At 38.7% G+C, this 65,768-nt stretch overlaps 2 protein-coding genes across 8 annotated transcripts; both read right to left on the reverse strand.

Annotated features, from left to right (window-relative positions):
• Nucleotides 1–4,179: 4,179 nt before the first annotated feature.
• Nucleotides 4,180–31,010, reverse strand: UPF3A (UPF3A regulator of nonsense mediated mRNA decay). 7 transcript variants are annotated; one of them, XM_074815205.1, is made up of 11 exons: nt 30,759–30,992; nt 28,673–28,779; nt 27,911–27,979; nt 20,142–20,248; nt 18,078–18,176; nt 17,883–17,993; nt 14,384–14,439; nt 14,133–14,291; nt 12,231–12,391; nt 8,778–8,852; nt 4,180–5,677 (listed from the first exon to the last, which is right to left on the reverse strand). In XM_074815205.1, the coding sequence occupies exons 1-11, from the start codon at nt 30,978–30,980 to the stop codon at nt 5,410–5,412; spliced, it is 1,434 nt and encodes a 477-aa protein (XP_074671306.1). In that variant the 5' UTR covers nt 30,981–30,992; the 3' UTR covers nt 4,180–5,409. The 7 variants fall into 7 exon arrangements, with proteins under 7 accessions (XP_074671306.1, XP_074671305.1, XP_074671312.1 ...); XM_074815204.1 differs by having other exon boundaries at nt 8,558–8,852; XM_074815206.1 differs by having other exon boundaries at nt 5,414–5,677; nt 8,614–8,852.
• Nucleotides 31,011–33,826: 2,816 nt separating this feature from the next.
• CDC16 (cell division cycle 16) lies at nt 33,827–58,720 on the reverse strand. Its single transcript, XM_074815212.1, has 18 exons — nt 58,573–58,720; nt 56,403–56,457; nt 55,375–55,472; nt 54,840–54,878; nt 53,901–54,041; nt 51,803–51,962; nt 51,074–51,168; nt 50,296–50,429; nt 48,514–48,593; nt 46,884–46,933; nt 46,119–46,192; nt 43,713–43,838; nt 42,840–42,992; nt 42,168–42,231; nt 39,778–39,839; nt 37,575–37,710; nt 36,894–36,984; nt 33,827–35,782 (listed from the first exon to the last, which is right to left on the reverse strand). Exons 1-18 carry the CDS (start codon nt 58,618–58,620, stop codon nt 35,517–35,519), a joined length of 1,872 nt encoding a protein of 623 aa, XP_074671313.1. The 5' UTR covers nt 58,621–58,720; the 3' UTR covers nt 33,827–35,516.
• Nucleotides 58,721–65,768: the final 7,048 nt, after the last annotated feature.

The following is a 65,768-nucleotide window of genomic DNA, read 5'->3' on the forward strand; positions in this document are numbered from 1 at the left end:
TTTTCTGTTCTCTTCTGCTCTGTGAAAGAGAAGTACTTTGAACAGCAATGCCCTCCTCTCCCTTTATACCACTAAAAAATGGCTGTGGTGGCTGCAGACCCTCCTTGCTACTTGAAGGCTGCCATGGGTCTGCCTGATCAATGTTTGTGGGGACTGCGGGGTCCCCAGCAGGATCAGTCTGGTAGGTGCTCTACACCCCACCTCTGTGTCAATGCTTCAGACGAGTTGTGAACTATTGTCATCCCCAACCTCTCTGCAATTCAAGGTACTGCCAGCATCCAGCCTGTTGCCAGCTAATCCTTCCTCTTTCTTATCAACATATACAGCAGTGGCCCAATCTGTTGTCTCCTCTTGAGTCTCATCTTTTTCCTCCTAACATCAAAGTATTAATATATTCCTAGCCCAGTTTTATTGTATTCGTAATCACATTTTAAAATAATCAGGTTACATGAGGGTTGTTTTGTGTTTATTCTTCTCTTTTTCTTTTCTTGTACCACAGAGTGGGTGAGAAACATCTTTGGCAACAACACACTGGAGTACACAGTTAATTTATATCAGGGGCATTACGATTTTCTCATACAAATGCCTGAGAATGTAATTATACACATACTGTTGTTCTAGATGCTGATGACCTTCAACAACTGTCAAAAACATGCAAGAAGTTCCATCAGGTAATGTCAGATATCAGTGCTCATATTCGAGTTCACTGTTAAGAAGCAATGTGAGGTGGAACTTTGCTTCAGTCTCATTCAGTAGAGCCATCCGCATTTCTGTGTTAACCAGAGATGGAAAGCAGCACAACACAGAGACCTGTACAGCAGCACAGATCAGTAGTAACAGGACAGATCCTTCATGCTGTGAATAATCTAAACCCTCTGTCTGGTCAGCTGGATTCTTCTAGCGTTACTTTTCTCTCCATTCACAAGAGCTGGCAATTGACATCCTGATTAAATAAAAAAAAAAAAAAATCCTGCAAGTTTTATGCAGAATATTCATGTTTGACTTCAGAATATATAAATATTTTTTAAAGAGGAAAAAAAAGAGATTCCCACTTCTGTGTCTTTTTGTATCACCTGCCTTCTGCACATGCTGGGAGGCAGTTATGGATCCTGCATGGACCATGAGTCAATATGCCATTTTTGTACCAGCATCTAAAACCCCTCTGAAGTTAGTCTTTACCCTTTGGGAGAGTATTTATTTTTTCTAATTGAGGCTGCTAGTTGGAATGAGGCAAAGAACACTGCATTAACAATTACTGTCCAAAGTCTTCTGTGTTTGTGTCAGTTTGAATCAAAATACTTTAATATTTATGTATATAACAGTAATGAGCCTCTGATAGTACTTACACAGTTGTAGATGAGATATGCAAATGGGACATGTTCAGGAGACCAGGATGTAGCCTAATGAAGTGTAAACCACAAAATATATCTGGAAAATATTTATTTTTTAGTTACGCAGCAGTGAAGAGGTTTGGGGGACAGTTAAACTGTTAAGAGATAAATCAGCTCTTGGTAAGAAGAAGATGATGTTTTCAGTTTTCAAGAAGAACTTCAATGAAAAGCCCAAGCAGATGCAGAGAAGACAGAGTGCATTCTTTTAAGTCGCTTGGAAATGCTCAGACTCAATAGGTTTCCCGTTTGTTTCACATATTCTTTCTTTCAAAGGAAACAGTCATAAATAAATAATAGTAACTTGAGAATTTTAAGTTTCTCCTCTCATCATTTAGGACTTGAACAGCACCATCAACTTGCAAGTCACATTTCCTGGTGATTTTTAACATTCTATATTACATCAGGTCGCAGGGGGAAGTACTAAATGAGTTTAATGTTTCTTTCTTTTTAAAGTGTGTTTTATTTTGATGTTCAATATAATTTTGTGTATTGTCAGTGGTTTTTGTCATGTTAACATTTCACGCCTTTGTTTGGGCCATTCAGGACTAATGCTGCAAATAGAGGCTAGCAGAGAAACTGCCTGCAGCACCAAGAGCAGTGCTGGCTGACCACGGCTGGTGAGATGAGCCGTCGACCTCCAAAGACTCTCTGAAAACAACCACCATTTGATTTTAAGTGAAAAGAAGCAGCAGAATATGTTTTAAAATTGAACATGAAGTTACCAGAACGTTTTGGAGTTGAATAAGCTTCTCTTTAAAACTGACAGGCCTGAATACTGTTTTTTACTGAAAGTTTACATTCCACATCAGTTTCCGGTAACACAATAGCTCCCAGCAGAATGGAGCCCAATTCCAGTTTGACAGACAGGGTGATTTCCGTATTGCTGGACGTCGATGACCTCAGGACTGCACAAAAAACAGGGCAACAGAAATTCAGTGAAGCTATTAAGTCGGTGAAGCTTTTTATTAAATGTAGAGCTTGTATTTTAAAAGCAAGAAAACAGATGGCACCAAAGCCAGATGTAACCAGACACAATTCCCATTCCACAGGGATGCTGTATCTACTTTCAGCAAAGCTGAATTTGCAAAACAAAGTTACTATTGTGGCAAGAAAGCTCTTGCACCATGCTGAGTTTGCACAAAGACGGTCTGCGAGCCTGCATTTATTTGGTGTTATCGGGAGAAGTGTATAAGAACAAGCAAGCACGGAGCAGGTGGCAGCTCCTCCCGCCTGGCCGCCCCAGCAAGGGGAGCAGGCTCAGGCCCTGCTGCATCCTTTTGCCACAGAGACTGAGGCATGGACTTGGAAATGTATCCTGCTTCTTTAGCCATCATATTTTGCAATGTTACGCTGAGGTACACGCTCGCTTCCAGCAGGCAGTGCTCCCCTGAGCCCCGGTCAGGTGAGGGGTGCAGTCTTCCCTACAGATGTGGCTGTCCAAGCCCCCATCCCAAACCCGATTCCTGCCTCCACAGGCACACGCCCAAGATGGCCTCCAGCACAGAGAGGGGAAACTCAGCAGCAGCGTTTCTCCGCTGTCAGGAGGCATTTCTCATCTCCTTGGGATCACAGGTCAGCGGAGAGCCTGCAGGCAGCACTTCCTTGCACTGTGGGGTCCTGGTGCTGCCTTGCTGCTCCCATCATTCCTGAGCTGCTTGGGGCACGTGTTGCGTGGCTACAGAAATGCTCAGCTCCTGCTGGTGGTGGCCAGTACCTTCTGCCAGCCCCCTCAGAGGTGGGAGGAATAGATGCTGGTACCTGCCAAGTAAGAAAGGGAGGTTGTCCCAAGAGTTCCTCGAGTGGCACAGCCAAGCCGCCAGACAGTGGGGGCTCCTCGGGATGCGGCTCGGGATGCAGCTGGGATGCAGCTGTGGTGCAGATGCAGACTAGTGCACTCTCCACATCTGAATCCAAATGTTCTAAATATTCCTTCCATTTGAAGCCAAAGGCCAGGCCCTCTACACCCCTGTGGATGAGGCTGCAGTCACAAAAAACCAAAATAAGTGAATGGGCTGCAGGAATCCCAGTCAGCGAGGGCATGGCTGCTTGACCTGACGGACAAAGATGTTTAAACCCTGACAGTTTTTACTGAGGCGAGGTTTGATGTCCATGCTCTGGTAACTAAGAGATGGAAAGTAAGGCGCCCCAGATGGAAAGTTACTGCTAAATAAACTGTGTTGATTACCTATAATGCTATCAAGAGGTACTCAGAAGCTAGGCACTCAGGTGAAGGTGGAGGAGTAGCCTGAAAGCCATCATTGGCCAAAAGGTATCAAGCTCACATTTGTGAGCATGTGCGAAGTCACCACTTCTCTGTGTCCTGCGGGTCCCTCTCACAGGGGAGACCCCTCCTCCAGCCTCCCCATGGCATCCAAACGGGTGGGAAATACTTGCTTCACTCATCTGGTGAAGGTCTCAGCTCTGCCTGGCTCTATTGCAGAAGAACTTTCCTGGAAAGTCTCCTTCTCTTTGGACCATCCGGCCTCTTTCACTGAGGGGAAAGCCTGCCCTGCACCAATGCTGCCTGACTCGGCCAGGACACCAAGACAAAATCCCTTCTCTGCAGTCAGGATAAACTTGGCAAACAAGATAAACTTTAGATGGAGCTAAACCCCAGTGATTCTCTAACAGCAGTTCTACTTAAGCTTGAAGTAATTTCAGTTGGCAGCTCACTTAGCTTGATATTAAAATTCTTCTCAACTGTATTTTTATATACTTCTGAAGAATGCAAGGTAGCATAGCATCTTAGTTAATTTTTCTGAGTAATAGATGAGAAAATTGCAGAAGATCACGTCTCAACATCATAGTCAAAATCTTTTTGCTTTTATTCTGTTTAATGCTTAATATCAGGGAAAATACAATAAATAATTTTTCAGTCTAGAACAATTAGATGTTATGCTTAATAATAAAATGTTTAAAGAGGATGTAAAAATAAATTAATATCTTACTATTTAACTTCAATGACAAAGCAGGTCTCAGTTTCAGACAACTGAGAAATTTTCAGCCATGAAAGATAAATGAACATATTCTGCCCTTCTGTAAACACACGGCTATCATTGAAACCAATGGAAGAGAGAGATATATACACACACACATATGTGCCTGCAGAGGGCAGAATTTGGCCTAGATCTTACAAAACAGTAGTTAGCAGTTGACACTCATGTATGTTTGTTTTTTAACAAATAGAACTGCAGAACATTTATGTATCTATAGATCTTCCAAATCCTGCAACTGCAACTTATATGAAACATTAGCATATAAAAAGTCATCACTGTACAACCACTTTTTTTTTTTAAAAGTCAGTGTCAAAAACATAAAAACCAGCTAATTTATTAAAACCAGATATATTGTTTTAAGTGCTGAGGTTTGCATTAGCTTTCTTCTGTTTTAAGCACAGGAATCTATTAAAACATAAAAGGCAAAAGTGGCTCAGAAAATGACAAACTCTCTAACAACATACTTGTAGCTGCACTAACACTTATCTGACGCTATAGTTAATTGAAAAACAATGTAAACACAATGAGGTACAGATACCAACGGACATTTCTCACAACTGTGCAAACTGTGGGCCTCATCCTGCAAACGCTACTGGCTCCAGAGTTTCCTCCTGGGGCTGGTCCAACCGAGTCCGACTGCAACCCCCCGCAGCAGCCCCCGCCGCTGCCATTTGCAGGAAGGGGTCCTGTGACCCTCGTGTCATGCACCAAATACGTTTAAAGTGCCTCAGATTTCAAACTGATGCAAATCTACATTTCATTTCTTTAGACTTGAAAAGGTGAAATAGCTCCTGAAAAGTCTCATATAAATACTCATTTAAAACTATTAGAAGTTTTCTATTTCAAGGTAAATCTAATAAAATATTGAACTGCTTTTAGATTAGGCAAATACTGTTTGTGTTGCTTTTTGTAAAAAAGCAACAATATTCCTTCGCTGTAAGATACTTTATATATCTCCAGTCACTCTTCCCTTTATTTTACAGAAAGTAAGAGGCAGAGCTATTACAATTTTGTTGGTGCAATCAGTTGCCTGTGGAGTTCTGAAACAGGCCTATGGATATTTTGTGATGACACTGAATCTTGAGTCCATCCCTTTTCACAAGTCTTTCCTCCAGTTTATTCTGCTTCTTCGCTCTTCTCAGAACCACCTCCAGCTGAATTATCTGCCTCATACTTTTTATCAAGAGCATCTTCAAAGGATTTCCCACTGCAGTCATAGCTTTTACTTGTAGATCCCGTATGTGTTCGAATGCGAGCTCCTGGCTGGTATAACTGCATGGCTGGGCGATCCTAGAAGGAAGGAGATGTGGTTAACACTCCGAGAAACCTGTGTGGGATACACATGTGGGATTTTAAAGTTATGAATGTTTGTGAAGAAAGTAGATTTTGTGTTAAAACACTTTACATTTCATAAGACCCAGGAAAAAAATGGAGTGTAATGAAGATTGACTGAGTATTTACTATGTTTGGTTTGTAACACTATTCTTGGGAGCCAAGCATTTTGAATAAATGAAGAAAACTGTAAAAATTAAAGATCCTATGATACATTTGACATAAACAAGGAGAAATACTGAAGACAATTATCAAACTCAGTATTACAGGTAAAACTGAAAAATGTTGCTACTTTCACTAACATCAGCTGAGAAGAACAATAGCCTGCACACTTGCAACTCTGCAGATGAATGACAAACATTAAATATAAGCATAAAGAAATCAGACAAACCAGAGAACAGTTTAGCAGGTAACAGCTAGAAAATTATCCTCAACTGAACTTTACCAACTGATAGGTGTGCAGTGCTCTTTAAATCTTTAAACATGGAATGCACATTTGAATTATACATATCAAAATAAAATTGCTCCATTTCATCATGCCTTCCATGCTGCGTATGAGAGCAGGGGAATTCACTCACTGATAATAAACAAAGTAAGTACAATTTGAGCATGCACAAGGCTTTGTGAGTGACCCAATCATACACACACTGATTTGATCACTGGAAAATGGAAAAAGGAGCCAGTTTACAAGGAAAAGACACCTCAAACTTGCAAATGGTGATCTTCCATAGCTCTTGACAGCACTTTTTGTTCTTGAAATTTCAATAATAAAACATACTGTTTAGAAACTCTGCTGCAGAAGTCTTTTCCTGGTAAGAGTATTTTACTCTCACAAATACTGGTTTTTAATGTTATGAAGGAACCTATTCACCAAAACCTGAGCTTTTTGACCTAAGCCTTGTGTTAAGTTTAGCAAACAAAATTAAACAGCCTATTTTAAAAGTGTCAGAGCATTGAAATTGCCCTACATCAAACTATATTAATTTTCAATTACCCTCATAATTTGAAGTAATTTTGGTCTTTTGTTCTTTCTTTTTTCTTATTCCCAATATGCATTTTCCCTTTTTCTTTCTTTTTCCTTAACCTTTGTCTTTTTTGCTCCACCTTTTTCTCCATCTCTTTAGACCAGATATCAAGATTCACTATTGGACCATACAACTAGATCGTTCTAGTTAGTGCTTTGTAGTGAGGTATGAAATGCCGTATCTTTCTACCTCACAAACAGTGCCCATTGGAAAGTTTATGATAAAGGGTCCAAATAATTTTTCATATCACAGACTCTGTACCTCACAGTTTGCATGAAAGCTAGCACAACTATTGCTTACACTGGAAATTTCCCATTTTCTGATTCTTACAAACTTCAGAAAGAACCTCAATCTCTGCCTGAAAACTTGTGTTGGCATTGTTAAGTCTATAGGTAAGTTGGAAAACTCAGCCCTTAATTCTTATCTATGTGATAAATACTCTAAGGAAAAGAGTCACCACACTGCAAAAAACTTTACTGCTATTGCTTATTCTGTTTAGGGAACAAATCTAGCACTTGATGTGTGGACTAATCCAGAGACTCAGCGAGCTACCAGAAGTGGAATGGGAAGAAATAAAAGGAGGCAGCTTCTTAAGGCTTGACAAAAGGCCCCCAAGACCCACCATCCAGTTCCAAGGTTGCAGATTATTTCGCCAGATTTCAATGGCAGTGTGGCAAGCATGAGGAAAACAGTTTTGCCCATCTTCCTGTTTCTGAACTAGCCATTTTTCTGACTGTTCTACAGCTTGAGCCACGGGCATACGTGGAAAGTAACTAGTGTGTATGTGCAGATAAATGTCACCCATACTGCCCAGCTGACCTTTGCATAAACAAGAAGCGGGGCACACCAGGCTTTCTGTGTCCGCAAAAGGTGACTTACTTGACACACACAGCGAGTCCACCTGGACTTGCTCTACGCACACTCTGTACAGACTCCCTCTGCACGGGACCAGTTTAATCCTTGTCAGCCTTAGCCCACATCACAGATCAGTCACTTGGTTTGAAAGAAGAGATTCACATGCAGAATAAATTTCTACACAAAACAGTGTTTCTTTTGTGGAAAACTGAGGATCAGAAGGGAAAGAGAATGAGGGTGACAAGGAGAACCACGTCCTGAAAAGACCCTGGCACATCCATGAAATCAGACAGCCTGAGAAAACTTGATGCCCATGTCTCTGGGAGACAATAAGGGGCAGCTCTACTCCACACCCTGCTACAGGCCCCGCTTGCACTGGTTTTGCACCTGCTCTTTCCCTGACAACAATCATGAGGATAACTTGTCCTAACCAAATGACAGCCTTTTCTTGCTGGCAGATATACAATACTGAAGAATTTTCACATTTGCACCCTCTAAACACAACATTTATTTAAGTCCTTATAGTTCCTCCACTGAGGAATGCCTGGCCAATCCATAATATAATTACTTTATGAGCTGGGTAATGGAAGTACATTTTTAAAAGACTAGCATGCCATAGTTTTAAAATTTCATTACAGATTATAAGTATAGCAATTTGTAATACACTCATAAAATACAAGGCTTCCAAGAATAGCATTCTGAAAATGCTAGGGTTGAAAGGAAGACAGAAAGTCTTCTATGTATTGTAAATATGAATGAGCAGAGACCTGTAACCTTAACGTATTTTAACTGCTGTTGTTCTCTGATAACAACAGAAAGACGTCTGGGTTTTACTGAAAATGAAATAAAGAATTGCTTTTATTGAAAAAGCATCTTTATGCTGAGTTTGCAACAGTAAAGCCTGTGACCTTGAAGCGTATTTAACTAATGAAAGATTATCCTAAATGAATAAAAGAACCTTATTTCTTATGCGCTCCTTTTTGGATGCCATGTCATCACACTTGTCCTCTTTACCCAGTTTGTCTACTGCCTCCACAGTGAAGCTGTAGCTGTAGTTCCCTTTCTTTCCTCTGTCTTGGTTGTATCCTTTCCCCCATTTCAGCTCTTCTTCATTCCTTCTCACAAACTTGTCAAACTCATAGTGAGCTCTATGCTTTCTGCCATCATCCAATCGATACCTTTGTCTTTCAGGTTCTTTTTCTCGAAATCTTCTCTCCAAATCTCTTTGCTCTTTGTCACTATCATTTTGTGACCTATGAGTATGTACAAAAAGACAGAAAATCCAAGCAATTAACAGTAAAAAATAAGCTGCTGAAGGATACAATACAAAGCCTTCCTCTGACTTCAACAGTATTTAGAGCAACTGTATGGCAAGGCTGTTCTCATTAAAAAGGGGTTATGTGCAATTTTGCCAAATCTCATCCATGTATGCCCGACCCTGACTCTGCATTCAGCTCAAAATAGCAGACAAAGCTTTGCAAGCAAAATCGGACTTCTGTGCCACTGTTGTGGAAAGCCCATTCTTCAACTTTTATCCCTCTTTGCAAACTCACAGATAGTTCCCCAATACTCCTCACATGAACACATGCTGCATGATTAGCTCTTGTGGCCTGTTCTTGAGGTGACTCATGTATATGAGGATTCCCTTGAATGGGAACATTCAGGGCTCAAAGGAATTGTGCAGGTATCATGTATCAATTTGTAAAGTTTTATGACTCTGTCTAACAAAAATTATTCACTGGAACCACAACTTGCAGAAGGCATTTGTGAAAATGAACACTTATGTTCCAGGCTTTTGTTTATTACATCAAGTAATTTAGCCTACCTTTGCATATTTTATTTAGGCAAAAGATCATTACCTTACCATAACATAATACTTAATTTCTGCTAAACTGCAATGGGTTTATATTATAAAGACTGTTAGTTTGCAATATTTTGCTGCCTGTCTGATACAATTCTCAGCTCTTATTCACTTCATTGTTTCTGTTCAGCAAGTGGGTGCTTCTCTCATACAGTCAAACTGCAAATAACAAAGAAAGGTTACAGAATAGATTGAACTTTAAAAGGAACAAATACAGGCCGTTTCTTTTTATATATTACATACATATAAATACTTAAAATTCAAACAGGAAAGTTGCTTTTGACAGTCTGCTCACATTTTGGGAATTAGCAGACAGAATCAGAGAGGATGAAGATCTTCTAATGGTGTAGTGATCAAATATGCTTCTCATTTGGAATGGTTTAATATCAATAAAAGTGTATCTTTCTATATCACTTTTTTTTTTTTAAATAACAGAACTGTGAAAATTGTCAGCCTCTGCCATGAACTTGGGCATCGGTGGGGCTGCCAAGACAGAGGCCTCATCTTGGGAAGAGCTGGAGGTCAACAACAAAACCTGAATGACAGGTAAGTTATTCAGTATTTGGCAAGACTGTGCTTGTGTCAGCATAACACATTCACCAAGAGGAAGCAATGTCCCAGCTGTCACAGACACCTGAATCAATCTCAATTACAGAGATACTGTACCTGTAGCATGGATAGCTATATATAAAATCCTATGTTAACTCTCAAGGGGTATGTGGCTATAAGTTGTTTTGTTTCATGCTTAATTTATACTATTCTAGACACTAACTCCAAGCCCTAGCAAGGCTCAGAGCATGACCTTCCAAAAAGCCAGAGAGACACATCTCAGTTCGTTGCCATAGCGTTGCCTGGTACCTGTCTCTTCCCCTGCCTGTTACTGTGGGAGAGGAAGGAATGGACGTGCCTGGAGGTAGGCAGGTGACAGGGATACAACTCCAGTCAAGAGTGGGTAAAGTAGCTTTCTAAAATTCAGTCACAGCAGACAGGCAGGCAAGAGTGGAAATGGTGGGGTAAGCAAGTGTAGGTAGAAGAGAAAGTTACATGGCCAGAGAAAGAGAAAGCAGAAATGAATGGAAGTAAAGGGAATGGAAGGATACTTCTGTTTGGTATAGTTTCAAATCCTTCTGTGACCATGTACACTCATGCACCTGCTGAGGTTTTAATTTGTGGTAGAAAGCTATTGCTACTGAGCCTTAAAACATGGTTTCAAACAGGCAGTTCAGTCTCCTGCATGTAGAGTTGGAAGTTAGTTTATTACTGATTTCTGAGTCAAAGTAGTTTCAAATTTCATTCTCGATCCAGTTGAAATAGCTCATAGCTTGCTACCTAATCCCACCCAGTAATAATCATGATGAAGTGAGCACTTGGAAAGACAAGGTAACACTTACTGTACTTGCACAGCCAAAAGGATTCTGGTTTACACCTGGAAAATCTACATTAATGCCTTATTAAACTTACAGGATCAATAGTAAAAATGTTATATGGCACCACCAAAAGCTTAATACATAAAAAGCTTTATTAGCAAATAACTGACTTGCCCCTGCAAGTGTTTCTGTTGACCCTGTTCTGTTTCCTTTGTTGAAGAACATCAGCAAAAGAGTTGCTGAATATTTTCAATTTCCATTAGAGAAGAGGAAATGGAAGGTTTCAGCATCTTTCAGGACATACTCAACTTACTGAAACACTGAGCCCATGTTTGAAGTCCTTAGAGACAAAAAAAGATGAATAATCCATGTAGGCTATTATTAGTGAACCATTTCTTCAATTAGCAAATTCAGTGGGTTTATTTTCCAGTGTTCAAAGTTTCTTTATTTTTCTATTTGCCATTATGAGAACATTTGCAGCTCCTGCATACTTTTCATAAAAATCAAGAACCTATGTGGACAAAGACAAAATTTAAACTACTCAGAAATGGCAGGTTAGCCTGCAAGGCTCCTAGAGCACAATCCAAACTTCCTCTAATACTTTATATATAATACCTTACATAACTTATTTAAATGCTCAAGATTGTCCTTATGTACTACAAAGTACTTTTGAGAGCTTAGCTAAAAAACTCTACTGAAGAACAAAGTATTGTTTATCTCAGCAGCATATTATTCTTAGTTATGTATCATACATATCTTATGGGTGAATCCTGCTTGCCATGGGACATATGTGCCAAAGGACAAGAGAGAGAACCAACTGGTGAAAACATCTGTAAGACATTTCCAGGCTACAGTAGTAGTACAACTGAGCTGTAATTCTTGTTCCTACTATTACATATGTAACACAAAAGGCAGTGGGAGACAGAGAGCGCCTTCTGCATGTATCTATCATAAGGCCATCATTCATACCTCAACTAGTCTGCTGTTTATCAAACACATTTATACATTTATTGCAGCAAAACCAAGTGTGAAGGAAAAGTAAGGCATCCTAACCAATTTAGTCTTTGAAATCAGTAGTGGAAGGAGGGCGTTACCTCAGCTCTTGATGGGGAACAGGTGAAATAACAATGAAACTCTGAATGACTTTTCATGCAGAAATCCTTCCAATCTCGTATCTCAAAACATTTCACAAAAACCAAATTGCATCCCCTAATACTGCCATCAGGTCAGTAAGCTGTTACTAAACACCTTTTACAAAATGGACAGTGAGAGATTTGTTCACACACAGAATGGAATAAGTTCTTTTCTGACAAAACACCCAGTCAATGCACCACTTATGTTTAAGCCTTCAGATGAAAGCATTTAGGATCTAAATTGAAGCCTAAAAGATAAATATTACTTACTTTTCCTTAAGTTCTTTTAGTGAAGCCTCCAAAGATTTGGATTTTATACTCCCAGATCCAGGTGATTTATCCCATTTGTTTTCCTCAATGTCAGCTTCTTCACCTTTTTCTTTGTGCTTTTCACTGGACAGTTCATCTCCTTTTTCAGGCTTCTTGAGAAGCTAAGAGATATTTGTTTATATTATGATGTAAAATTATTCTCCTCTGTTGTAATAGATATTTTAACAATGTATTAAATATATCAGTAACCTACTAAGACTGAAAATACCTTATTTAAATGCTAGGAATGTATTTTACAAAGTATGAAATTTAAAGTTATTTAAAAAGGGTAGTTTACTTTTGCTAAGGAGTGAGAGTCATTCACAGGCATTCAACTGCACACTTTTAAATATGAAAGCACTTACCTACTCTTCTGAGTTTTATATATAAAGACATTATCATGGTCTACGATTTCTTAGAAATCATATAACAGAGCTCAATGGTATTGCCAATAAAATAAGAAGTAGAACTTCTACAATGCTACAAAGAGAGCAGGATTAATACTTCACTCCTTGAAATATTATATATAAAATGTGTGCCTCATGAACTAGTTGGCATAGACTGGCATATAGAAGTAGGTGCTTAGTATAAATACACCCTGACAGAAATGCAACCTGAGGAAAAAAAGAATTATATTAGCAGAAAAGATCACATTACATTTTCACCTTAGATATTTCCAAGAAGACTGTTCCTTTCACAACAAATAACCCACACAAGGCTTGAGCAGTGTCTAGCGTTCCAGGAATTATCTTTATAGAAGGACCAACTGTCTCAAACTATTTCTCTAACATTTCAGGAATAAGCAGAACACCTTATCAGTCTTTTTAATCCACCAGTTTTTCTGAAATGAGCACAGGTTGCTCTTCTCCAATATTTAAAACTTTTGTAAGGTTTCCCTCAGATAGTATTTCCCTTTTGTTTTGGAGACAGAACTAACTTTCAAGGCAACATCACCACACATATGTCATAAATACTGGGGGGGGTTCAGATAACCAATTTTGGGTAATACATTTTAAAGTCCCTTTCTTTTGAACTTCTAGAGTGTTTTTCTTTATGCCCAGATATGAAAAATCTGTAATTTGGCTTCAGAACTTACTATTTTTATACATCCAGGTGAAAGAAACTGTTGTCCAGGAAGAGGAAAGAAGCTCTGTGGCTTCTCCCCACCACAAGATCTGGAGTGAGTCTGTGTGTCCTTGTGTTAAGCTACAGGCTCATACCAATTTTCCTCTTCAAAACAGCCTATAAAGCCTTTCCAATACCACAAAATTTAGTTCAGATTAATAGTTTTTTTATCTATGTCATTTTATACAAATAAGGTTTTAAATGTCCAGACTTAATAGCACAAAATACACCCGCCTAAGTGAAGACATTAAAAGCACATCCATTCTGATTGTTATAAGGCAGTGCAGTTTGAAATTAGCAAGACTTTGTTATAACTTGGTTAAAGCATACTGTTAGAATACATCACTTCTGAGAATAAACACGAAAACTTCTCCACACATATGGCTAGATGAAGATTTACATGACAGGAAGTGTTAAAGACATATTTGCAATAATCTTCCGACACGCTGCCACAGAACAATTTGGTTCTGTCAGGTTATGATGGCATAGAATGTGGCAGTGTTGTATAAAGATATCTGAGTTACCTGCTGTAACTGCATCAGCACATCATTGTACCTAAGGCAATGAGTCATACTTTCAAACAACGCTACTTAGTCAAAACCCTAAATTATTCTCCCTTCCAGTCAAAACTGGTTTGGTATCTCCACACTGTACTGTAGTACACTAAATAAACAGTGAGATACCAAAGGAACTTCTGGATAACTCCAACAGAATAATAATCTTTTTTCATTAAGGTACCTTGATCCTTATTTCTTTTTCAGAAATTTTCTTTTGCTTCTCCACTTCTTTTCTTTTACGTCTTTCTTCTTCTCTGCGCTTCCTTTTCTCTTCCTCCCGCAGACGTTTCTTCTCCAATTCTCGCCGCCTTCGTTCTTCTCTTTTTTCTTCTCGTATTCTCTGAAGAGGTCAAAATGATTAATTGTAAATTGTCCAACGAAAAACCATGTGAAACAATAAATGTTGAACTTCAGGCAAAAGTCTGAACGTACCTGCTTTTCTAATTTTCTATTTTTAATATATTCCAAAAGGGGTGTTGTTCTTCTAGCTAAAACACAAAAAATTTGTGATGTAGTGTTCAACTCCTAAAATATGTACTCATTTCTTTACTTTAGTACTAACCCCTTTTTTCTAGCTTTGTCTGCAAGGAAGTTAAATAATTAATAAACCTGTTTGGTTTATATATTTTTGAAGGTATTCCCATCATTCTCCTTTAGAAACACTTTGTTGCTTTTTTGCTGTTAGGGTTAGATGCAACAGAGATACGTTGCGTGATAATTTAATGCTTAATTAAGAATCGTATCTTTTCAGTTCAAGAGAATGGCTTTTTTCTCTTGCTCATCAAACAGTTATTTCACCAAAAAGGAAAGAAATGTGTTCAGAATCTATTCCTATATCTTAATTTTGTACATCATTGCTGTTCATACACATCATTTGTACATATTGCTGTTCATATACAGCCCACATACTGTAATCTCACATAGCACTTTTCAATCCCAGATTTCTAAGTACATCATGAAGGAAACATTTTCATTCTTATATAGTATTTCCATTTAACAATCATTTATCATTCACCTCTCCATGGGAAAATGGGATGAATAAGAGATAAGTGGTTCGTTCCGGGTGACATAGCAAAGTATCAGCAGATTCAGTAGAACTCTGGCTTCCCAAGTAACAAATAAAATGCCTCATCTACTAGATCACACAGCCATTCTTACGTTACAGAGCTGTCTCCACACTCTGAAGTCTAGCCTAAGCCACCTGCCTGACCCATCCCCAAATTATACAAAACTTGGAGAACATCATCAAATTCTGTCTAATGTATAGCATTTGTGACTGCCAATATTGAATTCAACCTTGAATTCATGTACTTACAGGTGTGAGTAGTTACAACAAATTTTGCCAGTCTTAGATGTCCCAGGATAGAGTTACAGAAAATGGTTACTATTAGAAATTGCTCTACAGTTATGTATAGGATTCTTCCTCAAATCAGAAGAAAATGTCACTATTAGAATGCATGACAGGATTTGGAAGAAAAAATAAAAGAAAAAAAGGAAGAAATAAAAAAAGTTTTCATCAAATGTGAAATGGAATAGCCAAAATCTAGACAAAACTCATATCCCAAAAACATTTGAATGTCTTTGTCTTGAAAGGATGAATATCCTAGGGGCAACCCATTCATTAATAACCTTGTTATGCAGTTATGAATGGGAAGGTTTGATAGGATTCTGTATTTATTTTTGGCAAAGATCAATGGTCAAAAGCAACAACCAAAAAAGATTGCTGATTTGAAATCTCCCTCCCTCTATCCCTAGATTTCCCATGCTGCCCACCCCTCTCTCCCACCTGCCCATAATTTTTGACAAATTTTAGGTCCCCAGCACCCTCCCTACCAGTCCCTCAGATCTGCAGTTCTGCCTCTCTCTCCTGCTCCTGTAAATTCCCCTGTCTGAGCAGTGTCCGCCTCTGGGCACTTTTACGTGCTGAAAACGATCACAGATTGTAACTGGAGGGTCTGGGGAGAGGACAAACTGCACTCAGAGTCCAGAACTTGACCCTAGTCACGACTAAGGCTGTGGTGCAAGAGGTTTAATCAGAAATTGTAACTTGAAGTTCAAGGGAGAGAGGCAATGTGATGAGTACTATCAAAAGAGGAGGGAAAAAAATAATGTTTATCAAACCTGAATCTCACCCATCTTTTTTACGGGCCTTACTGCAAATAAAAATCTAAGAGGTTTTTCTTAAAATGTTTAAGAAATTTTAGAAGAAAATAAATTACAAAATGAAGATCTGTGTCAGCAGTTTTATATTTTATCTTGCTCTCTACAAACAAGCCAGAAGAATGAGTTTATCTTCAACTTGTTATAGAGAAAATCTGTTTTATCTCTCATACTGAAACTGATGAGTTAACGCATCTGACGTGATGCATAAAACATGTTGGCTTGCGGTAACACTACCTAGAGAAATGCTGAAAATGTGAAGCCCAATTCTGCCAACAAAGTCCTGGGCATGTTTTGTATTGACTTCAGTAGGAATAACACCTTTGAAACTGGACATACAACTAAACCCTTATGTAATTTTTCTATAAACATGCTAGCCACTGAAGTAATCTTTGTTTTTATATTGATAGTAACAGCCACAGTTTTAAATAGCAGAAAAAATAAAGCAACTAATTTGATTTCCTGTGATTAAAGAGAAACAAAACATTAAAACCCCTAATGTAAAGCTGCTTTCAGTCAATATTGTTACTCAGAAATCTGCAACTGTCAAGACTAATCATTTTCATTGATATTTTTAAGTTAATAATCTTTCTTGAAATTGTAAACTTCTTACAAATTTTGACTGCTTTTACTCTACTGTCAAATACTAGGGAAGGTTTGGGGTAAATAAAAATTGTTGGGGAACTTCCCTATCTAGAACAGCAACAAACAAGTTTTATTAATAACAGAATTATCTAAATGTCCATACTTCTAACATTTCAATTTCCTCTAAATTGTCTAAGTTCCAAGTCTCTCCAGTCAACTCTCAAACATCAGTAACAAGAGAAAAGACAAGAGGAAATGGCCTCAAGTTGCATCAGGGGAGGTTTAGATTGAATATTAGGAAAAATTTTTCACCGAAAGGGTTGTCAAGCATTGGAACAGGCTGCCCAGGGAAGTGGTGGAGTCACCGTCCCTGGAGGTATTTAAAAGATGTGTAGACATGGCACTTAGGGACATGGTTTAGTGGTGGACTTCGCAGTGCAGGTTTGTTTACGGCTAGACTCGATGATCTTAAAAGTCTTTTCCAATCTAAACGATTCTATGATTCTATTCTATGATTCTAATAAAAGGAGGTGGCTACTCTTACACTGTAAAGAAATAATAGCAAAGGACGATTTTTTTTTTCCTACTTGACTGTCACACCTAGGGAAACAGTAAGTGTTCTACATGTTGTCACCTGGAGATACAGCAGATCAATATTCCATGTCAACCTGAAAGCTCCATACTGGCATTGGAGATTTCAGTGTTGATCTTACTAAAGATTCCCCCCAAGACTCTGACAGTCATGCTGCATGCATACAGAAAACAAGGTGTTGCCTTACTTTCAAAGCTTTTGCAGAATCTTCACTGTGAGAACAAAGATCATTTCATGCTTCTCAATAAAAGCAGTTAATATCAGGGATCGATTATTAAGTATTCAGCTATTTTATCTTTTAAAAATAAATCTTCCATCTTTTAATACATCTGTAAGTATTCAGAAGTATTAAGGACCTATTTCTGAAGCCACTGTGCATGCAAAACTTCCAGTGAAGTCAAGTGATTCCATGCATAGAGACTTAAAAGAATAGGTGGAGTGTTTCCTGCCACTACTTGGCTGGATAACAAAAATTTAACTGCAATAATCTCAATCTGTTAGACTGAACAGGTCAGCTCTTGCAGGTAATATCATAAAGATATAAAAATAAGATATTTAATATTCTCAGTAATAAGAAAAATCAAGAAAACAGACCAATGAGTTCCCTTGTTTTGGCCTCAATCTCTCCCAAAAGAATCTCAGGATTGGCACAGATTTTCTCTTCATCAGCACAATAACTTTCTAAAAATTTCCTATATTCTGGATCTGTGAAGAAAAATGTTTGAATTATGTTAATACTTTGCAATGCATGACAGATTTTTCACTGTGACGCCAAAAAAATATGTTTACCATCTTCAATGCTCCCGGCTTTGGCATCTTTCTTCTTCAGCTTCTTTTTTGAAATCTTCTGGAATGGAGCAAATTCAACCACTGCAGGATACTCCAAACCTTAAAAGAGATCAATGCTTAATTTTTTGAGGGGGAGAAATAATCCCTATACTCAAGTAAGATTTTCAAAACTCTTGAAACTTGTGTTGGGCAGTCTTACTTGAGATCCAAGGTGAATGTTTCTACAATCCCATCCTAAACTTCTAATGAAAAATTACATGTAGCAGTATCTTGGATTCAAAACAAAACACAGGTATATTTTAGTTATAATCATAAACATTAAATATTTTTTGGACATGCTAACAAAGATTGTCAAAATGAACACGACTACTGTTGCACAGTAAAATTCTTGCATTGTCCTTTATAATTCCTTTTTAATTCTTCATAGATATTATGTTCATTGATTAGAAAAATTTACATAAAATCCCAGCCCAGTAAGTACTACTGGGAAATGAATCTGAAACAATTGAGTTGCTTCTGTAAAGTTTTGTTGCCAAAAAGCTTAAAAAAATAAATAAATGCTAGGTACTCTGCAATAATAAAACATACGGCCTACTTTCAGAACCCAAACTGTAAAACTCGGCACATAGAATTGTGTGAAACTTCTGGTTTTCTGTTTATGATGGACTACACAACTTTTTGTCTGTGTTTACTGGCATGGATTCTTTGGTTTGAATTCTGCCTTAAAGACTGGAGTCAGAACTGCTTTTGAATTTTGCCTGATTTCCACTTGCAGCAGGTTCAAGACTACGCTTTGCTCAAGTCCACTGAAAACTTGGCTTAAATTGCTACAAAATTTGTTAACCTTAACTGAATCTGGGAATGCTTGTTTTAATTTTAGCCTCATAAATGCAATGCTGCCACAAGCCTCACCAGAGGGCACCTGTTATCAAAACCTGTGCTATTTGCACAAACACTCATGTCAAACTGGCCAGCTGGGCCCAAGCTCAGTTTTGCAATGTACAGAATATTCTGGCTTCAGTCCAGCATAACACTGAAGAATGTGCCTAATTCAGGCAAAGTGAAGTCTTGGCAGAATCATAAAAATAGTTTCTTTCCATTTTTTCATCTTAAACAGCTCAAATTTGAAATCTGGGAATCACACAATATGAGGAATGTGTTGTTCTCCATCTCTAGGAAAATCCATCCAAATCTGATTACGTTAGAAGCCTACAAAATACCTCAGGTGGGAAATGCTGAAGAGGAATTTGTTAGACAGACAGCTTCTTCAGAGATCAACTCTCCAGTAAGAGTGGACAGGACTACTTTTCACAGGACCTCCACAACACTGAGTGTACAGAATAGACAATGTCTATACAAGAAATCCACAAATCTATGTCTGCTTTATAAAACCCATGCAATTTTTTACAGATGGTGTGAGTGACTGAGGCAAGGAACTGCTAAAGGAAAAGCACCATTTCTTGGCTATGGCTGTTCATGCTACTTTCATGCTACACACCTACATTACAGAGTTTTTCTTTACTGTTGGGCAAATTTTTGCAGACTGAACATTTTAAAGATGGCAACCAATTCTGTCACTCTTTGGAACTCAACTCAAGATGGCTGCAAATGCTCTAAATCAAGCTGTACATATCAAAAAGTGGGCAACCACAAAGATGAAGTCAAGTTTTTGTCTTGCTTTTTCAAAATGGGAATAAGTGGCACAACTTTATCTCACAGAAACGCACTGAAGATGTAACGATTCATGCTTGCAATGTGTTCAATTACTGTTGTGATGAATTTTGAAGCTTGCATAAGGTATTTATCTTAATAGGATCTTGATAGTGTATTGCTTAAGGTACAAGAATGCGGATAAAGCATGCATACCACATAGACAAGCAAGACTACATGGACAAATGTATTTTGCACTTCATTATCTTTTAAGTGCTATATTTTAATATATTTTTATGTAATTGACAACATATTGAGGAAAAAACTGGCATAATTAGCAAAAAAGGAAGTAAATTAATGTTCTAAAATGGTATATGTATATATGCACACTTAGTATCTTACAAATAGTCCAACCTTTATTATCAATGAAGACATAGCCATCAAAGCGATCTCTAAAAAGAAGGATGTCCTCAGGATTTCTAAAGTTAATGTATGCTCTTGAGTAGAGATGAGGATAAAGGCTGCAACAAGAAACAATTTTAATTTCTGTTATTTATTATTCTGTTCAGTACTAGAAAAAAAGTAAAACTAGAAGGAGCACACTGCAATTCTCATCTTCTTTGAGAAATGGCTACCTTAAACATGCATATCGAAGTCTTTACATAGACATATCTCATTATAATTATGACAAAAAGTAACTCAACAACTGAGTTCCTGGATGCAACTGTGAAATTTATTCTGAACTGAGAAATATTTCTAGTTGGTTTTGCCTCCCTAAATTGCAAAGCATATGCTTCTATTGTGCAGGACCAAAGCTTTAAGTCTAGTATTTCATGATTTAAGAGATATGAATATTGGGGAATTTGGGGCATAAAATTTTGGGGAACTTTTTGGGCATGCTAAGAAAGTCTTGTCACTGAAACAGGAGAAGGTAAGTAAAAGCTCCCAGTGAAAGGGCAGTTGCCAAGCCGCCACTGTATTTAAAGAGATTTCCACCTTTAAGAACAATTAAATAACCTAACAATTGGCAAGATAATCCACTGAATTATGTACAAATAAATAAACTCCATCTGACATACATGTGTATCAATATATATGCAATGTCTAACTGTGAAGAACCATTAGTGTGAAAATCCAAAGCATTTCCAGCAAATGAAAGAGCAGGGACTTACCTAAAATAATTCTGATTCTTCAAGAATTTATTGGCATAGATCCCACTCCAAGGGTAAATGTTTAATGTGCCTGATAAAAATCTCAGGGCTGGCACACCACCAACCACAGGGAAACTGAGGTAATGTAATGAATTACCACCCATCAGCTAAGTTATTGAATCAGCTAAGTATATAGCATGTACGTGTTTTAAACCCCTGCAACCATGATATAAAACAGTTTGGCTTAAACTGCCTTCCACGATGGCTACGTATTACACCAGGTTTTTAACATACCTGAACACATAACTTTAAAATACCTGTGTTCATAATACTACTGCCACACATGGCCTGTCTTCAGACAAACTCACCACCAGCAGCAGGAGACAATGAACACACACAGTTGTAACTGTATTTCAATTCTGTAACTATTGCAGAATCAGATTTCACAATGAGTGAGAAAGCTCAAAAATATGGGTTGGATCACAGGATCCACACATGTGGCAGCTTAAAGCAACATAGTTTCAACAAACCAAGTCATTTTTTCTTTTTCAAATGTGCATCCATACAGATTCTACTTTGGGTGTTAGAGGGTGACCATGAAGAAGAGGGTGCTGTCAATAACTAACCAGTGATTTTGTAAACCCACCAAATTTGTGTCTGATATTGTAGCCAGAAGAAATGTTTAAAAAAACTTGAGAGCTTTTTTTGTTTAGGTATTTTGCAAATACCAGCTACGGAGTGTTTCTACAGCATGCAGAGGATAAACCTTCTAATTCCAAGGAAGAGCTATTTCATCCATATATACTCACTATATTTTGACATTCTAGGATCGGAATAGCACTGAGCTAACTGAACTATAAGCAGGTAATCACAGAAATGCCTGCTAGGGCATGGCTAGGGCTATGCTGCTGACACAAAGCAGTGCTGAAAGGCACTACAGGCCTGGCACGCTCCCTCACGAGCCACAGCCTACACCGATGCCACACGGCTACACACCACTTGCAAGCAACCTCTAGACAGCTCGACCAAATGAGCATGGTGACACGTGGCTGTGTTTTGTCACGGGGTTCTGCAAACTCTGTGGAATCCTCTGTGATCAGATTTGCAAACCTCCAGTTGGCACATGCAACACAATGTATCTGGAGGGTTGCTGTGGAGCTACCACTAAGATGCAAAGCAGATGAAACAAGCCAGCTTCCTTCTCACTGGTTTCAAAGCAAAAAAAAAAGGAACACTTTTCACACAGTTAAAAAAATATCTTTTAAAAAGGCATAAAAGTATATGTAAAGGAGGAAATTTTATTCTGGCAATTTACAGCTATGCTGGAAGAAATGTCTCTGTGCTGCCTAATGGTTGGAACAGTGAAGAAGTCTGATAGCTGGTGGCTCCCAGGAAGAAGTAAACTTCCTTCTCTGTCAAGTTAACAGGATTATTTCATGTTCTTTGATGTTTCAAATTAAATGAGGCCTGATATTAGAGACTGGTATGATTATACACTTGAAGTGCTAAAGATTCACAGGACAAAACCAGGAATCTTGAGGGAGCATTATTTTTCAACCCAGTTATTGTTATCTGAGATTGAAAAACTGAGTTTCAGTTCCTAGCCTAAACAACTATTTCAGTGTTTTATCCATTTCCAGTTTTTGTAAAATACCAAAATGTTCCATACATCAAAGACTGGGACTCAGACAAATGTCCCAGCCACTACATTATTGTGGCACTTCTCTGTCTCAGTGCACAGTAAACAGCTTCATCTTATAGTTGGATTTTTTTTTTTTCCTGCAGTAACTTGGAACCTTATGGTTGGCCACATAACTATCATGAAACTGAACTGAAAATACAAAGACTTATTCCTTCCTTGTTTCCTCTAGTATGTACATTGCCGTCTGTTTCATCTGCTTTGGCAACACAATCTTTTCCTGGTACCCAACGTCATGTTTTTCTAACATTTTCAGCTTAGATTTACCAGAGTGAGTATCCTTCAAAACAGAGAAACATTTGATAATAGTTATTAAGCATTTATTACTAAGAAAAAACTGAGTCTGAAATATACAAACAGGACTCTGGGAAGCAGAGATTTAGAATTTACCTTGCAAATAAGGGATCCAATGTTGTTGCTATACATTATTAACATTTTCAAGAACTTCACTCACATCAGCAGAAACATACAAAAATATAAAAGCATGCTTGTGCGCAGTAGGATACTGATGTGCACAGAAGCACAATAAATAGGATTGTCTGTCCATTATTGTTGCTATGTATCAGGGTAGGAGGTTGTAGAAATACGGCTGTGAAAACGCTTAGCAATTACAGGTTCCTTCTCTGATGGAGCCACTTCTACAAATAAAGAGCTGGTTCTTGTATGCGTGCAAATTAGCTGTCAAATTAGCGCAAATTAGCACTTCCTGTATAAAAGCCTGATCACTGAGCACCGGGGAGGGGACCCTGTCTTATGCTTCTTACCCAGCAAAATCTGTAGTGTGCCTAAAAGAATGCATAAAATTCACTCTCTAAATGGGAAGGTAACTAAACTTAGCAAATTGGAAATGCTTAGCACTGGCCTGCGTATAAAATACCATCTCTTACTCTGGGTTTCAGACACCTGACTTCCAACTGTGGCTCCCCACCCTGGATTCCCTCTTTACCTGCCCACCGAGAACTCACCAGCATGACTGTGCAGCCAACAATGCACAGGGCTTCACAAGGCCACAGGCACCCTGTGGCTAATACCCTCTCCTAGGAAGAAACACTCCTGCTCTACTTTTGTAATTAGTATTCAGCAGTTACTGGATAAAATACAGCTTTTGCTCTTCAGGATTTTGCCTTCCGGCTCGGTCCTACAGAAGGGTCATTGGACTCTTGTGTGTCTCCTCCTTTTTTAAAGTATCTACCAGCATAGATTTCTTCTGGGATTTGAAATTCAGTTTTGAGGTTCCATGGTTAGTTTTATAATCAGACAGCTGGTTCTATTTTGCCATGTTTGCTGTCTATAACGCTGCTTTCCATCCGTATCATCTTTTGGACAGATGCACTGCACATGATGTTGGCATCTCTGGGATATCACTTAGAGCAATCTCTATGGAAATAACCCAAATGAGTCTGACTGTACACATTTTTTCAGTACAACACACTGTTTCTTCGTTTTCTGCTGTGCATTCAGGGGTATTCAATCTTCTAGGTTACATGTATTTCTATAATATTTAGCCTATCATATCTTCAAGCCCTTTTTTAGTAATTTTAGTGACAAGCACATTCTAATAGTTTACTTCTTCTAAAATGTATCTTTTAACACAATTGTGTAAAAAGACTGGTATACAGAAAAGCAATTTGAAATAGCTATCTATAATATAAACAGCAACATGTAAACTATAAAAACAGCCATCACTTCTTAGTAAAAGTAATTATCAATTTACCAAACATGGTGTGTATAAATAAAAAAACATATACACTTATATGTATATAAATACATAGATCTCTACATCTAAGTTTTGGAGTGTTAAATAGAATCCTCCATCCGTTCATATATTACATAATAATTTCTGATCAAATGGATAACTCATAATCTACATTGTCATGTCAGGCTAAAATCCACTGGCCTTCATCCTCTTGTCCCTGACCTTCTGTGGTCATTCACATAGTGGATGAAACTGGCATAATTTTAAATTAACTTAGCCTTTCCTTTTTACAGATATAAATGAGGACAATTTGCCCGGCAGAGGAGAAGCTGAACTATGCAGTTGTGATAACAGACTGTCACTCATTCCATCCAGAACATAGTAGTGGTGGTTCCCTTAACACTCTAAAGGCGCTGCCCCTTCAGAGCCGCAGTTCCTGGGTGCACACCACCACACTACAGCATTACTGCTATTTGCCTACAATAAACCCAAGCAGAATGTCGGGAAGCAGTTATGAAGGGAAAAGGAGGAGTCTTGTTTCTAAGAAGCTTTATTACTGTCTGTGATATATGGCATGGCATCGACTATTTGACTGGCTGTCACATAAGCAAAGCTCCTGTTCAGATCTTTTTACTTTTATAACCTCACAACACCCTTAACGAGTCCCAGCGCTCAGCATTCAGTGCCAGTCCCAAGGGATGACCCAAATCCTGCAGGGCCAGAGCTCAATCACTTGACCCAAGTTTTAGAAGACTCAGAAACATTTACATTCAGACAAGAAAGAGTATCTGGAAAAAATAGATAATATTTGGAGTCTGAGAACAAGGTAGACTGTCAGTAAGGCAGAGTCCTTATTATCAGCCATAGATAGTGTGTCTATCCAACATCCCTAAAGGCCGTAGAATGTGTCACTGAAACAGTTTTTTATTTTGATGTCAATGTAAAAGAGAGAATAAATGTAATGCAGTGAACCAGATGAATCTGAAAAAAATGAATGAAACACAATGCAACAGTCACTTTCTGAAATGATTTTACTGAATGGAGGTAACTGAAAACTGTTATACATTAATGACATTACTTAATCAAATGAAATTTCAAGAAGTTTTACAGCTTGCCTATAATAAGACATTGTAAACTTAAAGATAACCTTTACACTGCAAAAAACAGAGAAACTGGAGTTGATACTCATATCTTGTTTGTTTTGTCCTCTAGGATGAGAAGACCTTGGAAATAGAAATGTAGAAACAGCTATAGTTTGAACTCTCTAGTCCTCTCTCTGACAGCAACTAGCAGAGGATGCTTAAGGAAAGTTTAGTAAAAAGGGGAAACTATACAATGACACTTCATCTAGTGTATCATTTTAGCTACTTGCAGCCTAGAGACTTTGTAATACAGAACTTGTATCTTTGTGCTTAAGATGTTTCCATAGACAAGTATTTGTCTAAATAAGTAGTTGTCTAACTGCTCCTGAACCATTTTCAACCTCCATCATTTCTGACATCAATTTCTGACAAGGAATTCTATGGTTTAACAAAGTGTTTTGGGGGAAAAAAAGAGTCTGTACTTCACAGTTGAAAAAATCTGAATGAGCTCTTAGAAACTTCTGTTATCTAGAGCTACACAGGATAAACTGAAATCCTACAGCTCTTAAGGCAAATTTGTCTGCTTCCGCATCAAAACATTTTTATGTTCCTTTCTCTTCCCAACAAACAGATACTCTTCACTGAGTAGCTTCTCCAAATCATTCTTTTGTCAGATAACAAGAAATTTGTTTTTAATCTTTCCATGTTTTTATTATCACTGAATTCTCTGGACTGGTTGTCACTATGCACACAGAACAGGATCTAAAAAACAGCTCATCAGTGAAAGACAGAGGGCACCGTAGAGAGAACATGCCCACCTTGCCCTGTAGTTCTTAGGGTTAGCTGGAATGGTATGAAGACACACCCACAGAGAGTTTTCTGAAATTTTGTGAACTGTCCATAACATGACAGATTACTGCAACACAATGCTTTACACTCAGGAAAGAGTTCTCTGCTAGGTAAGAGGAGACTAAGACTCACCGTATTAATTTTGTCTCTAACTTACAGTTTCTGAAAGTTTACTGTATATTCTGGAGCGTGTGAAAATGTAAAGAGCTAAACCATAAACAGATGTACATGGGTATGCGTCAGCATTCAAGCAAAGGGAGCAAAGTGATCCTGGGCCAGTCCAAGAACAAATAACCAGTCAAGCCAACACTCTGCAGAACTGTAGCTAAATGTCCATTAAACTGCACAGTTTGCTGAAAAAAGTTGTAGCCATACAAACCTCGTAAAAGTAAACCCTTTCTGAAAAAAATACATCTTTTGTAGGAAAGCATAATTTTTAAGCAAGATGAAGCAAAAAAAAAGCAAATACAAAACCGCTCATGCTGAAAAATTCAAACTTATACGAAAACATTTTTTTCTGGAGAGCTTAAACTTGTGAAGGCAGAAGAGAACATGGATCCAAAACTCAGGAGGAAGAGAACATTTTTCTCCCAGATCATTATTTTATTACAGGGCTCATACATTGAACTCAAGGAAACTGACAATCCAAGCAACACATATCAGAGATATCACTGTTCAAAAAAAAGTTTAAAAATATGTATTCTTTGCTTGCTGCATCTTGAAGTCTAGTAGCAAAACAATATAAGAAATACAGCTTTATTTTCTTCACACTTGTTATTTTTAATCATCAAGATCTGCTCTTCAAGGCAAATGACTTTAAAAAGTCTTAAGCATGTCCTCATCTCTCTACCAGAATGAGCTCCTGTGTCATATATGTCATCTAACAAACCTTTTTATATATGCACAAATGTTCTGTCCCTAGCTATAATAAAGCACATGACACATAACATAGCATGAGAGAAAAAACACAGTATCTTTCTGCAGTAACCTGACATGGATGCAATTAAACGAGCAGACAGCAAGATTTTTGAGTACTCCAAATTTCATCACATAAAAGTAGAGAGAAAAATGAAACTTTTTATGTCCAACTGTTGTCAGAACCTTCTCTTTTCTAAGATGGCTGACTCCCTAAATTCTTATGCCAACAATTGCTCTAGAAAGTTAAAATTGTAATTTTTTAACTGTTTCCTGGCATTTGTGCAGCTAAACACACTGAAGACAGAGATACCCTCCTTCAGAGAATTTTTGGTTTGTCTTTGATGTCTTCCCCTTATCAAATGAACAGTTGGGACAGAAGCCTTAGAGAGACCCATTTGGAAATATGAATGATGAGGTTCAGAAGAAAAATGTAAGTAACTACAAAGTCTTTCAATCACACTAAAATCTCCTCTTTCCTAACTTCACATCTACCTCGTGTTCCACCAGAAAAGCTGAAGCACCTACTATTTAGTTGCTGCACATATGTGTAACTGTCCAGGACAGGCAACTGCCATGCAGTTTCACTAAATAGACATTTATTCCCTTCTGACTGTGGAATTGGCTGAGAGAACCTATATAGTCAGAGTTAAGCATCTAATAACACAGTGGTGGCAAGAAGTGGCAGTATCCTTTCAAATAAAATCAGCCCAGGAACCAGACCATTCCAAGTGTAATCTGCCACAAAGAATTCCCTACTAAGGAAAGGTATCTGCTCTGGGTGGGGTCACCTGTAACTTTCAAAGTTGATCAGCAATAAACATCCAGGATCTCTGTAGTCCGTGGGAAGAATCTGGTGCCTGTGGAGGATGATTCATTGCACACTAAGATAGGCTAGGACAGGCAAGATGGATCTTGTACTTTAGTTTTTCAGAACACACATAGATGTAGCATACAGGCTATTTTGTTTTATTTTAATGGTTAAGTTCCTTCTCTTCTGGAAAATGTTTCGTTCAAAAGGGAATCATATTTTACCACTCTGACACTGAGTTAATTATATAAATATACTAGAAATTCTGATTTATTTTAAATCAACCACTATTTCTTTTTCTTAGTTATGAATGAGACAAAAATAAAACTTGATTATTTGAAAAACTGTATGAAATAAATACAAAAACATGTAAGCAAACAAAGAAACTAAGCTCAAATGGCACTCATGGAAAAACTTCTGTGATATTTGCCCTAGGTTGATTTTTTTCTCAGAGCCAATAAACAGTCTGTTGCACTTTATCAATGAAAGTTAAACATCAGGGTTTCAAATAAAATTATGTCCTATTCATACAGAAAATTTTTCTGTTTTAAAATAACTGGTGTAAATGAAAAGGGCAGGAATGCATTCTCTCTGCATATGTATCCAGCTTTTACCAAATATTTTAAGTAACTAACAAAACCAACAAAAAAGACTTGACAGAAAAAATATGTGATTTGGTATCTCCAAAATACCTTAATTAGTTTTAACCACCTGAAAACCTGCAAAACCAGCTCATCCTCACCTGGGATCAGCAGTGCAAAACTCAAAATAATCATGCGCAGGTAGAGGATGTAGCTGTTCCTCTAGTTGCTCCTTAGTCAGACAAGGAGGAAGCCGTCGAATAACTACCTGTATATATAAAAGAAAATGGAGATTTATCTATATAGAAGAAAAATGGAGATTTATCTTTGATCTATATACTGTAGAAAGAGACTAAACAAATCATATTATTCCACTTTAAAAGCTCTTCCTCTAATTGGGAACCTCAACTGGAGCATTAGCCTCCTACTGATTTACCTTCTTGGACTTGCTGACAGATGGAACAATTTCCTTATCTCAGCTGCTGCTAACATGGTAAAATTGTAGAGTAACTGAAATATTCTGATGAAGAGCTTGAGAACCACTGCAATTTAGCCAAGAACAGAAGACATTAACAAATGACCATAAAAATAGATATTGACTATACAAATTTTTTACCCTATGTATTAAAAATAATATTTAGCTTAAGCCAGCTTTTAAGCCTTTTATTACAACAACATTTTAGTGTATTACATTTATGTGTCCAGGTGCTGGCAGTGGGGGCTGCAGGGGTGGCCTTGTGAGGAGAGGCTGGGGCTGTCCTGTGCTGGACACAGGCAGCTTCAGCTGACCCACCGCAGGGCACAGCTGAGCCCCGGTGGCACCGCTTGGAAAGTGTATTTAAGAAACAACTGAAAAAGCAATGCTGGAGACAGAGGAGTGAGGGGAAAAAGGTGTGAGAAACAGCACTGCAGACACTAAGGTGAGAGAAGGAAGAGGGGAGAAGGAGCTTCAGGTGTTGGAGCAGAGATTCCCATGGAGGAGTCCGTGGTGGAGCAGGTTGTCCTCCTGCAGCCCATGCAGGACCATGGTGGAGCAGATATCCACAATGCAGCCCGTGGGGGACCCCATGCTGCAGCAGGTGGAGATGTCCTGAATGGAGCTGCAGCCCGTGGAGAGCCCACACTGGGGCAGGTTTATCCTGAAGGACTGCGAAGACCCACGCTGCAGCAGTTCAGCAGAATAACTGCAGCATGTGGGAGGGACCCCCCTGGAGCAGTTCATGAGGGACAGTATCACACGGCAGGGACCCCACGCTGGAGGAGGGTAAGAGTGGGAGGAGGAAGGAGCAGCAGAGAAGAGCAGTTATGTTCTGTCCTGTCCGTTCTGTTTGCAATCCCCATTCCCCATCCTCCTGCACTGCCTGGGGGCAGAGGAGGTAAAGCCTGGGAAGGAAGGGGGGAGGGCTGGAAGGTGTTTTAATCTGTTTCTCACCATTCTACTCTATTTTTTTTAATTAGCAATAAAGTAAATTATTTTTCTCCAAGCTGCATCTGTTATGCCTGTGATGGCACTTTGTAAATGATCTGTCTTTATCTCAACCCATGAGTACTTTCATCTTATTTTCTCCCCCTGTCCTGCTGAGGAAGGAGTGAGAGAGCGTCTGGCCGAGGATCTGGCAGCCACCCAAAGCCAACCCACCACATTCAGGTAAACTGGCCAACAATAAAGGCCATGAAACCATACGGAAACCTTTGGGACAGAACGATGCCAGCACACAAAGCAGTAAAATGGCCATCAAGCTTCAGACAATCTATTTCCATTTCTTGCCAATATCGGAATTTAACTGAAGTTATAGTGATTTTCAGTGCTTCAGTTTTCCAATTTAGAAAATGGGAATAAATCATATCTCAAAGTACTCTATGTAAGTACTCTTTTAAAAGTGCTCGAGTAAAGCCAGGGAGAGAGAAGCGCTCTTGTCCTTGCAGGAGCTGCTTTGCCACAGCAACAGCCAATCTCGATTTCTAAAGAATTCAAGGTGAAAAGGCAGGCAAATTTACAGCGCTGCTGCTGGGGATCTCAAAACACTGACGTGAATAAACACTCTGATTCGGCAAATGAAGAAACACCCGCTTAAACACCAGAGTCTCCTGAAAGGAAGACTCTTTAGCCTGTTGGACAGGGCCTACCTGGCCCACGCTCCTCACCGCACACTTCTGCCCCCCAGGGACGCTCCCGACGGGGCCCCCACGCCGCCCCCGGCCCCACGCGCGCCCCTCGCGCCCGGAGCTGCGCTCGCGCCCCCTCACTTTGCTCAGAGCCGTTTTTTTCTCCTCTCGCTGTTTGCCCGGCGCCGGGTGAAGCGGCGGGGGCGGCTGCAGCGGGGAGGGCGGGGAAGGCGGCGGAGGCAGCCGTGGCGGAGCGTCCGGGTCGCGGCGCGGCGACTCCCGCCGCAGCGGGACGTCCATGGGCCACTTCTCGCGGCCGCCGCCCCGCATCAGCCCCGGCCCGGCCTCCCGCTCCGACCGCATGGAGCCGCCGCGGCCCGCAGCCAGGCGGAAACCTCGCGAGAACTGGCCGCTGGCCGGGCGGAATCTCGCGAGAGTTCTCGGGGAGGGCGGGCCGGGAGCGGGAAGTGCGAGCCGAGCTGCCCCGCGCTGTCCGCTCGGGTTGTCGGGAGGTGCTGCTGCCGCCAGTCCCGTCCCCGTCGTCTCTGATGACGGGAGAGGCGCTTTCAGGAACCCCAGAGGGTGCGCACTGTGCCGGTGGGGAGGGCAGGGCAGGGAAGTGTGTCCATTTCCCTCCTCTCATGGCCCCGACATAAGCTCACGGGTGCCTTGTAGCCCTGGCTGGGGCCTCCCCCTGCCCTGGCCTGGCCTCTGCCTCGTCCAGCGGGATGGTCACAGCCGCCGCGGGGATGGGGCACCCAGAGGCTTAGGATGCGGGGTCTGAAAGCTGGCCAGGTCCTGGAGAGAAAACAGAGTGGGAAAAGAGGCCATTACTCATTACTTGCTCATGCGTCTTGTGTCTGCGGGGAGCTTCTGTCAGAAGAACAGTGCCTACACGCAGGCAATGCACCGCCAGACCTCATGAGAGCAAGGACAATACTCAGTTTAACTAGAACCAGGGTGAAAATCCGAATGTCAGAATTACCCAGAAAGGCACCAAGCGCTATCTAGGAAGCAGAGTCCAGGCAAGAGCAGGACTGGATCAGGACAGGTGCTGGGAAGTGCAAGAGACTAGGGCACGGCAGGAGCTGCTGACACAAAGGCAAGGATTTGGACAGAAGAAGAACAGATCAAAACATTGAATGGAAGAAAAATTAGGAGAGAGAAACTTCCCCTAAAGTCCTGTCTGAGATATGCACATCATCAACTAGCTCACAAGCTCTGACCTAATTGTAGCTACCTAAAGGGCTGGGAGACAAGCCAAGTTGTATCAAGAATTCCTCTGTTGGCATACTTTTCTTTCTATGTAACTTTTAATGCCAATAAATGAAAGCCAGCAACAGGCAGACAAAAAACCTCCAGCAGATACCTGCCAAGGCACAGTGTCATGATACTGCCTTTATAGCAATGCCCGTTCTCACTATTCCATCCGTTTCTTCCCACTCCTACCACTCTGCCCAGCTGATGACAGTAACACAGCAGCAATTCACTGTCTTTGAACCTTAGAATTGGTCAGATACAGAAAAGATTTTTAAATGCTGGACCAGTTCCCTGATTTGATTCACAACATAACCACACAAGCATTTGCATTACCACAACTGAGGAAGTAGCACAGGGTTAAGAAGATTCCTACAGACAGGGCAGGAATACTGTGAGCCAGTACTGTCATCAGAGGTGACATACCATCAGATCATAACTGAAGAGTGCAGGAAAAAATACTAACTTTTATCAGTATTTTAAACGTTTGTCAATGAAAATAGTAGTAGCAGAAAAAAGGAAACAACCCAAGTCTTATATCCATGCCTGACATCAGACAAAAGGCCTGATTTGCTAGAAGATTTTTTTTGCCAACTTCCATGTAGAAATTGCCACGATGTCTCACTAGAAAACTAGATTTACTTATGCTGGATTTAAAAAAACAGATAATATTATAGAGAAAAAGGAGTTCAGCTCTTTGAGGATCTGTTGACAATAGCCTTCTGGCTGCTCTGTGTGCAGCAACAAGCCCTTGCTGTCACTTTATCCATGAGATGGTCTTCTTGGTTACAATTGTTCAGGATACATAAGCACAGATGTAAAAATAGCTACCAAAAGATCCTTTAAAGGACAGGACTTGCCTAATAAAGTAGCTGTTGAGACACGCTCCTTATAGAGTCTTAACCGGTCAGAGTCCCCTAGCATCCTCAGGAAAAATCTTCAGTTTACCTCAAACATAAGAAGTCACCTGAACCACACACAAACTACCAGATACGAAAAGAAAGCCTGCTGTATGAACTTTTTAGCAGATGCACTGAAGGAAAGAGACCCAATACTGGCCAGATGCATACACTTCCCAAGCGATTAATTTTTCCCACACTCTGTTTGGACAAAGACTTTTCCACTTAAGACTCATGGCTCATCCCATGTCTTTCAGGCAAACATGCAACTCTGGGTGAAGTGCTTTAGAACGAGGATATAAAACATTTTTCTTCACCTTACTTTCTAAACGTCCAAGAAAATATGGGATTGGTATTGGAATTCTGCACTAGACCCATCCTCCAATCCCTATATTCAAACATACGGAATGGTAACTTGGGCATCCATAATTCCCTCTGTGGAGCCACAGAACAATTCCTGCCGTCCCTGGGACAGAACCAGACTTCTCTACAATACCGTGTTGGCGTTCGTAGGAAAGCAAGGGGATCTCCTCGACCCAACCAGATTTCAGCAGTGAGAGCGTGTGCAATCGCTGTTAAAACAGAGACTGTTCCCCTCGCTTTTCCTCACTCAATACCCTTGAATTTTAAAGTCCCTATGTGTCTAGAACCTGAGTTCATGTTCAGTAACGCACAGACGTGGAAAACAGCCAATACCCTGGATTCAAACTGTGTATATGGCCTGCATTGATGCAATGAAGTCTCCCTGAGCCAGATGGGGATTCATGAAAGCACTATCAGGAAAAGAGCCAAAGAACAAAGACACAATCAGTCACAGCAAAAAATTCTGTCTGGGCAGCACAGCAAGCAAGCAAGGTAGCAAAATAAAGGAAAAAGGAAAATTAGCATTTTGATTCACCAGCAGTTATCTCAGACTGGCTAATGAGAATCCCCGGATAATGAAGGCTTTCCTGTCTAGTGATTTCTTCCAAGTAGTGGTCTCTACTCTCTGTATATTCCTTAGGATTCAGAACCTGGCCCCTGAGAACTCAATGAGCCATGAGACAGAGGCAGTGCGATGAGAAGTAGTAGTTTATATTTTCCAGTTTATGCAAAACTATACAATTAAAAAAAAAAAATCACTCAAAAGTTTACAGTATCAGCCCATCCTTTGATATCCATTCATCAGCAAAATTAAAAGTAAACATTGTCTTAAAATTAAAAGGACCATTAATCAAGAAAAATGGACGGCTGGAAAGCAAGTGACAGCAAGGTTTCAATACAGGTACTTGGATTCATCCCTTGTCTCCTCTTATTTACATAAAGTACCAAAAAAGAGTATAGGAAATATTTAATGAATCACACTAATAGGCCAGGGGTTTTTATACCTTGCCCCAAGAAAGTGAATGAAAATTATATCACAATAACCAAACGTATATATTTTATGCTAAAATTATAATTGAAAATACATGTTTAAATGTTAACACAAATGTACTAAGATACAGTGTAGAAATTACATTTTAGACTAATGATTTTATTTTGCTGACTAAAATAAAAGTAATTTTTGTATTTTATGAAAAATCTTTGTCGATGGAAAAAGTACTAGTTTTGAGTTCTGAAGTACTTCACACTGAAGTCTGGACTGCTAAACTTCAGGAAATCTATTCTAAACATTAACTGTCAAAACTTAGCTGGAAGTCACAGAAGAAAGTATTATGACAGCTTGTAGCATTAAGTGTTTAATTTTAAGCCCCACACAATGACATACGTGGAACAGGCAAGAAGAGAAGGGAAGGGAAAAATTTACACAAAATACGTTCAACATTCATGCTAAGGCAGCAAACAGACCTGTCCCTGTTTAGTGGATGGACAAATCACTTCTGAGGCGTATGTTTTACTTCTTCATTTTTCAGTGAACCAATGACATTTAAAAATACCACACGTGTAAAAACTGTGTATGTGTATTATTCAGTTAATCCTTTGCACTGACAAAGCAACAATGTGTAAAGAGAATGACTGTGGTCCCTGCAGTAGCACACTGTGGCTTACAACTTCATTATAACACTAATTCCAGGGAAGACTGATTTACCTTAATGTTTACGCCATTCATGTTTGTTGTCTAGTCAGCTTACCAGAAACAATTCTTAAATGATCCGTCAGTAATACAACATAGAATGATAAGGAACTGAAATTAATAACTAGGAGAAAGTATAACAGAGTAACATGCTTTGTCATCAATTTGATGTATGCCAAATTAAGAGTCAAATGATGGAAAACCACTGAAATTGCTCCTTAAAGGAATACATATTTATAAAGTAGTAAGTATAAAACTTCATGGATGTTTTTGGTCTATTTACTAGGAAAGCATTCCTCACAGACAGGATGAAAACTCAGAAGCCACAATACTACTATATTAGACTGGCTATTCAATTTAGCAACATTGTAAACGGTTCCATGTTAAGTATACTATTTTTAAACCTTCACAGTCTTACTGATGGCAGACACATGGATCAGTAAACAGTTTTTAAAAAAAAGTGAATTTATTTTTTACTTCATCATGTATGACTAATTTTGTAGAAACAGTCCGTCATGTATACTTTTTAATCATCCTTAAGGCAAGCATTTCTTCTCTGGTGTTAAGTACAGAGTAGTAGTTTGAATTCATATAAAAATAGCAAATTCTTGAAAGTATAACACCATAACAAAAATGCTAAAACGAACGTATTACACTTAGACAAAATGAGCTCTCTACCAGCATTTATGGTCACGTACTGTGGTCTGACATTGATGTTTCTAACATCATATCACTTTCATTCATTTCAATCTCAAATGTTTCTTCCAATGGGCGACTGGTATCTGTACTTTTCCTCTGATGTGATGTCTCTAACGTTACTATGCCACTTTCATCCAGAGTTTGTCTTTCTATATCAAATTCTCTGAAATCCCAGGGAGGTGAAATTATGTTCTTTAATGTCTTCATTGTGTGTACATCAAAGTCGTAACATCTTAATTTGTCTTTGATCTCTGTTCCTAGGAAAACAGTCAAACCATTAGTTTATTCCAAGTGAACACTCACAAAAATACATCTCAAGGAAAATACCATCCAGAAACTACTATGATTCTCTGCTTTCAGACCGACAGGGAGCTGTCGCTGCTTAATGACTGAAGTTGAATAAAAAATACAGCAGCCTCCTTTTTGAAAAAAAGCACAGTGTAAGAAATCCAACTCAGATTCAAAAGTCTCTTATTAGAAGTAATTGCCAGTTCCTTTCCCAATTCTCCAAGAGGCTTTTTTTGTTAAGTCACATAAAGCATGGTTTGCATTAATGCATATCACACAGCTGGCATGGTTCTTCCAGATGTGTTAACCAACTACATATGGAGCAAGACAATATTGAGAAGAAACATCTGCTTCAATTTGTGCAAAAAATCTGCAGGAAAAGCAATAAAGCACACAGATGGCTCTTACTGGATTCAACCTCTTTAACATGCTTGACAGGACATCAACTCTGTTCATTACAGATAAATCACTAAGTTCAACGAAGCAGAAATGTGTCACTGAAGGTTTTTTTTTGGGGGGAAGAAAGCTTTCAAAGAATATTTCAAACTATAGCAATATAATGTATTATTGTTATGAATAACTTTTTTTTTTTAAACATATGTAAAGCTCTATTTTCGGAGGCAGAAGAATTTATCCTGTCTCCACAGAGCAGAGTTTTGACATGCTGAAAATGCCTTGCACATACCCCTCTACAGCAGCGTTAGCTGAAATCAAGTCCTCTGATTTTCTAACTCCACATTTCATTTTTTCCCCATTCCCTTTGGTTTCTAAGCTGCCACAAATCAATATTTTCTGTGAGAGAAACCATCACCAGCTCCAATGGCAAAGTGTTTCCCTTCTTTATACTGGTAAGAATTTACTGTCATGATGTCTATAAAAAACAGTGGTCATCTGCAACTGCTGGTAAGTTCTAACTCACTTAGCCATTTAAAAAAACAACAAAAACAACAAAAACCAAACAAAAACATACTCTACTTTGTAAGTTAACTAGGTAATGGTAGACAGTCTTTCTTGATGTAAGAATAAGAGTCCTCTCAAAGGACATGATGACTTTAAGAGCCACATAACTGAAAGACTTACCAATGTAGGCTTCAGAATCACCAATATACATTTCTATGCAATGTCCAAGCATCGTGACTGAAAATGTGTCATCCCTCCTAAGACCAAGGGCCTATTAAAAAAAAACAGTAAAAAGTATTCAGTAACAAAAAAAACTATTTACATCTTAAGTCCATGATGGTTCCGAGTTTGTTGTTTTGTTGCTCAACAACGCTATCAGAATAAAGTCTTCACCATAAAAGCAAAACATTGCACAACCAAAATAATACTGTCATATGAACTGGCTGAAGTAGTAAGCAAGCAAAGCAGAAAAACATAACCAGAAAAGGATATCTATACAGAGTGTCATTCACAAATCATGAAGTATAACATGTGTTGCACTTACTGTAAGGTTTCTACTTCAAGACATAGGTTGGAAGTATTTTAAAGTATTTCATCTGCATGACAACTTTATGTACATAAAATGTATATGACAATTATGATATTCAATTACTTTATAACAAAGAAGGATCCAAGTACTGTGTTTCCCAAAGTGGCCATTTTTAACCTAATCAATAGAAAACTTAAGAAGGTTTTTCAAAAACATTTAAGATTATAAAATAAACACCAATTTGGAGGCTGGATAAAATGCTGGTTCTCTGTTCCAAAACAAAACAGAATGAAACAGTAAATAACAGAGTCTGTGACCAGCCAGTTACATACCGTATGAAAATAGTCGATTGCGCTTTCAAAATTGCCCATTAGACTATGTATGTAGCCAATGGCAGAGTAAGTAGAAGCATTTTGAGGAATTAGTACTAGAGCCTGGCGATGGTATTCCAGCGCTTCTTCATATTTCCTGTTAGGGTTAAATACAGGAGATCTATCAGTAAGCTTCAGGGTGAAAGGTGTTTTCCTTATCTCAGTGGCACACAATCCTCCAAGAACTTAAAAATTATTGCTTCATACTCTGAGCATAATAGAATGCACAAAAGACTTAAGGATATTGACAATTTTCTTCCTCAGCGTAATTGAGAAATCATTGTTCCCCTTATGTAGCACAAGAGCTGCCTACAGCTAGGCCCCATTTGGAGACGATCTTAGCAATTTGACATGGTGAATTGCTTTAGATGTTTAATGCTGCTCATGGTAACATTAGCTTTCTTTCTGCAGCTTTCATTTCCCTCCCCAGGGAGCGAAGGAGCAACATGAGAGTAAATACCTCATTGTTCAAAATCAGAAAAGGTCTCTGGGCAGAAATTTCACAACCCTTAAGCGCTACATACACTGGTACTTTTGTCACTTCCATTTTGATGCCATCTATACCAGAAAAGAAGATTTGCACATATCTGTATTTTCTTTCAAATATCAGCCACCCTTTCCTTGAAAATTTTCCGTTAATTAGACTGCTTAATTGCACTGGTTATTTTATAAAACAAGGATTAAATGTACATTATGGCATTACGCTGAGAAATTAAATTGTCACATTTGACATCCTAGTACTAAGTTGTTAAAAATAAAGGTAGCAATTGTCTATTCAGAAAAAATTTTAATGTCTAGAGTTATAATGAAATTATGCTAACAGCAACACATGAAGTTGTTAGAGGGCATTAAGTAACAACTGAGGCAGAAAAGTTATGCAACTGTTTGCTTGCTGCACAACATTTTCACATGATTTGAATTTTATTTTCACTCATTTACTTGTCCAATTAACTACCACTGTATTTTAATAAGCTGCTTTCAAATTTCAACCACATAATGCCAGACATATATCCAGTAAGTTTTTTCATAATAGCAATAGCATGGGTTATGAACACTAGTAAATTTAATTATTACAGAATTTTTTAAGTTGTCAAAGCGTAGTACAGCTGCCTAAATTCTCAACTTGATTTTCTTGAAAGATGGTTTACAAGGATGTAGAAATACATTAGGCTGGATTTCTGAACCTGAACAGATAATAAAATGCAAGTTGCCCTAAGAGTGATGCAAGCAGTTACTAATTTATTGTAGAAATTAAAAAGACAAAAGGAATTATAACTGAAACAAGTATTTGAAAAAACCCTGCAATTATACTCATGAACAGATTCCAGAAGCAGTGCCTTTTGTTTGATCTTGGCAGAAGGGGTAACTATTATACACCCGTATTTCCTAATGACAATGAAGACTAATTGGCAATTCAAGCACAAAGCAATTACTACCAAAGCCAAAGCAGAAGTACAACTTTTATCTACCACAATCACATTCTCATTAGCAGCTTTGAGACAAAAATTACAGTATACACCAATTGGAAGATTAACAACATGATACTAAATAAAAAAAGAAGATATGGTACTGATAAAACACTGGTTAAAATCAGATTAAGGTAATTAATGAGAAAACATTTCTTTATGTTAAAACTGTTAAAGCTTGCATATGTACTTTGCACTTTGTTTTTTTGGAATATGAAATATTTCTGTTCTCAAAAACCATAAAGTAGTATTTTATTGCTGTGTTAATGTCATTGAGTATTTCACTTCAATAAACAAAACCATAAGCACTGATCCATGTAATTAATCATCACAGAACTACCTTTATGTTAATTAAGAATTGGACATATTCACGTACGTCAGGACTGGGACAGTAGCCAGTTAGAATTCAGACCCATACAAGGATCTAGAAGCCTACAACAAAATTTCTATCTATTAAGAATCAATAGTTAAGGAAAGGCTTTTACATTAAGTACTTTAACTTGAGTGTAGTAAACTGGATATATGGGGCAATTAATGTATTTATGTTCACAAGCTGATTTAGGGAATCTTGGTTTTATAAGGTGCTTCTACACTGCTCTCACATGGTATATAATCTTGATATAAATGAGAAGTAGGCCTAGAGAAAACACATTTGTGCAGTATTCCAGATAAATGTAGCTCCAGTACTCTCTGCTTACTTGAGTTTTCTGCAGACATGTCCTAAGTTGTTCAATAAAGGCTCCCACTTATCAACTGTCACCTGCAAAATAATGCAACAATTCAAATAACTGCACCTTCTAGATTGTAACTGAATTTGGTCTACTTTTTAAAAAAAGCCCACATACAAATGAACAAGACAATTCATTCATGACCAATAAAAACATTTTCAGTTATTTTCAACACACATATTTAACCTCAAAATGTGTATTCAATTACTCATTTTACTAATCTTTCCATTCCCCAAACCCAATTAAATTTCTTTAAAAGGGTCAGTGATATTAAAACTTGGATGTAAACCAAATTTCGTTTTCTACTTAACTAAAAAAAAAATCATGCCACGTCTCTCAGCCTAGGAGCACTGAAGACCCCCAAATTAACTATTCATAAAATAATCATAAATACTGAATGTCTTTTTACTGTCTTCTCCATAGTCTAACTTTATTTGCTCTAAATAAATTAGCTCATTTACAAGGCACACAGAAGACAATCTGAGTCCTTAAAACTTTGCTGAAATTAAAAATAATTTGAACTTGATCGCATTATGAATTTGCAATTTATAACAATGTAAGAGTATCTCTGTATCTCTAGTTATTTTAGGTGTTTCCCGATCTAATTCTAAATTTCCATTTGTGTGTTTATAGGTATGTTGATATTTAGTACTTCAAGAAACAAAAATGCTACACATAGAAGAATTTAGGCATATGCATAAATTTAAACCTGATCTACAAAAGTTGTGACATTCGCATGAACAAAAATGCAGCTTTAATGAAAACAGAACAACCCTATTTATATACTGGTAAGTGCATACATTAGTATCTGTGCAGTTTGTTTTAGTAAATGTGTGCCTCGTCCATGTGAAGATTATAGTTTTTTCAGCACTCTCCACTTTCTATAAAGTTTATTGTGCTCTGGAAGCAATTTCATTATCTTGATAGGAGATGCTTTGTTAACAGCTATAGTACCATAAGGTGGTGTCCTCATTAACTCAATTTAAGGTAAAAATAGAGAAAACCTATCTTAAAATTCACAAGAAGAGCCTGTCACCAGGTGGTACTGCTTTCATTAAGGCATCTTAAGTTACACTAGTACAATGTTCTTTAGACAAGATGATGACATACAAGTAAACTAAATGGTACTACCAATAGGTATAAACTCATTTCTGTGTTGCAGTGTTTGAGGAATCGGGGTTGTAATGGTTGACTTTTGATTCACAAAAGTGCCTGAACTATGAGCACATTTCCTGACAAACTTTTTGCCAGTAATTATTCTGATTCCTTTCAGGAAGTTAGTTAAGCATCCTTGGCCCACACAGTGTCTCTATATGGTAGAAAGAAAACAAATCCATACCTACAGGATTATGTCCAAACAGAAGTGAAAGTCATTCAAAAATGGCTAGCATTTAAGGTGGCAGAAACCAGGCAGAAACCTGGTGAAGCATGTGTACCCAGTTCCACCCCCAGGTCAAGAACCATCGGTCTACTAAGACGCTGAGAAGGAGACCTAGATTCCACTCTCTAGTCAACACTTATTTTCTTTTAATTTCATATAGAAACATACTTTTTGCCTTTTCCTGTAGCACTGAAGATAATGAGTGATGATTCTCATCTAAAAACTCAACATACTCAATTACAAGTAGATGGTTCAAATTTTAAAGTCAAATTTATCACAGAATCACAAAATCATTCAGGTTGGAAAAGACCCTCTGGATCATCGAGTCCAACCATCAGCCTTATTCTACAAAGTTCTCCCCTACACCATATCCCCCAACATCTCATCTAAACGACCCTTAAACACATCCAGGGATGGTGACTCCACCACCTCCCTGGGCAGCCTATTCCATTGTCTGACCACTCTTTCTGTGAAAAATTTTTTCCTAATGTCCAGTCTAAACCTCCCCTGTTGCAGTCTAAAGCCATTCCCCCTTGTTCTGTCACTAATCACCTGTGAGAAGAGACCAGCACCAACCTCTCTACAATGTCCGTTCAGGTAGTTGTAGAGAGTGACGAGGTCTCCCCTCAGCCTTCTCTTCCTCAAACTGAACAGTCCCAGCTCCTTCAATTGCTCCTCATAGGATTTGTTCTCCAGGCCCTTCACCAGCTTTGTTGCCCTCCTCTGCACTCGCTCCAGGACCTTGATACCTCTCTCATATTGGGGTGCCCAAAACTGGACACAATACTCCAGGTGTGGCCTCACCAGTGCAGAGTACAGCGGGACTATCAAATTGCTTCTATCTTAAAATAAGCACAACATATTTTGTCACAAGATAGTACAGAATCTCCTGGAGTTTTACATACTTATGATCATATTATTACTATTTACATATTATGATTATTATTTTACATATTTATGATGTTTTTAGGAAAAATACCTCATTTCCAATAGCTTTGATTTTTTCCAGTGCATCAAGAAACCACTTCTCTGCGGTTTTCCAGCTAAGAATTGAGGGGGTGGGGGGAAAGAAAAGTAAATTATTGAAGAATTTTCATTAGCAGTATCACAAAACCATATTACAAGGAACAGTTCTTTGACATTATTTCATCGTATGAGTGAAATTAGATGTAAACCAATCATTTATATTTGGCTGTATTTTGCATGTGCTCCTAAAAGCTAACAAGATGAAGTTAAAAAAACAGAAGCGAGCCAAGAACAGTTTTTATATCTGTTACTTTTTTTCATAACATATTTGGAAACCCTTAAGCAGACAAAATGTTTTGCTGTACAGAATTTTATAGCACGTGTGCACTTGTGTGTGCAAGACAGATGCCTTTTCAAGGCATGTAACTACGCAGTGACAGGCACACACAAGATAATAATTGATCTCTACATGTTCCTCAAGCATTAAATTCTTTCCTCATTCAATCTTAAACAACGAAGAGCAATGTGGAAAGCAAGGGTTTAGGGTAAACGCCATCTAAACTAGAACTAAAAGAAACTTTGTATTCTATAGTTCAATACAAGTACTTTAGTAGATATATTGGCATGTCACATTTCAGAATAATCCATGTTTAAGATTGTATTTATTCCTATTTTGCAAGCTTACTCTCCATTTTGAAATGCAACCACTCCAACTTCATGCATAACAAAAGGATCTTCGGGTGCAATGCTTAAAGCTTGGCTGAAAAACCTTTCAGCTAACTTTGAGTTGTTGGTCAAACCATATTCCAGTCCAATATAGAGCATTGGCAAATGACATCTATAAAAAACAAAAAAAAACAAACCACAAAAAAACAAACACGCACTTAGCAGGAATGGTATCACAAACTATAAAGAAATGCCAACTGTGTTTGCATATGTTTACATACATCCAAGTAAAAGATGATTTAAATAGACTATTAACCTAAGGGGCAGTTTAAATGACTTCACGTATTTGTTAGTTACTGACAAACATCTGAACTCCAGTACATAACTGTAACTTGCTCTGGAATTACATGTATTTTCTCAGTGCTTAAGTTAGTTCTGAGGGGGTTTTTTTCCTAGTTTCCTTCATACATTTAATTTACAAATGGAATAGGGAAGTAGTTACCAATAACTACAATCAAATACCATAGTTTTATATTCAATATGACATGATTAGTCCACTACTTGTTTTAAAACCTTCTCCACAGCATGAATGAGCTGTTCAAGGTATTACTATACAGCAGTTTATGGCCTGGTATAACAAACATGACTCACAAATTTCAGAGAACTTTCAGGTAGAACACAGATTACTTAAATATAAATCTTTAGAACTTATAAAATCACAACAGTAAAAACACAATATCACACAAATAATGCAGTTGAATGCAGATGATGAAATTATCCTACCAGATAATTTTTGCAAATGTATTCCTAGTGTTTAAAGGGATACAGGTCAGTATTCTACACTATTTATGGATTAATTTTAATTTTTCTGAATATGATATTTTTGGCATACCCTTTCATGAGCTGTGCAGCTGTGAAGTATGCAGCCATTGCTTGGTCATGCTCACTCTCAACTGCAAATGAATGTCCATATGCTATCCACGCAGGTCCATAGGTTCTCTCAAGTGTAGTAGCTTTGCTAAAAACGAAAAATGAAATTTCATCTGCTTCAGGTGACTACTTAGATAGCAATGCTATGCCACATAGTGAGGTATTTATTAACATAATCTCCTGTAATGACCAGTGGTAAACAAAGCTCAATTTAGGATTTAAAAGTATTGCACCTTTTCAAGAATTCATTGTATTATTTCTGTTGCTGTTCATGGACAGCAGGAATTATTTGGTATTACTGAACATAAACAATAATACAATAGGTGAATTGGGCAAAATACAGAAAAAAATAGTAGTGACTCAACGTATTATAAAATTCTAGCTATAAATTTCAAAATAAGGTATTACAGCAAATATAAGTTTCAAACAGGATATGAAAATACCAAATGAACACTTAGGTTGAACTGTGCATTGAAATTTTGCCATGTAACTGTACTAGCCTTAATGAAGACAAGAGTATTTATTTGTCACAGTGCAAACAGTTGCCGTGCATCAGAGAAATATGTAAAACATCAGTGAAGTCCTGAGCTGAAGACTGCAACCTGGAGCCTTACAGAAAGACAGACTTGACAGGAACAGTAGAAAGCTCTGTAGGTGATTTTCTCAGTCTGAAGGCAAGGGCATCAATAAGTAAAGAGATCATGACAGATGTGCCCCATCTTTTCTTAAAAGCTTCTGACATGGAGATCCTACGTGTTCCACAAGTAATCTATTCTATTGCTTAACTATCCTTAAACATTTCATTCTTTTCTAACATTTAATTTAAATCTTGTTTGTCACAGTTAAACATCATTTCTCATCAAAGATCCTAGAGAACAGTTTGTTCTCTGTCTCCTGGGGCAAAACTTTACACACTCGAACATTTCCACCTTCCACCCTACATCCTAGACAGCTTCAATCACTTCAAAACCTTTCCTGATTGACCACCTTCTCCAGAATCTTGTTTACTGCCTTCTCTTGAATTCAATTCAAATGTCTCACATCCATCTTGAGCTCTCCACACATGTTGACTTGTCAAGAGCGACACATTGCAATACAGCTTGGTTTTTGTTATAAAAGATGGGATTATGTTCCGTTACAAATGTTGTTTTCCTAATTGGTGCTGAGAGGAGGTAAACCCTTTTGCAAGACCTGAAGGATGCAGCTAGCTGCTTCTGGAGCAGCCATAAGGATACTTCCCTTACATGCTACCAGGCACTGCCCAGCTGTGCCTTCTACCCTGTTCAGCATGCCCCAGCATGATGTCCTGTGACTCCAGAACAACGATATGGGAGCTTGTGTTTTTATCCATGGTACCTCCAGATCCTTTTCTAAAAACTACTGTCTAGCCCACAGTTGTCCCTAGCCTTGTAGTTACTCATTATCATTCTTCTCCAAGAAACATGAGCATCTTGTTACTATTTCACTTTTACCAGATCTTTTTTTCTCTTTGCCAGAACTACCCTGAATTCTGATGGTTTGTTTTTTTCCTAACACATCTCTAGACCCTTTCTGGCTAGGGATGTTTGCAGATTTAATAAAGATATTCTTTATTTCACCACCAAAACCACATGTGTAACTCAGGGCAGCTTCTTGAAGACTTTCAAGATTCCAGTATACAAAAACACACTGGTACTTGTCAGGAATTTAAATAGTTTACTCATAACAACCAGGCATTTAAACAGTCTAAATTACTAACCCATCTTTATAGATAGTGTCTATAAAGGTCTTGAGAAGAAAAATGAAAGCCTTACAGATTGATTTAAGTCTTCTCAGTTTAAGCTTACAGCACCAAAACAAATACCCTACTTCACAGAAAGGTCCTGCTCCCCAGTGTTGATAATACACATACAGAAGACCTACAGGAAAGAGCACTGGACAACTGACCAACCTAAAAAGACCAAGGCTGCTTGTGCAAAGAAAGAACTAGATAGTCAAATGTCAGCATTTTCTATTCAACTCTTCCCTTTAAGATATGAAACCTGAACCTGGGATAATGCCTGACTGTCCTTAACCTAAGAACTGAGGCTTGATTACCTAGCTGTAGTTAGCTTGGCAGCCATGAGCAAATGCAGGGACTACACCTGCCTGTAACAGGAAGGTAACGGAAAGAGATTCCACATAAGTCTCTGTCATTTTTAAATCTCATCTAGATGGATGAGGTCTAAATTGCTGTATCAAAAAAAGGGTGTCAACAAAAGGAATATTTTAGTAGTAACCAGTTTATTGAGGCTTCCATTTACTTTATGAGCTTACAAACAACGATGAATGTTAAATATTCATTTAGCAAGTGAGGAGCAGATTCACTAAACAGAAAAAAAAAAATTACCTGAGATATCTTCTGGCATGTTCATTTTTGTGGCCAACCATGAGATAGTAGCATCCTACTGCAAACCACGACACCTACACGTTAAAATCAGAATAGAATATTATTAGATATATTACACAGATTTTAGTGAAACATCACCATAGGTGATGCAAAACAGAGGAACAGATTATAATTAGAGATGTTAGAAGCATTTTCACTGAAATCACAGCTTTTCGAATTATTTGATATTACAGACAAGCTAGAACTGCTGGCATGTATGTCTCTAACTGGGTTTATTTAGCCTCAGGAAGGCAGAGCTAAGTGGAAAGCTTATTGCTGTCTTCAATTATCTAATGGTAGGGAATACAGAGGACAGAGCCAGGCTCTTCTCAGATGTGCAGTAATAGGATGGGAGGCAATAGGTACAAGTTGCAACATAGAAAATTCAGACTGAGTAAAAGGAAAACAATTTTAACTATGAAGGTGATCAAATATTGGAAAAGGTTGCCCAGAGAGGTATATACATTTATTACTGTAGCATTTGTTTTAAATTATTATTCAAAGTGAATACCTCACACTGAATATATTTTGCAGGTACTTTGTTTTAAGAAAAGAAATCTGGTATAAGAAAATTACAATGCGTAGAAAATAAAAGGAGCAAACCATTTTTACTAGCTTCATCCAGAAAGAGATTTTGAATTCTGTTGCTCAAACTATTACATTACAACCTTTACATGCTTTCACCTAGAAAAAACTTCCTGGTAATAAAGACTTAGAACAACTTACAGGATTATTTGGGTACAAGTCCACCAGTTTGTGAGAAAGATAGAAAAGCTCTACATAGTGGGAATAAACAAGAAAAGAAAATTAAAACATGCTGAAACATTCAAATGTTTCAAGCCCTTTTTTCTATACAAAATATCCAGAACATTTAACGTTATCAATGCACAAGTGAACAAAAATGTTTTCTGTGTAGTGGTAATGCTTCAAACTACCTCAAAATAGATTTGGTTTTGCAATTAACTAAAAAACCCACAACCCATAAGTCTTCACAGCACATAATTATCAGTTATACATCCCATCCCTTAAGAATTCTGCAACAACTTCATTCGTTAACATACATTAAAATAAATGCTGGTAATATTACACTTGAATGTATCTTGTCAAGGTAAATCACTACTGAACTTCCTATGCCTAAAAGGTATGACATACTGGCTAGATCAATTTCAAAGTAGAGTCCTGTGCATTAATATGCTGAAAATAGGACAAAAGCAAATAAATTATTATTTGGAAGAATTCTAAGTGATTACTTTTCTAATAAAAATAGTAATTCTAGTTATTACAATAACTTACTACAGATTTTCTAATAACAGCGGAAGCAGTCAGATACAGGATAACTATTCTATTGCCTATGCAACTTCAAAAGAAATAGCATTACAATATACAGAATTTCTATCTCCTCAGAGTATGGTGCTCTTAAATTGGTGAGTTTATCCTGGAGTACTATCAACTCTGGACTTCAGAAAAATCAAATATGAAAACTGTCTTACAAAATACCAACTTATTTACAATATGCTTCTCAAGGCAGGCTTAGAAGAAAAATCAGAGTACTGGCCACATTTTCAGATGCAGTAAACTGTAAAGTAACTGAAAAGTACATTTACTATATATTTAGAAGTATTAGTACACCTAATGACCTATTTGCGTACATACAATGGCCCATCCTTTGAGAGACCGCAAATCATACGAGCTCCTTACTCTACTTCCCAATTGGTTTTAAAGACATTCAAGCTCGTCACTTGCTTTGGATGCTTATATGAAGTCTGAAATGAGAAAAAGCCATGCCAGCTGCAAGTAAGCTATTCCTGTAATTCCAACAAAGGTGTTGCATGATTATTAACTTGTTTGAACTAAAAAGAGGCCTTCACAACAGCAAAGGCAAGGAGAGTCTAGAATTTTTTTCTAATATGGAAAAAGCATGTTCACTTAAGCATAAGCACTGCTGAAGAGTTCCTTCTAGTTTAAATTAATATATTTTACTTTGTTGTTGAGCAGAAGAAGTACACTTAGATACTCTAGGAAGAGGACCTCAAAACAGAAACCAAAAACCAGAAATGAAGCAGTGTAGCTCACTAACTTTCTGGCTACATAGTCCAGTGGTTAAATGACAGTGACACTCATCATCATGAATGAATAAAGACCCTGCATAACTACTCCCTGCCCCACCACTGTCAGCTCTGAAACTCCCTTCTTTTCGAGTTACCACTGTTTTCTTGAAACTGCAGGTAGGAGGAAAAACTTATGTAATTTTTTAAATGGTATATATAAGGGGGTTTCTTGGCATCATTAATTCTTTTTTCAAAATTGAAGCTTTATCAATCTTCTTTTGACTCATATTAAATGTTGTGTTTCTTACCATTTGCTTTATTAAGCTCCACAAGCGTTCCTATATGCACAGGTAAACAATTTGCATGGAAAGGATCTTTTTCCATCACTCTAAAAAAAAAAAACCAAAAAAAAAAGTCTGCAACACACATTTCAAAACTTTTAATGTGTTATAAGCAAGTTGCTTTTATAGCGTGCAATGTTTCGGTTAATTACCACTTTAGGCACAGGAAAACTGTTTGTAACTATTAACAGCATAATAAAAGCTCTCTTAAGACCAGAAAAATAACTAATGATTTAGCTTAACAGAAGAGGATAACAGTACGTTCTTGCAAGCTGAATATACAATTAGAAATTCACATTTGTTTGCAAGTCACTTCAAATTTAACCAACAAACAGCAAGCAACATTTCTGTTCATCTTTTCCATGTGTTTGACAGCAACTCTCAAGCAATAGTCCTCAGCTTTCTGAGCCTAACACTAAGCAGTATGCCTCAGGAAACACCTAAGCTTAACACTAAGCATTATGCCTCAGGAAACTTATTTAGCTCAGTTTTAAATTTTTGTTTCCTGTGGTGTTTAGAAATGGAAGATGGTCTCACAGACAAGAAACTGCATGCAGGACATGACTTGTAGGCATGTGTCCTTTTGGTAAGCACTGGCATTTGGTAAACTAAGAGAAAAAAAAAAGATGTCTTGAAATCTATTCACAGAAATTCTTAAATCAGAAGTACAACACTATGACTCCATTCTCTGAGAAGTACGCCTTGAAATAGTTAAAAGTTTAGTTGATATTTTTAAATAGTTCAAAGTATTTAAAATGAAAAGTATAAAAGAACATATAAACAAGTATATTAAACGGTCTCTTGAAGAGAGTCTAAAACTTTGAAATTATATGGGCTTCTCAGACTCTTATTTCCAAGCTCTCGCATCCACCTCCTTAGGAGACATTTACTCCTGACACTTTCTGCTAGACAAGATGTGGCAATTAAGTTCAGAAACAAATAGTATAATTGTGTTGACTTAATTGGAGTAATTTATTTCAACAGATCATGATTTTACTCAATGTTTAAGTTCACCATTAACTGTCAGCGTTCTCTACAGCCTTCCCAAAAATCTTGCCTGTACTGGGTTCCATGCGGGTTACATAGTGATGGATTGCTTCAGCTACGAAAAAGCTGTATTATTAAAAAAAGGAAACAAAAAACCTTCTATTTTATACCACTAATATTTGGAGTCTATGCAGTACACACACAAAAATACTGTTTTCTTAAAAAGGTAGTTGTCAAGCCAGCGGAAAAAATAGCTCCACAACCATGTGTTCACATTTACAGTAACTGAGAAGCAATTCACTGTCAGAAGACCCACCTGACAACTGAGCAGCAGCGTGTGCCTGAGCCACATTAACAGCTGAGACGCAATACCTGGCACATCAAAATTAACATAACTTTTAATGAGCCAGAGAAATCATACTTCCTAACCAACCAACTGATCCAAACCTGTTTGTTCTGAAGGCCAAACAAGTAGGTAGAGAACACACAAAACTGACGGTACCAGAGTAAGAAGGGAATGGATGAAGGGAAGTGCAGCACAGTGCTGATTAACTGCAGTCTTGCTTTGGATACTTCTGCTACATATCATAAAAATTATGTGTCTTGCCAGACACAAACTACACGTTTTAAATACCTGAAACTTTGATTCCAATTATTATGTATGTCAATGCATTAAACAATGATATTTGCTCTAAGTCCAAGCATAATTATTATACTGCACCATATGAGAAAAAAAACCTTGAAGTTGCTTTGTATACTTACACCGAAGTAAGCTTGTAACACATTTTGAAGTCACAGTTATAATAATGTCTTTCAGCTAAGGATACTACCACATCCAGGTTTTCCTGAAGACCATCTACTGATTCAGGAATCAGTGTTTCACTGGGTTTATTATACTGAAAGACAGAAGAAGCAACATGTGAAACAACAACCAATCAAAAATCAGATGGTATAAGTATTAATGTTTTTAGCTCTAAAAGAATATTTAAGAAGAACTAAGCTTCTTTAAATTCTTAGTTTTAAACCGAAAGTCCATAAAACATCTATTTGGTAAAATGGTTCTTTATAATGTGCTTAAAAGCTCATTTAAAACATGAAAGATCCTTGCCAGCATCAATATCTTAAATGTAGGCTGTGGAAATGAATACTGAGCATTATCTAGTCAGCTTTCAGTGCTCTCGTGTTACCTCTGGAAAAAGATAGTCTGGAATAATGTTGCTATATCCCAGTATTTTCAGGTAACTGACATTTTGGCTACATTATTAATGTTCTTTTTCCCCACCAAGAAGTTTGTCAAGAAATAAAGGTAAAAAAATAATCAGAATTTCAAGTTGTCACCACACCAGAAAATAAGTTTACACAAAACTATTATACTACTCCCATAAAGTGAAATCTACTGCATTATAAATTTTAAAATAACCAAAACTACAAAGCCCTTATTTATTGCAATGTTCAGAATAAATGGAATCCAAGAAAATTTACAGCTGAAGTCAAGACTTTCAATCAATTTTCCAGCTTTTTAGTCAGTTTTGGAGTTTACCTTTTTCAATTTATTCTCAAATAAAAAGTGAAGCAATTCTTGTTCTTCTTCTGTACATTGTCTACTGAGAGGTAGAGATTCAAGAAGTTCTTTTTCTATGTGAATTAAAAGAAAAATTGAAGTGGTCATATTACAGGAGAAATAGCAAGATCCAACATTTCAAAAGCTTAAAAATTCAAAGAATTTTATGATGCTCATCCTGAAACTACAAGGAAGATAACAGTACAGATATACTAAACCAGATAACTACTAATTATGGAAATTAATGATCGAATTCTTAAGTTTTTTCTTCTACACTTTTAAATAAAACTCAGTAAAGATGACATAACACACCACTATTTTTGTTTACATGTCAAATTTTATCACTGTGAATGCTGTATTAACCAATGCCTACTATAACTAAGCAAACACCAGTAGGGTGTCATGGATTCAAAGCCTATGAAATTGAGAACACAGGTTTAGGCTGGGCAAAGAGCACCAGAGCTTCCCAAGCTAACAGGACAGCTGGGTTACTTTGTTTCTTTTAATTCTTAGCACTGCAAGACTGAAAAATAGAGTTCAAATGTAACTTCGAGCAGATAACAATTTTCACTCATGTCATACATTTTATATTCTTAACATTTCAAAGTCTGTTACATGGTAGCATTGCTTTAATTTTTATCCAGGAAAAAGGCAGATTGAGAAAACAGTTAAATTTTACTTGTATTTGAAAAATACTGCTATCCGGACCTTCTTGTGCCGTCAGCATATGGTGCGATGTTAAAAGATCAAATGCTTCAAAGCAGTAAACATCAAGCTTCAAGGCCTCTTTGTAGCTGTATGTTGCTAGGGTTCTATTATCCAAAGCATCATAGATCTTCCCTCGCAGAAGGCATATAGAGCTCTTGATCTGGTGGAAAAGCAGGGCTGGAGGTCAAAGACTGAATCAATGTTTGCAATTTGGTTTTGAGCACAAATCAAATGGGCTCCCTGAAAAGTAAAAAGCATTTCATGTATGATGGAAGCTGGTTTTCTAGTGCTGTCTTTAGATAAAATATTGTCTCTGCTATCTTAAAAAAAAAATCAGATGAATGCTCTCTCAAGCTATCTACTGCCAAACAAACTCATGCCTGAAGTAGAGGGAGTACAGAGTTTATCTTTTCTACTTCCAACATCCAGTTCTCTGATATTGAGTTGTAAGCTATTTATACTAAATTCCCTTCATATTCAATACAGGGGAATTGTCACTTTGAAAAGTGATTCACTTGTTTGTTTACTATTAAACCACATATTTCACGCAAGACAAGAATGACTGCAGTAGAGATGAAAAAGGCCAAATCAATGAACTCAACTATTTTGACTAGAAAAACATATCCTTCTTTTCAACCCAAAACAGAAGATGTTTCAGAAATGAAAGTAGTGAAGGATCATTATTACCACAGTTAAAGTTGTATTAAGATGTCTAACAACTAACATGTTCGTTCAAAACTGCCTAGATGGGTGTTCAATTCAGCCAAAAGGCCACAGAAGTGTCAGGAGGTTACCTGGAGAAAGTTAACACATTACACATCTATGTTATCAGACTAACCAGACAGACCAACTCTCTCAGGAGTCTGCACATTAGAAACAGTATAGCTGCATTAAAACTAATAAACCCCCGAGGGCTGCTAAAGTGATAATATTGTTACCAGCTCAGAGAACAGTCACTCTTACTCTGCAACCAGTGTCTGTGCAAACTAAATTAAGTTTGAAAAAGCTACATTCCTAGAGAGGAGTTCCATCTAAGATTTCCTGTAGCAGTACCCACTTCTGTAGTTCTCACCTTGGGCAAACCAAACCCATCCTTGCATTAGCGAACTACATTATCACAAGTATTTTTGAAGGTAAGGACTGATGAAGTTGAGGGGTTTTGGCTGGGTTATTTTTCGGTCAAAATCATTTCCCAATTTAGTTCAATAATCCACACCTGGGCCAGAATACCACAAAACAGGGATAAGATGGTGAAGGAGCAAGAACAAACAGCCAAAGCCGAGGACTTCTTCCTTTGCTTGAGTAGTAGCTTTAATGTTCCCATTAAGGTGCACCGCAGTAACTCAGTCTAATCCACTTCTCCCCTAAACCCATTAATACCAGCATTCAAAATCAGTTGACATCGATGATTGAACCCATTTTGCTACTTCAGTCTCACAGGGAAAATGCTGTTTGTCAATCACCTTCACTGTAGTTTTAGCTAATAAACTTCAGTTGGTAACTCAGAAAGTAAAGACACTTCATAGACTCTTCAGCCTACACATGGTATCGATCGCTTTTAACTGTGTGCCTATACAGAATTTTCACTGAGCTTCAAAAACTTCACCTTCACATCACATCATTTTCAAGTGTGATCAAAAAATGGCCCACTGAGAACAACACTTGAGTGATTAAGGAAATATCTCATTAAAAAAAAAAAAAAGAAAAGTAAGAAAACTTGCTTTGTTATCTCAGAACCTGCAGCCCAATTGAAAGAAGTATTAGTTTACATTACCAAGACTGAAATTGCAGCTTAGAGCTAAAAGACTCTAAAAACCAATGCTAGATTATGAACTTCCTGCAAAGTGTATGCAAACAATTTATGGGAAGTTGTTGAAAAGCACTCATCATTTTTGCAAACCGAGTTATTTTCATACAGGCAAGTTAACATATGACTTCTGACTGAAAGGAGAACAATTCAGCATTTTTAAAAATTATGTTATCCAAAATAGAAAGCTTAAACATATAGAGTTTCAGATTCATACAGCTGCAGAATCACTTTCTGTCTTCACATATTTTTTTCAGTTATAAAATTATTTGTTTAAAAAATGTCACTTACAGAGGATTGTGACATCTCCCACTCTGTGGTAGAGTCTTTCAATCCAGTTTCATCCTTCAAGTACTTTTCAAAAAGTCTTTTGTTGATTGGCTCTTCCATATCAAGAATATCCAGGGCCTGTTGATGTTCTTTGGCAGCATACTAGCCAAACATGTACATGTAAAAAACAAGGTTGGGATTTGAAACATCTGTACATAAAGCACCAATAAACAGTGTCACATTTCAAAGGTACAGATTATAACCAGTGCTCATCAGCAGGTTTTTCATGCATGCATATTCTTACTTGGACATATGTAATTTCACAATTGCAGCCAACTATTTTACTAGTCATCTATAATACGCAAAAAAATTATAAAATTAACACCTACAGAAAAATTTATTATTCAGCATTATGCAATCATAGAGGCAGATATGCTTCTGAAAATAGTTAATACAGGTTTTAATAAAAAACAATCATCTTATTCTATAAGCAGCACATTATTCTATTTCAAATTTCTATATTTAATCTACCAGTTGACTCAGTTATTCTATGAAAGCACTGCATTTCACTATTTATGTACCACACTTTATACAGAGTTATAAAGCTGCTAACTATATTTATACAACCATAAATCTTATCTCCTCTGGTTGTACTACAACCAACCAATTAAAAATGTAAACATGAGACAAAAATGGTTCACTTCTTTCCCCACAAAATATTAGAGGAGTATTTTCTTTCCTGGAAAAAAAGTTTGGTTGGGCTTCTTTAGAATAGTACCACAATGGATAGTCCAGTGACGATACTGAAGGTTAAAGAATGAAATCAACTGTCACAAAATTCAACCCTGTTATTCCAAAGAACACAGACATCTACACTGTCTGTCAGGTACCCAATCTTCACAAGATGCGTCTTTTATTTAGTTTGGTTTGTTTCCAATAGAGGTTAAAATGTGTACTCACATGACATCTAGCTGCAAGGTAGCGACACGCTTCATATAACTGAAAGAGAAGTTGCATACATATTAGTTACAAAGAGAGATTATATTTACCTATGCCGCTAGACTCCATTTTGCTCTTTCCTTTTTCAGTTGTATGGCTTCTTCATCCTTTTCACCTCCAAAAATCTTTCCTGACCAAAATTACTAAGTCTGTAACACTTCCTCTACTATTAAACTCTCAAAGGACACTTGCTTCACTCTTGCCTTCAGAGTGGAAGGACAACTTAAACAACTACACCTGAAGCAACACTCCACTTTCCCATACCTGCTGCAGTTACATCCTTGGACCCCTTCTCTTTTCTGTGACCTATCTGGGGACAACAGTTTCAATCTGGCCTATTGAACACAGGGCTATACTTGGTTCCCATAACTACATCATGCAAATTTTTTAATTACTTCTCCATAAACCTTATCCTCTGATGGTGAAGAAGTCACTGTGGTTAGCAGCAGAGGTTTAAAAGTGGAATAACAGTAAGTCTTTGACTAAAATGACTTACCTTATCCAACTTACGCGATCGAAGGGCATGTGCTGCCCTATGATACTGAGCTGTTAGGTAAAGACATTGGGCCAACCAGTAGATATCTTGTGGTTCTTCTAAAATAAAAGAACACATTATAAACCATTAATTTATAATATATTTTTAAACACTTCCATACAGAATATTCACTTCTGCTTCACTAGAAAAGTGTTTTTCCCCTACTCTAGCATCCTACTGAGTTATAAAGTTGGGGTTTTTTTTAATATAGATATATGCATAAACAATTTATAATATCTATCAGTGAGAGATTAAAAAGAAAAAAAATAATCAGATTCTAATTGTAAAGACATCAGATAGTGCACTGGACAGTGAATACAAAAAATCTCATACTAGAGGTGTGTATGAGAAGGAGACAACAGTGATACAGATCTAAAAAAACCTAGCAGTTGTAAGTTACCCTGCCCTTGGACACAGGGCAGGAAAAAACAACACAGAATTGTCTCTCAAAAAAGATCAGTGAGAACCTAGCAACAGTGAAAGTGAAAGTATTAGACTTCTGCAGCTTGAAGTTATGATTGCAGAAGCATAGTTCAGTACTCTCCTACTTTATTGGCAACCAAAGCTTTTGTGGGATCAATCCTCTAGAATCAGTTTAAGAAGGTAAATGGACCATGGCTGTGGGCAGACACAGCGTACCAACATCAACTACCTCTGTAAACCTGCATTCTACCTGACACCCAGCGCAACAGAGTGAATCCTGTAGGAGTCCACCGCCGTCTCTCGTAGCACTGGGGTTTTTTTTGTGTGTGTCTCTTAAGGTAGGCAAAGCTTAAGGTTTGTCCAAACATTAATTTTAACACAAAGTTCAGAAGGGAAGGAAGATTGGCCCTGCTCTATTTGGCAAAATCGCATTCCAAAGATCTCAGAAAATCACTTAACCAAACTCAAAACTTCAACATTTAGCCACACAGCTTAAAAGCAAACAAAACGAAAACAGAACACTATCAGAAAGTTAATCAAAAACAATGCAAAAAGTAACTACTTACCATGAGACAGTGAAGCTACTTTGTCTGCCCAAAATAGGGCACTTTGATACTGCTGCTGTAAAAGCATGATAGAAATAGTTAGTATTTATTTGGGGTTAGCTTTCCTGGATTGTTTTGAAATATATTGTACCTCGTTCACATTTAACACCTTATGTGTGTAGCCTCTAACGAATGGTGATTCCCATCTGAGACCTTTGTAAGTTCAAAAAAGAGTTTAAAAGGGACAGTACTGAAAGTTCTAAAGGATATCCAAAAGTAATTCAAGATGGGGTTGTTCATTTATTTTCAGTAAAATGCAGGTATCTTTGACCAAAAGGTATGTGCTACGTAAATATGGCAATAGGTCATTAGTTGATTTGCTATCACTGAAAAAGTAGCAAGAATCTCTCCTCCCCCAGTTAAACGCTACATTTTAGAAGAAAGAGAATACTATATAAAAAAAAGACATATAAATTACTTTAGGAAACTTCAGCAGCACCGTCTCTGATTAAGACATTTTCATTCTCCAGTCAAGATGCTTTAACCTCACACAAACCATAGTCCCTATATGAATTTTGTCTTATTCTTGGATACACAGTTTCGCTGTTAAGTCTGCAGTTCAGAAGAGTCAGGTGACACAGAGAAGACTGGTGGCAACTCGACACGTAACGGAAGCAGAGTTTGCAGGTATATCCCACTAACTCAGCTAAGGCTGCCATCAGATTTGGGGTGCTAGGCAAAACCTCACAGAATTGCCTGGGATTATTCTCAGAGATCAGCAGGAGCTACTGTTGGTCCTTTTTATCCTTCTAAGGGATAATATGCTTCCCAGGATCTGCTGGACATTTAACAAATATCCTGCCATTGCAAGGACTTGCAGCATTAGAAAAGCCTTGATCACTTCTACTCTTTCCTGCATCATTACAGTTGTGGAGTTTGTTTACAAACTTAGAGACTGTTTTATGCTTTTGGACGCAGACTTTTCTGAAATGCACATTGATGGTATTCTAGTCCTCACAAAGCACTACACTGCATGACCTAAGTGGTCTCTTCTATCCTGTGTTTTCACATTTACTACTTGGTGGGGATTAAGAATGCCCAGCAAATTTGCCAAGAGAATATTCTGGTTTCAATCTGCACTCCCAGATAAAAAAAACTAAAAACAAAACCCCACCAAAAAACCCCAATCAAAACTCCACATGTGTAATAACCATCTAAAAGAACTGAGGTCTAAATAAATCTCTCAATACCACAAAAGAAGGGCGTAATCCAGGCCTACGGAGCACTACACAACTTTTGTGGAGCAGTTCTACAGTACCAAAAGCTGACTATAGTACACAAAGAAGCAGTCTCGCGTTCCTCCTGATGCTCTGTCCTCAGAGCTGCACAAGTGTCTCTGTAGCAGCTTAACTCAAGTGTGTACTGTAAAACAAAACAATAAAATCCACCAAATTAACTTGGGTCCCAATCAATCTTCTGGTCGGGCTTGCTGGCAACAAATGTTCGTGCTAACTGAAGAGATGGGTTTATCTCAGTAGCGATGGCTGTATGAAAACTCTGAACTAGAAATAGAGCAGAGTAATTTCATGCTATACTTTATCTAATTTATTAATGCATTTTTTCCCGTTGTGGTTTTTTTTTTGTTTGCCCTGCAGCAACATAACTGCTGAATCCATCAACAAATGAAAACAAGCCTGCCCTCTAATAGCAGCCTACAGTGTCGTGCGTTAGTTTCATGTGCATCTATAATCACCAGGTAAGTACGGCCCAACTTGTACAACCCGTGCGGGAGGGATCCTGCAGATGTGCCTTCGCTACACGGCAGCCCTACCGCTCCCACAGCGGTCTTCCCTCCTCCTCCTCCTCCTCCTCCAAACGAAGAGGACACCATGAACATGCCCCCGTCACGCTACGAGGAGGCCACACGCCCCGGCTCCCGGCGGAGACCGCACAGGCGGCGCCTCCGGCCCACCGCACCCGCTCCCCTCCCCTCCCCTTCCAGGGGAATCGGGGCATCATTTCGAAATGAACCCCCCTCCCCAGCCGCAGAGGCCGACACTTGCTGCACCCACTCCCCAGGCCTCCCCCGCCGCCGGGAGCCGGGCCGAGCCTCGGGGAAAGCCAGCGGGCCAGCCGCCCCTTCCCCAGCACCCCCCCGGCCCGCAGCGACGGCCGCCGCCCCGCGCCTCACCTGGTCGATGTACTGCCGCACCCGCTTCCTCAGCCGCTCCAGGTTCATCCTCCCGCGCCGCCCGGGGGTGAAGCCGAGGGGAGGCAGCCCAGGCGCCAGGCCGGCAGCGCTGGCCTCTCCGCCGCCCGCCCGGCGGTGCCGCGCTCAAACCCGCCCCCCACCTTCCTTCCCGCCCTCCCGCCTTCCTTCCCGTCGCCTCCCTCCCTCCTGGAAACGCCGCCCCGAACGCACCGTTCCGGCAGCGCTGGGGGCCGCCCGCGGAGGGGAAACCCGCGGTTTTGAGACAAAGGTTTTTCTCTGTGATGGCCCCTACAGAGACCTGCTGCCCTGAGAACCCCTGCAGCCACTGCAGCCTTGAGGTGAGAATATCTCCTCAGACTTTGCAGCGATGCTGGATGGTGTGTCAGGAGGTTTTCTACGAGTCCTTCATCGTCCAGTCGTTTTTGGTATCACACAGATTAGGGAATCATTATCCACGAGGACACTGCTTAAAAATGTCAGCCTTTACTACCGGAAAACAGATAATGTGAACCAGTAAAATGCCAATTTGAAATAATTTAGATGCTGGCCAATACATCTTGGAGTGGGTTTGCCTGGTACAAGAACAGCAATCATCTGTGTTTGCTCTGATGGAGAAGGAAAAGCTGTGTCAGTTACAGTGTGGAGAAGGCCACAAAGGTGGCAGCTTGTCTCAAGCAAACAGTATCCATTTGAGAAAAATGGATCCATGTGGCCTTTCTGGATCTATTTGCAGTAGCTGCACTTTGATGTAAAACTGTTTGACTTCAGTGATTTCCTGCTGTTGTTCGTTAGGTCAGATTTTCATCTCGTACTGTGTCACCTTCTGGGGCTCGCTCTTCTCTGGCATGCGTGCTGCAGATGGCAGATACTCATTTTATGCCTGCAGTAAAACATAGATTTGTTTTGCTTTTCTTTACTCAACTGCATCTGTACGTCTGCTACTTTTTCATGTTTTGGTGACCAAGATCTTGAGGAAAGCAGAATACTTGCTCATCTTTTCATTAGATCACATAATGAAGAGACTAATTCTTTTGATAGTGATTTCTTTAGATCCAACAGTCCTATCTAGTGAACATTATCATCATGTTCAACTTCCCTAAAGACACATTCAGGTGTCCAAATAGCTTCCGTGGCAGAAGAGAGGATGCACTCAAGCTTTTGTACCATCAGCTCTCTGAAACCTGTGGTTTATGAGTGCTACCACGCCACTCATTGTATTTGTTGGTTTAAAATCTCTTTGAAATTAGTACCGTTAACAGCATATGAATTTGTCTGTGGATTTTTTTATGCACAAAAAAAGATGTTCAAGTGAGATTTTGATACTGTTTAGAAACTGCTGGAGCCCACAATTTGCTCGTAAGTGGCATGTTTCCCTCTTAGACCAAGTGTAATGGTAACTCACCAGAGCTCAGTGGCTTCTATTCAGCATGAGATGTCACAGCAGCAAACTGCAGGAACTGAGAGAGAACAAGATAAATTTAAATATAGAATCATAGAATGTTTTGGGTTGGAAGGGACCTCCAAAGATCATCTAGTCCAAATCCCCTTCAATGAGCAGGGACATCTTCAACTAGATCAGGTTGCTCAGAGTCCTGTCCAGCCTGACCTTGAATGTTTCCAGGGATGGGACATCTACCACCTCTCTGGGCAACCTGTTCCAGTGTTTCACCACCCTCATTGTAAAAACTTTCTTCTGTATATCTAGCCTGAGTCTACCCCCTTTTAGTTTAAATATCTCAGTAGAGGACTGAGTTTGAAACATTATGAAATGCAGAACAAAAAATAAAATAAAATATAAAAACTAGGAGTTGGTGCTAGCCTCTAAGATAAAAGTCTTGGCTGGGGAAGAAAAAAAAGATGCACAGGAAGTGTGGGGGTTGGAAGAAAACGCTCTTGTTGGGGATGGGTGACGGTTAAGAGCAGCCATAGTCACAGGGAGCTGGTCTGAAGCGTAGAGAGGACCTCACAGGATCTTCAGGATCTTGGAGGGGCCCAGGGAACGTTCTGTGAAGGTGAGGAAACAGGCGCAGAAACGCACATAGAGTCTGTTATTACTTTGTTAGTATCTGTCTAGTTCTTACATTGTCAAAGCAGAGTACATCATCTCAGGTTGCTCTGTAATGTCTGTGTGTTATGTGCTGCTTTCCCCTATTCTCCTGAAAAGTTAGCTCATCTCAGTGAGCTATTTCTGGGGCTGGAGCTCTGAGAAATGGTTGCTTGAGCTGTGCTGGGAGGCTACAGCAGTGCTGCTGCAGTGGCTTTGCTCAGGTGGGCTCCAGTCCCATTTCTGCAACAGGGAGCTGCTCTGACATCACAGCTCTTAAAGTAGCTGGTCATTCAAAGAAAGCGTCCTTATGGATAGACCCCAAAGTTTTGCTCCTTCACTGGGAGTGATGTAGGCGTGTGGGCAAATAGAGAGGGCTGACACATGGTGCTGTGAACAGTGAGATCTTTGTGAACTGGCGGTTGTGGCTTAAAAATTATTTTAGGTGTGAACAGGGGAAAGATTGAATTTTAAGTAGTTTCAAATAATACGTAAGTTTCTCTTTTAAATTCAAAACTAGTAACAAACAAACCTAATGGTTAAGTGGTGTTGATATACATACTGCTTTGCTAATAGTATTGATAACAGTTGTGAAGGTATGGAGAGTCAGTTAAAACAAACTGCTTTACAAATTTGCACTCTAGTATCTTAAATCTTGAGAGGAAGGGGAGGGCACCACAGTCATATTAAAACTTTCTGACTTTGTGGAAGTTTCTGTATTTTTATCTACACTGAGAACCTTCTTTCTTTCTTTTGTTCTAAAAATACTTACAGGTACTGTATGCTGGTGCTAGCACATAGCTTTCTTCTGCTGTTTTTAACTTACTGTTTCTGAGTCAGTTTGATGCTTGCACGTGTAAACATCATACAATTAAAGTCGTGTGTTTGCTTTGAGTTTGTACATGAAAAAAAATATTTCTTTGAAATTGGAAAAGAGTCCTTGTTTCTGGCTTGAGTATTGTAACTGAAGTGACGCCTCTGACAGAGAGACATGTGTTGAGGTGGGAGAGGTTCCCTGAAATGCCCCAGAAGCACGTGTCAATCTTTCTGGGACAGTTTCAGAGATGGCCCCTAAGTCAGCTGTTGTGTCCAGATAAGTGGAAAATAAGAGTGACCTTCTACTGCCCTCATTTTGAAGTTTTTCCTTTTAATCCCTGCAGCCCCAAACCCATATGGACTCCTGTTTCCAACCCCATGTATAAGTACCGCAGACCTGCCAGGGTGCAACCCTTGGCAATCCCCACTTTACAAAGGCAGAATATCTGAATTGCTCCCATGATGTGACTGACTCTCTGCTGCCTGCAGCATGGCTAAGCTTTGGGGTAGGGAGATGGAAAAAGGTGTTATTTTGATTTTGAATGGGTCTAAAAAAAAAGAATCTGGAAATGGACTGAACTTGATCAACTGGGAGCATCCATGGTATGATGGAGAAGGATGGAAAGTGAAGCAGGTGGCTTTTTCATGTCTCCCAACAGCATTTGTCAATTATTTTACAGGATTATTGCTCTTCCATAGAAATAGTATCGTCTGTTCTAGGCTCAATAGCATGACATCACTTTCTGTATCCGATCTTCTGTTATTTGATTGCACACCATGAACTGCATAATCTGTCAAGAAAACACTCTGCAATTAAACTGAGTGTCTTCATTTAATTTTTCTCTTATTTTAGCTTGGCTTACAGAACTGTGCTGTAAATCAGCCCTGCCTCTTCCATAACATCTTTCATCCTGTTAGACACTGTCAAGCAAGTTTGACAGGCAAACAGAGGTCTCCAGCAACAAAGTTAGTTCCTGCAAGTTTTGTGGAAGTCAGTGGCAAGATTAAAAGAGACTTGGATGAGTGCCCCTTTTCTCCCAAGGAAGGCTGCAGACTCAACTAAGTAGTTACCTGCTCCATTTGGCCTGCCAGCAGTCCAGTGAGGGTGTATGTGGCTCAGGATCACAATCAGAGGATGTGTCAGAAAACTTCAAGGACATGGGAGCACAGGGACGGAAGGTACTGTGGAGAAAGGGAAGCTGGGGCTTGGCAAATTGTTTGTGGGGGCACGTGGCTCAGTCCGTAAGAAACCAGCCTTTGTATGGTCTGCTGCTTGTAGAACACTCTTCTTCCTAGGTGATACAAACCTATTGCTGTTTGGGTCTTTTTTTTCTAAAATAAAGAATCTTGGTATTTATATTTGTTCTCTGCAGCAGGTTTTAATTCACTGCAGTGGTGATGAGTGAGTCCTGTTAATTGTACCAGAATAACCAAGATCACATTTAGCTTTGGTTTTTCAAAGAGTTTAATTTTACAAGAGTGGTCTCTTCCATGCATTTCTCTCTTTCACACATGCAGTATTACTCCATTATGGCTATCGGAGGCACCAAGGATGAGCTTAAGGGTGTTTAATCCTTCTTGCTCAAAAGCCAACAAAGAGAAACCTGTTTTAAGGAAATGAAGAAAATACAATTTTCTTTCGCTTCTTCATGCTGCTCAAAATAAAATGTAAAGCTTTCAGGATAAATATTAATACTGAGAAATAAATAAATATTTGTACCACAAAAGACAACTTCTGTTATAAAGCTATGCTACTGACTACAATTAGGCTCCTCTTTATGTAGGTTTAAAGAAATTGTATAAGTATGTGTAGAAGTAAGACTTAGCCCTGAGAGTTATTTTCTGCTTCATCAAGATTTTCTTTTAAATCTTATATTCCTTAGATTTCTCTTGAGAAGCACTTGAATCGATTATCTTGGCCAGTATGCAAAGTAATATGCCTCCTGTCCTGTGGTATCTATGTAGCTATAGTCCAAAACCACTAATGGTGGTGAGGCCTTAGATGTACTGGGAGGCAGATGAGATACTCTTGGCTTGCTTTGCTATCAGTATAGATTTTGCCATTTTCCTGGAAGTTTCTGTTGTCAGTGAAGTAAAAACAATAATTCATCTGACCAAACACAGGTATCTGCATTAGGGGGAGTTGACTGGCTCTCTGGACTCCATTGGCTGCATTAATTAGATTTCTACTGCCTCTAATGAGACCTTAAGCACCTATCTCATAGTTACCCAAATGTATGTGTCGTAATATTGAGTCTACCCTAGGACCTTGATTAATTTGTCCACATGTAAAAGTGTAGTTAAGTTTGAGTATTACCTCACTTTCTGTAGAGTATCTGTGACATCTGTATGGGACTAGTCTGCTGAAGATCCTTGCCCTCCTGGTCTGGGGTTGGGAGGCCAGGTGAATTCACAACAATACCTAAATTGACACTAGACGCCCGTGTTTAGGGAGATGAATCCTGTCCTGTGTGTCTTTTTGTGTGCTGAGTATCTAGGTTCCCAAAATAGTCCATAAAGTCCTCCTTATAGAGGGACCTAGCGGTCTGACCTTTTTAAAATACCTTGTCCCTCTACCCCTCCATTTCCCAGAACTGAAAGATGTAGAGGGGTAGCTCAGGTCTCTGTTTTGATGCTCAGGGCTGCAGCACAGCAATCTGGAACCAAAAAATTATTTTGCATGCCATAACGGTAGCTCCTCCTGTTCAACACAGCACAGGTATGGAGCAGAAAGCAGTCGGATGCAGAGAGAAGGGAATAAGCAGACCAGAACATGCTAGTGAGCCATAAGTAGTGCAACATACATATGCTCTGATATTTTAAGAACTTTGGGGCTTGGGGCATAGTTTTGATCAGTCTGACATTTCATTTGAAGTGAAAATATTAATGTTTACTTGAAATGTGCATGCTGTGTATTATAGGAATGTGCCTGCTTGGTTAAGACTTAGCTCTCTAGACTTTGGGACAGTGAAGTAGTGAGTAATGTGAAAACCTTATCTGTTGGCTGTGAGACTTAGCACACATTGCATGGACCGTAGCTTGAGCAGCTGTACAGCTTGTTACTCATCTCCCTTAACTGTGAAGAGGACTGCTCATCACTGCAGTTGATCACTAGCATGGACAAGAAAATCTATGACGTGTTTTCTGGTTAGCTAACAGGAAATCCAGTTTGTTGGCATTTCTTCTTAAAGAAGTATGGACTTCAATTATTCTGTTACTAAGATGCAATGTTTGAAACAATCATATAACAGAAAACAACTTTTTTCAGGTCACTCCACCAGACAGACACAACCTTACACCATGATGTTATACCTTGGCACTTGTATCCTTCAGTTCCATAGAGAAATGGAATCAATAGCTGCGTGAGATGCAACAGATGCAAAACAGAAAATAGCTAAAATGAATGTAAGTACGTATGCTTCAACTTTTCCTTAAAAAGCAGTTTTGTAGCATCTTTGGAATGAGTTTTTGATGCATCTTTTTTTTCCCTTCCCATGTTTATTGTTGTCACTATCATTACCCTCTGAAGGTTGTCTTTTAACTCCTATCATTGCTGTTGCTCTGAAGCTTATAGGTTCTCAAAGACATGATGATAACAGTATATGCAGATTCTATTTTCTTGTATGGTTTTGTTGTTCTGGTTAAATGGATGAGAACTAAAGTTGCTGGTGGGAGGGGAACCTCAACCCAACCCACTCCTACCAGTTTGATGCAAGTGCCAGCAATAGATGCCCAGAGCCTGGGGAGGGATCACAGATCAGCAGGAGAGCACCTGAAGAGCAGCACAAAGGAATTCCAGCCACTGCAGCCAGTAGGTCAGCTTCATCAGGGGCCCAACTTAAATGCCTCTATGCAGACGCACATAGCATGGGGTATAAACAAGAGGAGCTAGAGACATGCACTCGCCTGCAGGGCCACGATCTTATTGGCATCACAGAGATGTAGTGGGATGGCTCCTATGGCTGGAGTATTGGAATGGAAGGATACAGGGTCTTTAGGAAGAACAGGCAGAGGAGATGACGAGGGGGTGTCACCCTCTATGTCAGTGACCAGCTGGAGTGCCTGGAGCTCTGCCTGGGAATGGATGAGGAGCCTACTGAGAGCTGATGGGTCAGGATTAAAGGGAAGGCAGGGACAGGAGACGTTATAGTGGGGGTCTGCTACAGGCCACCCGACCAGGAAGGCCAAGCAGATGAGGCCCTCTACAGACAGATAGGAGCAGCTTCACATTCACAAGATGAATTAGCAGATGAAGTGGCTAAGCCACTCTCCATCATATTTGAGAAGTCGTGGCAGTCCAGTGCAGTTCCCCCTG

This window comes from Strix aluco, chromosome 2 (assembly GCF_031877795.1).
Source record: "Strix aluco isolate bStrAlu1 chromosome 2, bStrAlu1.hap1, whole genome shotgun sequence".
Lineage (NCBI taxonomy): Eukaryota > Metazoa > Chordata > Aves > Strigiformes > Strigidae > Strix > Strix aluco.

What these genes read in the sequence shown, in the direction of transcription:
- CDC16 (XM_074815212.1), bottom strand. Translation starts at nt 58,620, where the DNA reads ATGAACCTGGAGCGGCTGAGGAAGCGGGTGCGGCAGTACATCGACCAG. An exon ending in GGGAGATGTCACAATCCTCT is followed by an intron (nt 51,963 to 53,900) that starts GTAAGTGACATT and finishes CTTTTCCACCAG; the next exon opens with ATCAAGAGCTCTATATGCCT. An exon ending in CATGTCTGCAGAAAACTCAA is followed by an intron (nt 37,711 to 39,777) that starts GTAAGCAGAGAG and finishes TAACCCTAACAG; the next exon opens with GAAATATGAAGAAGCGCTGG.
- UPF3A (XM_074815204.1), bottom strand. Translation starts at nt 30,980, where the DNA reads ATGCGGTCGGAGCGGGAGGCCGGGCCGGGGCTGATGCGGGGCGGCGGC. An exon ending in AAAAAACGGCTCTGAGCAAA is followed by an intron (nt 28,780 to 30,758) that starts GTGAGGGGGCGC and finishes TTATATATACAG; the next exon opens with GTAGTTATTCGACGGCTTCC. An exon ending in AGCCGGGAGCATTGAAGATG is followed by an intron (nt 17,994 to 18,077) that starts GTAAACATATTT and finishes TTTTCTTCACAG; the next exon opens with ATCCAGAATATAGGAAATTT.